The 65,498-nt window shown below is 39.3% G+C and overlaps 2 protein-coding genes across 3 annotated transcripts; one reads left to right on the top strand and one right to left on the bottom strand.

Moving 5' to 3' along the window:
* Positions 1 to 8,912: 8,912 nt before the first annotated feature.
* On the top strand, positions 8,913 to 32,666 carry ocel1.2.S (occludin/ELL domain containing 1 gene 2 S homeolog). Its single transcript, NM_001091330.1, is given in 9 exon segments — positions 8,913 to 9,029; positions 9,427 to 9,466; positions 10,109 to 10,819; positions 10,920 to 11,081; positions 23,956 to 24,107; positions 26,089 to 26,256; positions 26,413 to 26,584; positions 26,695 to 26,736; positions 30,508 to 32,666. Coding segments are annotated over 7 exon segments (1,494 nt in total). The 5' UTR covers positions 8,913 to 9,029; positions 9,427 to 9,466; positions 10,109 to 10,123; the 3' UTR covers positions 30,610 to 32,666.
* A 3,170-nt stretch (positions 32,667 to 35,836) lies between these two features.
* On the bottom strand, positions 35,837 to 54,683 carry LOC108703711 (nuclear receptor subfamily 2 group F member 6). Of its 2 annotated transcripts, none has more exons than XM_018239889.2 (5): positions 54,189 to 54,683; positions 52,966 to 53,239; positions 43,847 to 43,941; positions 37,933 to 38,460; positions 35,837 to 37,810 (listed from the first exon to the last, which is right to left on the bottom strand). In XM_018239889.2, the coding sequence occupies exons 2-5, from the start codon at positions 53,235 to 53,237 to the stop codon at positions 37,536 to 37,538; spliced, it is 1,170 nt and encodes a 389-aa protein (XP_018095378.1). In that variant the 5' UTR covers positions 53,238 to 53,239; positions 54,189 to 54,683; the 3' UTR covers positions 35,837 to 37,535. The 2 variants fall into 2 exon arrangements, with proteins under 2 accessions (XP_018095378.1, XP_018095377.1); XM_018239888.2 differs by having other exon boundaries at positions 52,966 to 53,287; positions 54,189 to 54,681.
* Between the last annotated feature and the right edge of the window lie 10,815 nt (positions 54,684 to 65,498).

Genomic DNA, 65,498 nt, shown 5'->3' with positions numbered 1-65,498 from the left:
TGCACACACCACATATTTTTGCACATATTTTTCACACATATTCAGATACAGACAGGTCAGTAATGCTTACCATTCTAGAATATATAGAAGAAGTCATAACCCTTGTAAGTTGTAAACATACAGTTTGCAGTCATAGCTACAGGGATCAATTACTGTAAGTACACCTTTATTTACATGGTGGACATATACTGGACTAGTTTTCCTGTGCTGGAATAGTATTAATATAGAAATATTATTTGCTTTTTTTCTAAATTATATGTTTGCGTTGGCTTAAACTTCTTAAACTTGGCTCTTAGAAGGGCTGTAGAACTCAACAAAATGGAGTACTATTTAGATATTCCTTTTCAGTATGGGTTTGTATTTAAAGGAGAAGGAAAGCCTGGGGTTATTCCAGCGAGCACCACAGAGCGATCATCTTCCATTCTTCTTTCTGAACAGTAGCATAAAATAGCTGGCTTTTTTGGTAAAGTTTGGATTTTCACTCTACTGCGCATGCGCAGGCGCGAGAGGAAAGAAGAAGCCGATCACTCTGTGGTGCTCGCTGGAATAACCCCGGGGCAGTGCAGTTTTCTGCTGATAGGAACATTGGCCCGGAGTGTCAGGTAAGTAAATGCAATCACATGCCCCCAAGTATAAAAGTATTTTCCTTCTCCTTTAAGATACAGAATTCCAAACATTTAGAAAATTATAGTTATCTATAATTTGAATATACATTATCCATCCCATGTTATGTCTTGATTTAAGGCAGAAATCAGCAGACACGTGCTGAAAACAGCTGCTTCAGTGAGGAAATGATCCAGTGCTGGTATTTTGAGAAATATTTAAAAGTTCAAAATACCCAGGGGCACACCAGCCATAAGGTAAGTTGACAAAACTTGGCTCAAGCAGTAGCGCCATACAGGTTTCAGGAGCGGCCTGGTAACTTTAAGAGCTGAAATTCCAAATATTAAATTGGAATTTTGACCCTTCTAGTGCAGAAAGAGCATTGAAACACACATGTTGTACACAAGATGAAAGCATTAATTCTTATAAAATTAGGGTAAACTTTGACTAACTCAGGCCAGATTTAGTATACCTGCAATTGGCACTTCACTTATCCTTCCATGTGTCCTGGGAGGTATTTTACTGAAAATTTGCAAGGCATTTATCCAACCTATAACACACAGAACTGACACTGTTTATCCTTCCAGATTTTCCAGGATATATTATTAATTATATGGGTGCTCTAACTTGTCACGTGCTTTAAGGTATTATTAGTGAAGAGCAAATCTGAGAAAAAAATCACAAATGGCGAAAGATTTGCAAAACACATTGAAGTCAATAGGTAACAATTTTTTATATTTATGCGCAACAATTTTTTCTCACTCCAAATGTATAAAAGTAAATGGACATTTTTCTTGCAGCGACTTTTTTGTCTTGGCCACTTTTTTGTTGCAGTGAGATATTTATGCTACAGTTTTTGCAGATGGCCATATGCGGAATTTCACTGCAAGTCCATGCTAGGCTTATTTTTTTATTATTTGTCTTCTTCTGATTCTTTCCAGCTTTCAAATAGGGGGTTATCTAAAAAATAAATGCTCTGTAATGCTACATAAGTATTGTTATTGCTACTCTTTATTGCTCAACTTTATATTCAGGCCCTCTCCTATTCATATTCCATTCTCTTATTTATATTCATTCATGGTTGCTAGGGTGATTTGGCTCAAATTTATATTCAGGCCCTCTCCTATTCATATTCCATTCTCTTATTTATATTCATTCATGGTTGCTAGGGTGATTTGGCTCAACTTTATATTCAGGCCCTCTCCTATTCATATTCCATTCTCTTATTTATATTCATTCATGGTTGTTAGGGTGATTTGGACCCTAGCAACTAGATTGCTGAAATTGCTAACTGCCGAATAAAAAGCTAAATGACTCAAAAACCATAAAAAATAAAAAATGAAAACCAATGACAAATTGGCTCAGAATATCTCTCACTACATTATACTAAAAGTTAATTTAAAGTCGACAGAAAAATTGAAAGTTTGGTTCTTGTGACATAGATAATTAATAGATAATCTCCCCTGCATAATGAACTAATGCATTATTAGTAGGGATGCACCAGATCCTTCTTTTTTGGGTATGACGAAATCCAAAATCCCAGGGTCAGGATTCAGCTGAATACCAAACCAAATCCAAACCCTCACGCCAGGCAGAAATTGCTGACAAGCGAACATACATCTATTGGCATATGGCAGATTTATTCCATTATATAGGGTTTGGATTCAGTTCTACCAGGTTCTTGGCTTCAGCCATATGTGAACCTCCCCTAAAAATGGTTCAAATTTGACCCATTCAAAATCTTTTCAAAAACCTTTCAAAATCTTTTTTTAGGAAACTTTACAAAAAATTGCTTTTTGTTACCAGCGGAATTATGCATTTACCCTATGGGTGCACCCTCTGAAGAAGGGGGCACTGACCATTTTTCCATTACTTAAATGCAGAGCCCAGGAGAGGGAATTAAGAATCAACATGCATCTATGATTTGGAAATGAAATATCTCACTAGATTAAATGGTAATCCAATGTGCGTGCAGGGCCCACTGTTCACCGTGTGCAGCTGCACAAAAAATAATGGATTCAGTGCTTGCTAAATGCTGCATAACTGATTTGATTAGGTAACTTGTTATTGCCATCTTGTGAGGAATGTTGGAACTACACATAAAAAATTTTTCACTTAAAACGTAAAACACTGTTGCGTTCACACTACTTTTGGCACAGTTGCTTTAAATCTTTGCATTCATTAAAGATTCTTAAATCCATAGCTGCTCCTTACACTTCTGTATGGTTGTTCTTGGCAGTAATGCCTCCCGTTGCAAATTATCTAAAGAATCACACATATGCCATTTTTAAGATGAGCACTGGAAATGATACAATTTGGATTTTCAGAACATTTTCAGCACAATGTGCTTATAGAGCATCAGCCACAACAGCAGGCACATTGCTTCAAGAATGCAATTCTGCTGGACTTATGGAGGGGGGGGTACAATCCCTTCCCAATATATTTTATTTAAAACAGTTGGTCAATAAAGCAGTCTAGCTAATCAAATTTACATCAGAAGCTCAAAGTATTCAAATCGAATTTAATAAAATATGGACCCCATAGTGAGAAATGATACTGTAACCTTGAATAAACTCACAATATCTGTAATATCTCTGATACTGTATCCCCATGCAACCATGTCTTACTGTCCACTTTACGGCGGGCCTGAACAAGAGTTCTGATTGGCCCAAGAGGCAGCAGTTACAAAGGTCCAGTCATGGCACTGTTATATCTGCCTCTTACTGAGGTGGAAATGTGCAGACATCATTGCAAGGTACTGAATAGGATAAAAATGCAATTTTCATTGTTGTTGCAGAACAAACAAGTGCAGTTGGAACAACACATTTTGCATGCAGAGAGCTCACAAAGACCAAAGCCTACCAGGTTATTTACTGATATCTCTACGATCTGACCCAGATAGCTCTCCATAAACCACAACTATATTACAGGACCTACAGTATGTTGTGCTACATCTTTAGCCAGGGGCGATCCTGGGCATTTTGGCGCCTGAGGCGGCCTTCCTTTTGCCACACCCCTCCCCACGGCACTCACATTTTCAGGGCCTGAGGGGGTTGGGGCAGTCTACGTCACTTCCTGCCTAACTAGTGCTGCACTAGAAGAGTCGAACTTCCAGGTTGAAAACAGAAATTCGGGTCTTAGTTTCCAGGAGCAGAATTTTTGCCGCCTCTGGCAACCAGGGGGGTGCTGCTGCCTGAGGCGAGTGTCTCAACTCACTTCATTGGTGGAGTGCCCCTGTCTTTAGCACAACAAATGCTCAAAACATTACATGTTTGCATGTGATTAAACTAAATGTTGAGTAGCTAAATAGCTGACCTTAGTTAAAATAATTTTTCACAAAATGGCAACTTCTAGGGTGGCCCAACTGCAACTTTTGATTTACATATTATTACGTGGGGTTAAATTAGCAGTTCCCGCAGATACTGAGACAAATCTTACTCCCAAAATCATACATTATGGGGCCTATTTATCATGCTGTATAAAACACTGGAAGAAAACATCACTGGTGATGTTGCCTATAACAATCCATCAGATCTTTGCTTTTGCTACCTTAGGGTAGGACTACACTGGCGTTTTCGGCGCAATCCGACATGCTGCGACAAAACGAGGCAAATAATCGCATGCAACGGAAATAAGGTAAGAGATAGAAATGTCGGATGAAGTCGCATCATTGATCCGACGTGACGCGACTGTCGGATGCAGACGCTGCACACTGCATCTGCATCCGACAGTGGTGACGCACCTGATCAATGCTGCGAATTCAGTCGACATTTCTATCTCTTACCTTATTTTCGTTGCATGTGATTTGTCGCAGCGTGTCGGATCACGCCGAAAACGTCTGTGTAGTCCTACCCTAATGGTAGCACTCACATATGTTTTTCATTAAGATAATGTGAATAATATAACTGTGCATAACATTCGTATAACACCTACTACTGCCTACTTTATAGGATAAATACAGAAAAACAGCTATTTAACAGAATTTGAGAGCTATTTTTTTCAAAGCATTTCATAAGTATTTTATAACTTGACTGCCCTGAAATTACAGGAACCCTACTTGTGTTGTGATGGAGAAATGCTCAAAAAACAGAAGCAAAATATTATTTTTGGCATATATATGGTCATATAAAATTTTGCACACTTTGCCTCTTTGTTTTTATGCTACATTATATAAGTTACAAGGGTTCCCTAAAAGCTTTTCTTCTATGAAACCTTTTTTATAACATCAAAATACAAGGTAATTTGCAAAACTAGTGTAACAGAGCAAATATCTCCTGTGCTGTACCCATTGTTAACCCTTGATGTACCACCGACCTTTTGTGTAGGGGAAACCTTCAGTGAAACGCACGATGCAGATAGTTGCAGTTTATACACATGCTCTTTATTGTCACGGCCCTCAGTAGAACAGCAGCACATTCACAGGGCTCAATAGCCTTTTGCAGAACTTTGCCAGTAACAGCACATTGCCAGAGGGGACATTCTCGCAGGCACCCCCTCTTGGGCCCTGGCCAGCTCTATCCTTATCTAGCCTTTCCTCTTAAACCCTGGCTGGTGGGATTCTCGCTAGGAACACTATGCCCACTCACTCCTAGTTGGGGCCAAAGCTGCCCATGCTAATTACCTCTCTAACTAAAGGTGGCCATACACGTAGAGATTTGCTCGTTTGGTGATTTTGCCGAACGAGTGGATCTCTCCCCGAAATGCCCACATTGAGGAGGGAGATATTGGGCTGATCCGATCGTGGGTCCTAGGGCTCAACAAGCGGATCATAATGTAGCCAATATGGGTGGTCGGATCCGAAGGGATTTTTAACCCTACCCAATCGACATCTGCCCGACTTTCAGCCAGATATTGATCGGGGAAGCCCGTCGGAGGGCCCCGCGCACGGACCGATAAGCTGCCAAGTCCGTCAGCAGCTTTTTTCGGCCTGTGTATGGCCAGCTTTACACTTCCTAGAGAGTATTATTACACCACTAGGACACTACCTAGGCTCAGTACTGCTTCTAGGAGATGACTCTACTGCTGCAGTACCCTCTGCTCATCTTGCTTCCCATGACGCATCTGTAAAACTCACTTCCTAAAACCTTCCCTTATAACCTACTACCACTAGGGCCTCTCTCTTACAACTTTTATCCTCTAGCTCCCCCCTATATATTAACCATTTCTTAAACATATTAAACCATAACCATTTTACCCTATTACAAGAACTGTGTACAAAATGCAAAATACATTAGCTTGTGATTCATTTATCACAAGTATGCTGTGTCTATTGATGCAACCTGCTATGGGTACCCTGGCATTACCAGCACATTCAATGGGGTGGTAGTCCAAAAAAAAAGCTTCCAAGTGTCAATGGCACAAGAGAGACACAAGGGCTCATTTACAAATTGGATGTCAAGGTGCATAGTGCAAAAATGGATGCAATGAGCCATTTTTTGTATTTTGTACCCTGTCTTCCCACCTAAATAAACTGCTGATGGTCTCTGTGCCCCATTTCAGACTAAAAAAAACCTGTGTCTTGCACCATGAATATAGTGCTGCCTGCATTCTGAATCCCCCCCCATATTTCCAACCCCTATCTGTACCCTAACTTGCATATCATTAAGATAGAGAGCATTAGAGGACACAGGCAGTAAGGAGAAGTCAGAATTAGTGGTAGGCAGAAGGGGTACTTGCCTAGAGTGCTACAGAACTACCTGGCTACCCAAGTTTGATTTCTATAATTCCTGCTCCTACTGACTGAGCTCCCACTTGTAGAACCCTGCCTGCTCCCACTTTACAAGCTTCAGGAAGAGGCAACCAAATTAGTCAAATAGAACAAATGGGGTTATCCGGCAATCAACGGAGTCCACAAGCCCTTTCTTTTACAAGGCTGGCCTGCACATGCTGTACTTTGCATGCGCGCAGGGCCAGATGTGATGAAACTGCGCCCCGAGGCCGCATGGTCCCTGCGCTGCCACTTCCTCTTGCGCCGCCCCTGCCGCCACAGGGCCCTAGTGACAGCGATTAAGTCCCCAGTGCTCCTATGGATGTGGCTGGGCGGTGTGCCATCCCTAAAATATCTCCCCCCTAGGCCAGTCCTGCATGCGTGGCAGTTATTTTTAGCCAGAGCAACATGCAGAATGATACAAATAAGGTAAAGATGGACTTGCCTAAGAAAGCTTTTAATATAACAGCCTGTGTCACAACTAGAAGTTACTAGGCCCCACAGCAAAATCCTTTTAGGGGCCTGTGGAAATTCATTCAAATGGCAGAAGAGCTAATACCCTTTTCATAAAAGTAGACAGCAACAGCTGATGTAGAGTTGCCACCTGTCTGGTTTTGACCTGAACAGGGCTGTCTTGCTGTTCGAGTCAAAACTGCTTTTCCTGATTAGCATATGAGAAGATCTGGACATTTTGAAAACTATGTCCTTTCCTACACAGCCTGCTTGTTTTGATCACTCATTAATTGCTTAATCAGGCTCTGGATTCCCCAATCAGCTGCATATAAATTCAGGCCCAATATAGTGGATGGCACTAATGTGAGCAAAAAAGAAAGTGGCTTTGATTTGTGTTTTTTACACAAAATTCTCTGATCACACCACAATTTGTTGGCCTCAAAATATGTGTTAATACATATAACACATATGTTATCACATATCTGTTATATGTGATAAATATGATAATATAATATGTATGGGTTTGTCTTCTTAATAGTTCTCAGCAGCCTCTAGAATGTGGGCAGTCTTTTGCTTAATGCTAAAACTGTAAAGCATGTAGGATGTAGAAAACAATGCAGCATTTTTCTGGGACACAAACAGTAAAATGAAAAAAAAAACATTATCCAGATGGATGGAAGCGCAGAACAGAATCCTGCAGCACTCATGAATGGCAATACTTAGAATATCTACTCTATTTATTTATATCTTATGATTATTGTTATTGTTATGTATTTATAAAGTGCTCACATATTGTACAACATTGGGCAATATACTTGTGGGACCTTTCTGACTTGTTTGAGTGATTTGTTAAACCTGAGAAAAGACAAGAATTTATGTGATCCATTATCCTAAAACCTGTTATGCAGAAAGCTCGCGAATTACGGAAAGACAGTCTCTAATCGACTTAATTTCAATAAAATAACTGATTTTCTTTTTCTTTGTAATAATAAAACAGTGACTTGTACTTGATCCAAACTATTTAATGTTTACATGATTTTATAGTAGATTTAAGGCATGAAGATCCAAATTACATAAAGATCCATTATCCAGAAAACCCTAGGTCCCGGGCATTCTGGATAACAGATCCCATACCTGTAAATATATTTGAGTTAAGTTTATAAGGAGCTACCAAAAATGCAGTGTTTCACTAAAGTAGAAAGTGAGGAACTGAGTATTCATTATTTGAAATAAAGAAACTGCTGTTTTAAGATAAATATCAATGCAAGTAAATAAGAGATATATTTGCCCTCAAAAGCCCAGTATGCCTCTTTGTTCTATTTGTTCAATGAATAGGGCTTGTGCCGAACATACTTCTTGCCTATTATTTTAATCTCAAAAACATTTTTTTCTCATGCTAACAATCCAACATGAACATATACTGCCCCTTTAAAATATACTGCCCCATTGTTTAAGCTGTTTAAACGTTACGGTAGCTTTTTATTTCATGTGTTAGTTTTCTGCCTTTTTTAGGACTGCAAAGTAAAAATGCTATCTAGTGGTCAGGGTTGCTTCTTAAGAACTACCTTTTTTTTTTTAACTTTTTTTTCACAATAAGTGTAAAAAAAGTTGAAAACTAGAAAAATTAAAAAAAAATACCAAATGCAAATTGTCTTACAATAAATTAATCTATATAATAGTTTATCTTTAGTTTAAGGTACATTTACTCTTTGATATACAGAGTCCTCCCTTGTGCCCACTTCTAAATATACAGCAGGGGGCTTTATTTTTTCCTTTTGCAAGTTTTAAATGTGCCAACTGCCCACATAGGCAACCCTTACATGGTCGTTGATCTTTTTAAACCAAACAGGAGAGAGGTGGAGTCTGGTGCCCTCCACAGGTAATTACAGTTAAAAGATAACATAACCTGCTATTGCCTGCTTTGGCTATAAACTAAATTTGCGCTATACTAGTTCTTGAAACAGAGAAACTTTCTGCTGGCGGGGAAGAAGTTAAAAGTGTGTTTATCAGGGAGCCCTGTGCAAACACACTGGGAATTCTGCAGTCCTGAACTTCTCAGTTGTAGCTGTGCCCTAAGGGGAGGATTTTAAAGTGTGACTGTGGGCAGAGCTGGATTCTAATAATTAATCCTATGAACGCCATTCCTGGACAACAAAGAAAGGTAGAAAAGTCAGAGGGAGAGAGGAAAGAGTAAAAACAGGCAGGGAGGGAAAGCAGACAGAAAGGAAGAACAGAGTGAAAGAAAAAAAGGACAAGAATGTCACAGGTAAGAGGTGATGGAGTTTTATGTAAGAATTAACAGAATTAAAAAGCACGAGTAGTGTGAAAGCATGTAGACACGAGAGAGAAGGTGAGAGAAGCAGGTGCAGCTTGAGCAGGCAAGAAGTGTTTTTAGGAAAAACAGGAAAGGGAACAGGAGTAGTAGGAAAAAAGAACAGACAGCGACAGAAAAAGTATGAAGGACACATGCAAAGGATGGTGCAGAGCAGAATATAATTTATAATTTTGTTAAAACAACAAAACACACAGTGGGACAGAGACGTAAAGAAGAGTTAGCATAAAGAGGCGGAGCAGGGGCGAGTCAGTGTGAAGAAAGGGAGGAGGACATTGCCAGATAACAGTTCATAATACTAACACCTATAACAATTGTTTTTCATCATTAGAACACAGACTGAATATTGAGAAGAGAGTACGGTTTGACAGGTAGGTCAAATTTAGCTTAATTTCACTTACCCATAATTCAAGAGGAAGAAAAGACCACAAAAAATAGAATACTGGAAATTGTCATTCAAATAACTCACTAAAACTGTAAAAAGCACTATATGGATTAGAAAGTATGATGTGTAGATACTGAAAAACAGAAGGACCCATGAATTATTTAGTTCTGAGACACAGGTGAGGATCAGGTTCTTCTGTTGGGGCGGGCTTAAAAAGTAACATGATATAATTGAGTGGAAGGACATACTGTTTGCTGTTGGAAAATGACATTTTTATGTAGGAAGAAAGTGGATATATTTGTACATGGTTATTGTTGCTGCTCTGTGCATCTCTTATAGAAGAGAAGGAAAGGAATGGGGAAAAGAAGCAGTGCAAGTGTTAGGGGAATGATAAGGAGTAAGCTGCGGGAAAGATATAAAGATGCCAAAGCCAAAGAAAGAGAGCAAATACTAGTTAGGGTGTGTACTAAGACAGTATGGAAAGGTACAGAAAGCTAAAGACTGAATGGAGAAGGAGAAAGAAATAAAGGTGTGGGAGAGTGAGAAGGATTCTGGTGTGAGCAAGGAAAGGAGACAGAAAGGAAAAACCTATAGAAGCAAATTTGCTAATTTTGTATCTCTCCTACAGGGTCCAGCTGCAACAATGTACAATCACAGCCGATACGGCAGCCCTCCAGTCTACAGCCCCCCAAATGCTAATCATCACCAAAACAGCTATGCTCCTGGATCTCTTGCTTACCCCATCCAATCTCCTCATCCCCATTCATTCTACCAGGAGGATATACCTCAACAAAATTTCTACAAATGGAAATCACCACCCGGGATAGTACAAATCCTACAGGGAACTATAGTTTTTCTCTGTGTGGCAATCTTTGCCTGTGTGGCTTCCACTTTGGCTTGGGAATATAACTATGGGGGGTTGGGTACTCTGGGAGGGATGGGGGGCTATTATGGAGGTTATGGAGGGTATGGTTATGGAAATGGCTATGGTTATAACTATGGGATGACAAATCCTCAAGCTGCAAGTGGCTTTATGATGGCCATGGCTGTGTTGACTTTCATTGCTAACCTTGGGCTATTTATAGCAAGTGTATCCAAAACAAGTGGATCCAGATCACGAAAGTTCTTTATGATTATACTAGTGCTAAGTGCTGTTCTAGCTATAATGGAGCTCATTGCCACAATAGTCTATGTAGTTGGGGTTAATCCACAGTCCCAGATGGGTGGCAGCTACTATAACAGTCAAATGATAATGATGTGTAACCAGATTTACTCTCCTTCTGGAGTAGACTTTACAAATCAGTATCTTTATCACTACTGCACGGTGGATCCACAGGAGGTGAGACAAATGAAGCAAAACTTTTAACAATTCTGCTTAACATTTATTTTATATTTATGTCTCTGTACCTTGTATTGATGTACCTTTATCTTTTCCTAAGGCCATTGCGATTGTCTGTGGTTTTATCATAGTCATTTTGCTGTGTGTTACATCCTTCTTCGCTTCAAAGACAAGGCGCAAAATCTGGCAGTATGGACAACCAAACATTAACTGGGATAAACCTGTTACTGCTTTTCAGGAAGGGCCCAATGTGGAGGAATGGGTAAGAGATGCAATTAAAGGAATTCAATGCTGTACTATATTTTATCTGATACTTCCATGTTTACAACCAGTTGTCCAATAGGGCACATGTTCACAGTCTGATTATACGAAACTGATGATGTCATACATAGACGTCAGTTAAGCCTTTAAATTGTTGTCATCATAACAGTGTCATAAAAGAAGCCTAATCATGCCCAGCCTCCTGTTGGGCTGGGCTGCTTTAAACCATACAACAATATCTGTTATAACATATTGCCTACAGAGCAGTTTTTTGATGAGCTTCTTATATATATCTTAGAACTATGTGTGCTGTAATTTTAAAGATCATACTCTCGGACCTTGTTTATGCCTGTGGCTTATTTTCCTTGATTTATGTTTGGAGTGTGGTATTATATTGTGGAGTAAGCTAATATATTGTAGTACTGAATCACTAATATGCTAATATAGAGAGTTTTACTTTGAACATGGGACACTACACAATATGTATCCTGTTTATTAGGGATGTAGCGAACGTCGGAAAAAAAGTTCGCGAACATATTCGCGAACTTGCGCAAAAATGCGAGCGGTTCGCGAACGGTTCGCGAACCCCATAGACTTCAATGGGAAGGCGAACTTTAACATCTAGAAAAGACATTTCTGGCCAGAAAAATGATTTTAAAGTTGTTTAAAGGGTGCAACGACCTGGACAGTGGCATGCCAGAGGGGGATCAAGGGCAAAAATGTATCTGAAAAATCTGCCTGTGTGTGCTTGGAAGAGATAGTGTAGGGGGAGAGCTGTTAGTGATTTCAGGGACAGATGATAGTAAGTTTGCTGGCTAGTAATCTGCTTGATACTGCTCTGTATTGGAGGGACAGAAGTCTGCAGGGATTTGAGGGACATTTTAGCTTAGGTAGCTTTGCTGGCTAGTAATCTACTGTTCTCTTTAAACAACTGCCATACGTTGACCTTGTAGGCATTGTTTGCCCAGTTTTTTTGGACGCAGCCACTGAAGCACAGTTGCCAGAAAAAATATGCCATATAAATGCTGAAAATAGTCATTTTTCGCCATACGTTGACCTTGTAGACATTGTTTGCCCAGTTTTTTTGGACGCAGCCACTGAAGCACAGTTGCCAGAAAAAATATGCCATATAAATGCTGAAAATAGTAATTTTTCGCCATACGTTGACCTTGTAGACATTGTTTGCCCAGTTTTTTTGGTTGCAGCCACTGAAGCACAGTTGCCAGAAAAAATATGCCACATAAATGCTGAAAATAGTCATTTTTTGCCATATACGTTGAGTCAACGTATGGCAAAAAATGACTATTTTCAGCATTTATATGGCATATTTTTTCTGGCCTCTGTGCTTCAGTGGCTGTGGCCAAAAAAACTGGGCAAACAATGCCTACAAGGTCAACGTATACACTACTACAGCGGTGGATACGGATTACGTAAAATATATGAATGCTGCTTGAAAAAAGTGACTCCGGTGTTTTTTCTGGAGACGGTAATATTATGGATATTTAGACAGAATGGGAACAAGGTCACACAGCTCGATGGCGGGTTGAAGAAAACAGTGTGCAAATAATGCCTACAAGGCCAACGTATACACTACTACAGCGGTGGATACGGATTACGTAAAATATATTATGGCTGCTTGAAAAAAGTGACTCCGGTGTTTTTTCTGGAGACGGTAATATTATGGATATTTAGACAGAATGTGAACAAGGTCACACAGCTCGATGGCGGGTTGAAGAAAACAGTGTGCAAATAATGCCTACAAGGCCAACGTATACACTACTACAGCGGTGGATACGGATTACGTAAAATATATGAATGCTGCTTGAAAAAAGTGACTCCGGTGTTTTTTCTGGAGACGGTAATATTATGGATATTTAGACAGAATGTGAACAAGGTCACACAGCTCGATGGCGGGTTGAAGAAAACAGTGTGCAAATAATGCCTACAAGGCCAACGTATACACTACTACAGCGGTGGATACGGATTACGTAAAATATATGAATGCTGCTTGAAAAAAGTGACTCCGGTGTTTTTTCTGGAGACGGTAATATTATGGATATTTAGACAGAATGGGAACAAGGTCACACAGCTCGATGGCGGGTTGAAGAAAACAGTGTGCAAATAATGCCTACAAGGCCAACGTATACACTACTACAGCGGTGGATACGGATTACGTAAAATATATTATGGCTGCTTGAAAAAAGTGACTCCGGTGTTTTTTCTGGAGACGGTAATATTATGGATATTTAGACAGAATGTGAACAAGGTCACACAGCTCGATGGCGGGTTGAAGAAAACAGTGTGCAAATAATGCCTACAGGGCAAATAATGCCTAAAAGGTCAACTTATACACTACTACAGCGGTAGTAAAATAAAAAAAAGTAAAATAAAAAAAAATGAATATTAAAAAAAAAAAATTAAAGTTGGTGCTGCTGAACTACTAGGAGCAGCAGATTAGCACACCAGTCCCACTCCCCAACACTGCTAGACTAATAGCACTGGGCTCTTATAGTAGTAGTAGTAGTAGTAGTAGTAAAACAACAAAAAAATAAATAAAAGCAGTCCTTACAAGGACTACTGTTATTGCAGCAGTCAGCAGATGAGATCAGAAGCAGGACAGCTGCCCACTGCAGCTACATACAGAGCACTGCAGTAGAAGGTAGATTACTAGCCAGCAAAGCTACCTAAGCTTAAATGTCCCTCAAACCCCTGCAGACTTCTGTCCCTCCAATAACAGAGCAGTATCAAAACGATTACTAGCCAGCAAACTTTCAACTGTCCCTGAAATCACTAACAGGCAGCAGCTCTCTCCCTACACTATCTCTTCAGCACACACAGGCAGAGTGAAAAAACGCTGCAGGGCTTCGGTTTTTATAGGGAAGGGGAGTGGTCCAGGGGAGAGCTTCCTGATTGGCTGCCATGTACCTGCTGGTCTGGGGTGAGAGGGCAAAAAAAAGCGCCAACAATGGCGAACCCAAAATGGCGAACGTCGCGCGACGTTCGCGAACTTCCGGCGAGCGCGAACACCCGATGTTCGCGCGAACAAGTTCGCCGGCGAACAGTTCGCGACATCTCTACTGTTTATAAGGTTTTGTATTCATTCTTTGTAAAATATATGGATATTAGAAGTCACTGAGGAGTTCCATAAGGGCAATTTCCTTTAAGTTTAAGTGAGAACTAATTTCTTGGCTTCAGTTGCCCGGCCCATCAAACTAATAAGTAAAAGTAAAGGGGATTTCTGTAAGTAGAAAGCTAAGAATTCAGAAATATTCAGCTAAGTGAAATAAATGGGGTTGTTTTTTTTTACATCACCTGATCACCAGATCTTATAATATTATTTTTCAGAACTGGCATAAGCAATTCATTTCAATAGGAAAAAATTCAGATGCCAAATTCTGGCATAATAAATGGTGGAAAAGCAGCATATCTTTGTTACACAGCTTTTTTAAGTGCTGATGCTCTTCACGCCAGATTGGTATGCAGAGGTACACAATTGCCTAAAATAAATACACAACTTTATTAATATGCCATTTTTATCTGTGACAATGCCTTTCATCCAGATGGCAATTTATTGTGTATTTATTTACACAGCATGATAATTAGGCCCCTTAGAATATATACATTCAATAGCGTACAATACATATCAGAAGTTAAAAGACAGCAGTAACTCTAACCTAACCCATAAAACTAGACTTTGAAGAAAAAAATGTGTGCGCTTGTGTGAAGGCAGAATGAAAAGGAAAATCTGAAGTTCAGAGAAGAACCTGGCTAGATTGGAGATGAGAGTTATACCCATAAAATTCAACTTGATTCAACAGATCACTGAAGGAGATTTTTTATTTGTTTGTTTGACTTGGCTATATATTGGGCTAATATGAGTATTTTGGCCCTCAGCTGTCAGCTCGGGGTTATATGGGGTGCTGTGCAGAGCTGTCATCTGCTAATCACATCCATGGGCTTTTATTGGGTGAATTAAATGAATAGACTGGTGACTAATATTGCTTTCCTTCTTTATGTTGTGTTGTTGGGCACCTTTGAGCTTCTATAATATAGAATAGATTGAATTTATTTCACTTTAAATAGTGTGCCTACTTTCTCTTTAGTGTTTCAAATGATACAAGTGCACGCTGTTAGCGATGTAGTCATGGCAAGTTTCCAGTCAACATAAAACTATTTAAGAATGTTATTGCGAAACAGTAGGTGAAACTGTTTCGGGAAGGTACTGTAGTTTTTGTGAAACTCAAATATTTCAAAAGCAAAACACGTGGGGATGATCAATAGCTAACACGATATATCGTTTGAAGCACAGTGTGAGGAACCCATTAGCTATACCTTTGCACAAAAATCAAGAACTATAATTTGTTAGAGACAGATGGCAGCCAAATATAACGAGCTCTAATTCTTTACAAAGAAATCTAATCACAGTGTAAATAAAAATACTGCCTCTTTTGCTAATATTTAGCATAGTTGGGCTAGTATTATAAGCCTCTCTCCATTGACTAGCAAGAGCAATATACGGTACAGTATATCAAATGTACTACATTATCATTCAGTTATCTCTAGTTAAAGTGAATCTGACACTAAAAAACTACTTTTTAAAATATGAATGTACATTAAGGGGCACATTTATCAAGGGTAGAATATTGAGGGTTAATAAACCCTCGAATTCGACCCTCGAATTGAAATCCTTCTAATTCGAATATCGAATTCAAAGGATTAAGCGCAAATCCTTTGATCGAAGTAAAAATCGTTCGAACGATTTGAACGATTTAAAGCGATCGATCGAAGGATTTTTCTTCGATCAAAAAAAGGTTAGAAAAGTGCTGGGGAAGGTCCCCATAGGCTAACATTTTACCTCGGTAGGTTTAAAGTGGCAAAGTATGTAGTCAAAGTATTTTTTAAAGAGACAGTACTTGAATGTTTGAATAGTCGAACGATTTTTACTTCGAATCGTTCCAATCATTCGATTTGATCGAATTTGACCCATTCGATGGTCGAAGTACCCAAAAAAATACTTCGAAATCCGAATTTTTTATCATTCTAATTCTTCACTCGAGCTTAGTAAATGTGCCCCCTCAAGTTACCTATAGGTCATGTTGTTTTTTGCTGAGAGGTTTGTTTTTTTAAGTAATTGAAGTTCCTAAACCTGACTGTTTTGCCAACCTGATTGTCCCAGCTCAGCCTGTCAATTATAGTTTCTAATGCTAATGGACTCCTGTTGCACAAATATGGCAGCCCCCTCATACAGGAACATGGGGCATTAGACAGGTAATGTAAAAGCATTGTGCAAATACTTTATGGCAAAGTTATAAGTATCTTTCAAAGGCAATATCATGATAAAAAAAATAGCAATTTCTGGTGTCAGTATCTCTGTAAGGAGTGTCTGCATATTATCCTTTACTTTCTAATCCTTCTCTCACCATGTCTACAAGTTTTATTTTTCCTTTATATTAAAACATTTTAATTAAAACCTGGCGGGCAGAAACCAGACATGTAGGCTAACATAGCAGGTTTAATTTGGCGAAGTATTGAAGTCAAAGTTATTTTAAAGAGACAGTACTTCGATTATTGAATGGTCAAATATTCAAACTATTTTACTTCGAAGTCAAAGTCGTAGTATCCTATTAGATAGTCGAAGTATCCAAAAAATTACTTAGAATTTCGAATTTTTTTACTAAATTCCCTCGAATTCACTTCGACCCTTGATAAATCTGCCCCTAATAGTAATTTTGCCCCTGTTTTTGTAACTGCTTGATAAAGCCTTATAGAGGCGAAACGCGTTGCAATATCAAGGTGGTGTGTCACTCCTAAGGTTGAAACAACATTATTGGTAAATTTACCCCAAAATCGTGAAAATCAGCAAGCTGCTGGGACTCTGTGAATCGTGAAATCCTAAAACTGTAAAAATCAACAAATTGCTGGGATTCAGTGTGAGTAAATTTGTAGATTTGCGTTCCGCAGTGGAACGCACGCGTTGGGACACTTCAAGCGTCATTTTGGATTGACAGAGAGGTATTCGTAACGTGGAGATATCACGAAGCGGCTATCTGATCCAGCGCTAAGTTACCTGTCACAAAATGATCGTGCCCAACTGTGCCCTTGAGGAGAGACCGGAACACAGGGTCTGGTAAGATCAGTCCATTATTGGGGGGCATGTGTGGCTGGAAAGAGAGGGGGACGCCCCATTTAACCCCTTTGTGACTTACTCTACATATCTCTCTACACAATAAGGTTTGGCAACCCGTCTTGGAAAATTACCTCTCACTTGATCACCAAATTGGAGAACAATAACTCACACCAATTTTGCCTTGCATAATTGTTGTTGTAAGACTGGGGGAATCACTTAATACAACCTAGGAGATCTTTAGAAAAATTCCTATTATTGTGATTTTAAATAAGTGACCACTCACCTGAATCACCTTGAGAATCATTTTTTATGTATTTATATTGTTACATGTCTGGTTCCAGGCTGGCCAGGTTTTAATGAAAATTTTTTAATGTAAAGGAAAAATAAAACTTGTAGACTTTCAGAGTAACTTGGTCTTTAACTACACCTTTCATTATTTATTTACGTTTGTTGTTGGGGATTTAAGGTGTGCTTGAGACCTGTTAAAGAGATTTCTCCTTAATGCTACATTACCTCAATATTAATTCTCACCGTGTCTCTCTGTCTCGCACACTTATTTAAACACACAGACTCACTCCATCTCTTTACTTCTCTCTTACTCACTTAAGGTGGCCATAGACGTTAATGTTTTTTAAAAACTCTTTTCGTTATCGCAAGACCATGCTTATCTTGAAACAGTTGATTTGTCCATCAACAAAAATGACTATGTCAAACGATATTGTGTAGTTAAACCTAGGAAAACTGTGGCTAGCTGCCTGTTTGACCCTCCAAACAATTGGACAATGGATGTATCACTGTGAGCTATGAAAAACTTCTAACTGACCCATCAATTTTCTGACCGATGTCGGTCTAAAAATTGTTAGATGTATGATCGTTGGGTGCTCACCAACCTCACGATAATTTGACGGATTTGTTGGATCGCACTAAAATTGGTCCTTAGGGAGAGAAAAATCTTAACATCTATGGCCACCTTTACACACATGTTTTCAATACATATACATCACAACATAATCTACTGTTCTATACATGTATATATGTGACATCTTTAACAGCCCAGTTTAAAGGCCACTGAAAGGGAATAAACAGTTAATTCAGAAGGGTTGTTATTATGAAGGGTGTGTGCAGGGAATAAGTACATTTTCCACGAAGCTAAGGTTAAATAATTTGCACATATTTTGAAGTCTACCACTAGTAAAAATGTCTCATTACAGAGCATGCTTTAGCAGTAGCTTAGATTCAATGCGAATAACATTCAGTTTTGCACCCTAATTTAGGTTTGTTTCTTATAATAGCTACAAAACTGTATAAACTAGCTACGTCCTCCTTTATATAAGATAAATGAGAATGTGCATGTCGTGGTTGGTTTTTTTCGTGGTGAACGCATAGGTGTAAAAAGGTGTACGCAGGTGCTCTGATCTCTGTATTGCTGCCAAAGCAACTCTTTGTGAATATTTGCTTTCTGATACAGTTGGTTTCTGTCTAGTGACTTATTAACATACTTCCCAATGGTATCGGTGAACACACACCTCGCTCTCATATCAGTGTGGGAGGGTGGAACCTTCTTAGTGCCACAGGCATACAAAGATTAGGCAAGTATAGGCTGACTCTTTCCATGGTCTTTTTAGGAGCCCTCATTAAAGGGGTGGTTCCCCTTTGAGTTAAGTTTTAGTATGTAAGAGAATGGCCAGTTTTAAGTAACTTTTCAAATTGGTCTTCGTTATTTTTTTTTTTTTTTGTTTACTGCTTTTGAATTATGTACCTTATTCCTCTGACTCTTTCCAGCTTTCAAATGGGGGGTCACTGACCCCACCTAAAAAACAAATGCCCTGTAAAGCTACTGATTTATTGTTATTTATACTTCTTATAACTCATCTTTCTATTTAGGCCTCTCCTATTCATATTCCAGTCTCTTATTCAAATCAATACATGGTTGTTAATTTGGACCTTAGCAACCAGATTGTTGAAATTACAAACTGGTGAGCTCAATAACTCAAAAACCGCAAATAATAAAAAATGAAAAACAAATGCAAATTGTCTCAAAACATCACTCTCTACATCATACTAAAAGTTAACTTAAAGGTGAACAACCCCTTTAATAGAGTTCCAATGTTCATATGCCTCCATCTATCTTCCCATATTGTGCTTCTTATTCAAAATCTTTGTTGGGCCTTAAAGCCATATAAGGAAACAGCAGTAAAATACAGTAAATACAGTGATTTCAAATCTTTCTATTTCTATTTGATTTTACACTTATCCATGTAAAAAAAAAAAGTGATGGCACAAACCAAAATGCCGCTTAAAACTGTTTTATTATCAAAAATGACATCTTATTATGTTGTACAAAAAAAGCCTGATGCATTTCATGCCCCTCCTAAACACTTAAAGGGGTTGTTCACCTTTGTAACAAAATGACAAATCTAACAGTTCACATGAATGGAACAAACTTTTCCATAGAAATAGTTAACAGAAAAATTACAATTCAAGAGATATTCACCTCAGAAGTGTCCCTGTACTAATCCTTCAGTTCCACACAGACCCTGTGCTGGGAGGGGGTCACTGACCCCCAAAAACACTACAGTGTTCACTTCCTCTTCCTTATATGACATCACACATTGTACTGGCAGCTAACTTAACTCCTATTGGCTATGTCTGCTGTCAATCTGCCATTGCTTCCTGTGCTGGGCTGTGCTGGGGAATTTGAGCAGCATTCAGGTACTGAAGAGAAAGTTTGTGAGAGGGAGGGGGAGTATGGGCTGTGTACTGCAGAGACTTCAACTGTGCAGATGATCGAGGTGCTTGGGACCTGGAGTTTTACGGATAATGGATCTTTCCATAATTTGGATCTTCATACCTTAAGTCTACTAGAAAATCATGTTAACATTAAATAAACCCATAGGCTGGTTTTGCTACCAATAAGGATTAATTATATCTTAGTTGGGCTCAAGTACAAGCGACTATTTTATTATTACAGAGAAAAAATAAATCATTTTTAAAATGGATACTATGGGAGATGACACTTGTACTTTCCATAAATATATTATTTGGGGGGGGGCATGTATTATTTTGTGTATTTACCTCATAAAAAATCATTATTCAGCAGCTGACTATTTGTATGAGCTTGAGGCTTTCCAAATGAGTTGAATTTTTGTGCATAAAGTAAAATATTTTTCTGGTATAGATCCCTATATCATGAAAAATATAACTTTTTAATTTTTTGGTATTTAGAACTCTAAATCTTGTTCCAGAAGTAGAACACTTAAACACTTAAAAAAGGTATCGTTTTCCTAGGTAAATTACACCCCCCCCCGGGAGAGCGCACAAAATCACTTAGGGTTTCCACCTCACCCTTTTAAAACCAAACACATATGAAATCCACAGCCTGCATGGCTAATTAGCAATTAATTTAGATGCTTGATACATGGCTGCACCGAAATCAGTTCAGTCTGCAGCATCTAAATGAGTTGATAATTAGCCATGCAGGCTGTGGATTTCATATGTGTTTGGTTTTAAAAGGGTGAGGTGGCAGCCCTACTGTCCCTGCTAGATGTGTAAGTTACATGCGTTTCTAAGCAAGTCAGTGCTGGTTTTTATTGTAATTTTGTAAATAACTGACATTATGCTTAATGCCAAAGGTATTAAAAGATAAAAATATAGAAAAGCCAGTATTTATTCCCAGAAAAGGTTGCACCCCTTTGGCACTCCATTCAGTTTTAGTCTAGGCAGAAGGAGAGTGCCAGAATTGGGAGAACAAGTATTTGTCTGCATGGCTGTGTGATTGTTTGTTTGTTACAAGGCAGGTTTGTTTATATGCCACGTCTGTTAACCTCTGCCATTACAATTGAGTAATCAACCAATGACCATTCAAATTATGTGACCGGTTACAGTTCACAAGCACCCAATAAATTACTAGGAGGAGGGCAGTATCAACATCCAATAGGAAAAAAGTAAGGGCAAAGCCTGGGCATGATGATGTCATCATATAGGAAGTTCTTGGTGTGTCAGGTTCAAAATAGGCCACTCCCATCACTTCAGAAAACTGGTCAGAGAGACAGGAGAAGGACTGAGTTAATAGGTATAAAAATTAGCTTTTACAATGGCATTTTTACTTTTTGTTATGGAAAATGGTTTTTCTAACACATTGAGAGCATTGTTAGTGGTTTCATAAGATTTGTACATTGAAGGTGAACAACCCCTTTAATCATAGGCTACAAACATAGTTCACACAGACACACTATTTTAAAGGCAAATAGCCAATCAGCAAAGGTTTAGCCCAATCCAGTTACATCTGACCATGTGATTAGCTTATAATGAGGTAGAAAGGTTTTTGTATACAGAAACTTGATACAAAATACACACACAAAGAAGATTAGGTATAGGTAAACACGTGTAGAATATATAGAATTATATTCTACGTGTGTTTACCTATACCTTATCTTCTTTGCATGTGCATTTATATACATTTATACAAGTATAGAGATGAAATAAAAGAAACTAGAGTCTAGTAGAAGAGAGGTGAAGTTGCCTCCAGGTTTGGTCGGCCCAACAGCTGAGGGTTGCTAAATGGGTCATTTGGTTCTGCTAGGGAAACAGGCAAACAGACCCTGCTTTTAGGGATGAATATTTTATGAGTATTCTTCCTTAAAGTACAGTCTGCTCATCATTTTGTTTAACAGCCTAATATGTAAAATATATAGCATGTAACACAATATTATAGGATCAGGAAGTCTAAGACACGCAAAATGTATGAAATGATATATCCACACCAGTTTTTGTTTACAGTAAATACATTTTAGGTTAAAAATAATTTTCCAGTTTTTTTTTTGGTTATAAAGGTAAGGCTATGATATAAATAATTTATTATAAATCTGTATTCGCACACAACAGTGGCATAGTGCATCAGTTGTTGGCAGCTGTGTAGGAAGAATCTCTCTCTCCAAAATACTAAAACTTTTGGTGCATTTGGTCTTTGAGTTTTCTACCCTACACTCCTTGTAGGTTTTTCACAGAAATGCATGATTATAGAGATTTTTGTAAATCTGTTCATTCTCAAACCTCAACTCTGCTCTGTTGCAAAAGGTGCCTTTACATGGTTAGGCAATAGTTGTCATGGGCCCAGAATGATTGCCTTCATGAACAACATGTTGTTGGAGCTTACTCCAATAAGGATGAGGCTGCATGAATGATCCCCTTGACTGAGGCTTGTGTAAGGTTGTGGATTCAGTCTGTGGCCTTGTCAGTTTTTCAAGGCCCCCATGTGATTAGCTAGTTGAAGTTTACAAGATCAGATTAATATAATTTGGGTGGAACAGTCAGGCAAAAGACTGATCTTTACAGTTGTTTTGATCCAACTTTAATCACTACCTGGTTGTCTGTGAGCCTAAATTTCTAGTAATTTGGACACTTTGAAAATAAATTCAGTAAGAGTTGCTCAACCTGTGGCTGAACACTGTACCAATGATTCTTGGAGTTTTGAATTAAGGAAGCTAAAGTAATAACAATTGCCGAATGATTAGGAGTTGGCCATACTTAAATTATATAGTTTTTCTTTTAGAATGAGGTCTATCAGGGGCACCTTTGGGATCTTCCTCTAATCCTAGGCATCCTTTCTGCCCACTAGCATCCCTAGGGTTGACGTTGTTTCCGCTGGCTTATTGGTTGTCTTTGGAAACTGATTCTACACACTTCAGTGTTTGTTATTTTTTTGATTTATTATTGTTTTATTAAGTGTACTTAGTTTTACATACAGTGCAATACCAATGAGGTTGGTATTGTCCTGTATGTAAAACAAAGAGTTGCCCTCTGCTGCGTTGTGCCTGATGAATGTAATAATACATCCAGTGCCAGATACAGAGCATGACACAAGGGACACCCTCCTTCCTTGTGCTTCATAAATCCTATTAATGGTATAACTCCCTAGCTTTTTGAACTTTAAAGCTGAATGCACACAGACAAAAAGATTATTATAATAAGTGCTCTCATCCCAGTTTAAGAGCAATCCCTTGAAAAGCACCAATTGACAAAATGCATTAGCAGCAATAGTCACAACATTTTTTTCAGGTTGTCATATTTTCTGCGCCTCGCCTGTAAATGTCCTGAGTGTATTAATCATGCAGTGTTATACTGTCAAAGTAGTACAATAAATCTCATCAAGGTATAAAAATATATGTCATAATGAGAAGGACCTGTCTGTATTGCTACTTCATCTAAGACTTTGCCAAATAGAAGTTCTTCATTCTTCCATAAGAAACAATGGTATCCCGGGAGTAATCATATGGTATCCCGGGAGTAATCATTTTAGGCTGGCACAGTCCTTTTAATGTACACCAAAGCAAGCCAAAACAGTTGAACTGAAACATTTCAAGTAAAGTTGTATTTTTAGTAATGGGTGGAATATTAAAATATGATTGTCATGTTGTCATGCCATGTCATGCCATGATGTCATGTTTGTAACCATGTTTCATACGTTGTTGCTGCGTAAGCATCCTTCTCATAGAGGGATGCCAAGTTTCCAGAGGCATCCATTCTACTGAGTTAGTCACTGAATGTTTAATGCAAATACAGTAATGAATAGTACTGTGTTTCGTTCATAATGCTATCGAAGAGGAAATATTAGTATTGCTCAAGCAGTGAATTAGCTACAACAATGGGCATGCTATCCGTGCAACAAATATTTAGAAAATCATTTGTTACTTTAAAGGTGAACCTGACATCATTGTACATGTAGCTCTAATCTGACTCTCATCCACAGGTTAAGAATGTTCCAGATGGGCCCCCAGATGACACGGCAACTCTAATTTATTCAGAGAAACCCCAAAGTCCAGTGAAGGCTTTGAGCAACAATAGTATCTACAAACCACCGGTAGATACTTTTGAAGCAAGAGAATCGCCACCAATGAGCAGGTACATGAGCAGTTCAAAACTGTTAAATTCAGGGAGTCAGGGAATGATGTCCTAAGAATTACAACTACTGAAGTGATCTCTTAACCACTACAACTCAGGGAGTATTTATCTGTTATGAAGTGCTCTGCCAAGGTGTAATTAAAGAGAGCTGTCATCAGACTGCATTGCAATAGACAGGATAACCATGTGTGATTTCTAGCTTTTCTTGTATCAGAAAATATTAATTTTAGTTTCGTTTTTCAGATTCATTGTAAGTAAGCCTCAGTTGCACAAAGATTATAAAAGAAAATATATTTATAATTAAAATGTATTCTATTCCTTTTGCCCTAAACGGGTTATAATTGCCCTAATGTCAGGCTCTGCTGGGATTCAAGCCAGGGACCTTTGGGTTTTTGGCTCAATGCTTTAAACACTCTGGCTTAACAGTATGGCATTGTCCCTAGCTAAGGGTTCCAGCCAGGGCATGCATCAGGGGGGGGGCAGGGGGGGAATTGTAGGGGGCCCTGAGGGTAAGGGGGGCCCTGTCACGCCGCACTTTCTTGATTAGCTGGGCCCCCCTGCTTTTTGAGAGCTGCTGACTTTGGGAAGGCAGGGCGGGAGCACAAGGGGAGGTATCTTCTGTCCATTACTTCCCCTTATTGGTCACTGAGTTTAAGTCCCGGTTGAGCTGCTCAGGGATTGGATAGCTGAGGTTTGAACTTCTCCTCCAGCTCATGTAATCACCATGCAGCTTTACCAGGACTTGAAATTCTGTGACCAATAACGGAAGAAAATGCTGTCACTGGAAGAAGATGCAGCCACCTGTGCTCCCCTCCTCCTTTCTGTAGTTGGCAGCTCGCTGACAGCAGGTGGGCCACACTAATGAAGTAAGTGTAACATGGCAGGGCCCCCCCTAAAGGTAACCCTTTGTGGTCCCAGTTGTGTGGTGGGGCCCTGGGCACCAAATTTTTTTTAAACTTCTGGGGGGGGCAAGTTTTTTTTACATGGACGTTTAAGGGGGCCCTGACCACCAATTTTCTTATAACGTGGGGGGGGCCCTGGCCACCAATTTTTTCCCCATGTGCGGTCCTAGCCACCAATATTTTTTAATGGGGGGCCCTGGCCACAAATGTTTTTTTAATGGGGGGCCCTGACCACCAATATTAACATATGGCAACCATAGCAACCAATTTTTTTTTTGTGTGTGTGTGGTGGACCTGTGGGGTAGGAGGTGGACCTGTAGGTGGGCGCAGCCCAGGGAGCCCAGGAAATTTTTTTGTATGGGGCCCTGCGATTTCTGATGGCGGCCCTGGTTCGAGCCTTAGCCTCCTTGCTTTGCCTTGTCCTGTCTTACCTTACCTTGAACCTTTCCTCCTTATCTTTACTTATTCTGTTCCTCTCCGGCTATCCAGTTCCCTCTAGGGCTATCCGGTCCCCTCTCCAGATATCCAGTCCCCTCTCAGGCTTTCCTGTCCTCTTCTGCTTTCCAGATGCTTCTGCTACAGTCTTTCTGCTCCCCTATCCCCAGTTTAATCTGATTCTACGCCCGCACCATCCTGTTCTGATTCTACTCCTGCACCGTCCTGTCTCTCTCCATCTGTTCCTGTTCTACACCTGCTCCATCCCGCTCCTACCCAGTCTGCTCCTGACAAATACATTTGTTGAGCTTCACTTGTTTTCTAATTTTCTCCTGTCCTGACTCATTGCCCTCTTCATCCTAGTCCAGTCCTGATCTTTGCCCTCTCAGTCCTGTTCCGCTCTGCACCTGTTTCAGTCTGACTCATCGCCCTTGTCACCCTGTTCCTTCCCTTTTCCTGTCCGTGTCCTGTGGGTTCAGCCAGCTCTTGCCTAAAGGACTCCTGCTGCCTCCACAGTGCCCCCTACCTAATCCTTGACACCTAAGTCATATAAAGAGACTCTAAATAATTCAGACATATTCCTGATTTATACCTCCCAGCATGATTCTGTCAATAATAGCATTAATGGTATATGTTGCTTGCAGCTCTCTTGTGTCAGACAGTGAGCTCCAGGAGCAGAGCAGAAGCAGACCTCCAGTCCACAGGGGCAGAAGAAGGAGGCGTAACCCAGAGCTGGATGAATCTCAGTATGAGACGGATTATACTACAGCTGTGGAATCTGGTGATGACAGAGATCTTGGAGAGTGGGACAGGTAAGGTTGCAGTTTGTGGAGCAGATGATAACAGGAGCTGAGCTTAGCGGTTGCATGGAAGATATTTTCTATAGGCTTGATGGACATAATGGAGAAAAGAACAACTATTAATATTCAGCAACAATCTAAAATGACTGTTTCTCTTACTGCTTTTAGTCTATACCCTCCAATTGAGTCAGACAGTCAACGCCAGGAGTATAAAAAAGAGTTTGCCTCTGATTTGCGTCATTACAAAGTGATGTGCGCGGAGATGGATGATATCAACAATCAATTGCAGCAACTCAGCAAACAGTTGGACGGACTTACAGAGGGTACCACACAGTACCAGGTACCTCCCCGCTGTGCACTTATACTCTTTTCCATATGCTATCTCACTTGCTGTTTGAAAATGTGATGGATTTCTGGCAGTAATATTACATTTTTCATTTTTTATTACAGGGGGTTGATGACGAGTACAACAGACTGAAGGATCTTAAAAGAGTGAGTTATTTGTGATTCACTATGGAATATGTCAGCACTATATAAATAAAAAAGAATAATAATAGTGGTTCAGGTTCTCCAACGGAATATATTAAGTAATTTAAATTAAGTTCTTCTTTTGTATAAAGTTATTGGTGCTCCCCTTGTAGATTGCACCATTTCTGACATGAGGTAAGGTGGGAACCTTGCCCCTGGCAGCTCTTTATTAGGGGCGGCAAAAACCTGGCTAGGTTTTTTTAACTGAACCCCTCACACAAGAAAAAGTGCTAAATAGGCCTCAAGTGGCAGCAGGCCCAGAAGTGTCCATGGTTATCTGCACTGTGGGTGCTAAATTGCAGTTACTAGTAGCAATTAGTCAAGTCTTAGTTTTGATCTTCTAAACCTGTCTCTAAATGCAGAACAAAAAGGAATGAATTCAATTGTGTACGGGGCACATTGAAAAGTAAAGAATTCCCCCATGTGTAATAGTTAACACGGGCTGGGCAAAAGCATAAGTACAGATGACCTGAAATAACTAAGTGCTGAGCAGTTGCTGTGGGTTATTGAGCTGATGTTATCAGTTTAAATCATGAACACTAGTAGGTAAATCTTTCAGGTCTCAACGTGAAAAACCAGTTTAGAGAAGGGGTCCTGGTGCACCACCCTGAACCTTCAGCTGAGGGAGCGGATAACCGTATAGAGAAATTGAGCAGACACGTCTAAGGACCAATCTTCCAGGCAGACTTTTTCAATTAAAAAGTATTTTATTTATTCTAGTGCACTAGGATACCACCGAACGCATTTCGTATCGTCTTATGATTAAGTATCCTATTGATACGAAACGCATTAAGTGGTATCCTAGTGCACTGGAATAAATAAAATACTTTTTAATTGAAAAAGTCTGCCTGGAAGATTGGTCCTTAGAAGTGCCTGCTCAATTTTTCTATGCTGATGCTATCGGTACCATATGAAGTAAATCAGGCATCAACTTTTTTCCCTCATCTGAGGATCCTATTCAGTTTGGTTGACTTGAATGAGATAAATCAACATTTCATCATATTAGAGCAGATCCATTACCCCAGATATTTTTTATGGTCTTAGGATCCTATAGATAGAGTTTGGTGCACTTGTCTTAAAGGCGATAAATCAACATTTCATCAGGAGATTAGAGCAGATTCATTCCCCCAGTTTAACAATAAAGATTGTATAAAAGGACAGTGATAACTCAAAGGTAGCCACTGGTTAGTGATGTAAATAAATCATCTGTCTGTATAAACTGATATCACACCTGATTTTCTTTTCTGGAATATTTTTTAACCTCTGGACCAGTCTGTCAATTATTTAGTGTCACTACTATTGCAGTTCTTATTGACATACGTTTAGAGTTTAGACAATCCTAAAGTCAGGGTAAATCATGTAAAGGACTCAGACTGTTGTACTTCTATCCCATCATTCTCAGCCAATCAGTAATCAGGTGCAAAGACAGGCGAGTGGTTTAATACCTGCAGAAACACAAAAGCCATGAGACTTTTTTAATAAAGCAAAATAACCTGTTATAATGTAAGAGGTTATTTTATGTGGAATTTAGGCAGACAAATAGTATATTAGGTTTTGGAAATTAGGCAGGTTATTCTTAATCCAGGTGTAAGTACCTGTTTTAATACTTTAGAATTTCATAATTCAGAATCTAACAATGTCACAAAGGCCAGAAATAGGGGTTATTGTTTTCTAATGTAGTCTAGGAAATAATGGAGTTGGTGACCAGGCTTACTGAGTTTCTACTGAGATGGGGGTGGGGTTGAAAGAAATCCATGTTTTAAATGTACATTTTAGGGGACAAATGTACATTTCTGGTCTACTATTTGGAAATAAGTTATATAAGGGGATTCTGTTTGAGGAGGGAAGAAGAAACAAACCTCTTTTTTATGTACATTTTAACTTTAGAAAGATTTAACAAAGCTATTTTAAAAAAGTATTTGCATGCAGTGTTCCAAAAGGTGAACTAGTACTTTAATATAGAGGACAGAGACTCAAAAGAAACAGTGTCTCAAGTGGCCAAACTGGAAGTGGTAGATTGTATGCTTCACTATGACATCAAGCGGTTGACACTCTAGGGGTGTTCCAGTGATGTGAGAAGTGGGGCTATGACATAACTATCATTGATTGGCCGATCACTGCATCAGTCTCAGGTGATCCTGCCCGGAATTTGGAAAACCGGACACGCAACTATACAAGTGCCTCATAGCAAAAAGGCAGCTTGAATTACTTTGTATGCTAAACTGGAAGTCAGCTTCACACTGATGGGGGGGGTGGATTATGTTGGTTTTACTGTTCCTTTAAGGGTGTAGTGATACCGAATAGAGCTTCTTCATGGATGTGTGTTTCAGTAATGTTTCTAGACCACTAAGAAATTATTTTTAAGGGCCCCAAAACATTTTGAAAAATATATATACTGTATAATTGTGTGGCTGGAAATGTGAGTAATTAGGTGTGACATGGAATATGTGTTTGAAAGTGGAGACAGGGAATGAGGATGAAAGTGCAAGTAAGTGTGATCATGTGTCTTTCAGAAAGTGTCTCAAGACGTGAAAAACATTATGAATAATGTGTGTATAAGTAATTGTGTGAGTCTGTGATTTTAAAGCAGTGAGTGACTGTGTGTAAAAGGGTATCTGAGCATGTGGGAGATTTAGTGATTACAATTGGGTGGGTGAGGATGTGAGTTGTGTTGGAGTGATTTTGCAAGCTTGGGTGTAATCAGGGTGTGACTACAGGTGGCCATATATGAGCCAATAAAAGCTGCCAAAGGACCAAGTTGGCAGCTTATCAGACAGTGTATGGGGATCCCCGACAGGCCTACCCAAAAGATACTGTATCGGGCGTAAAATTGTCCAGATATTGATCGGGCAGATGTGAAAATCCCAAAGGGGAGAGGACCTTATTGGCACATTAATCAATCCCCAACAGCCTTTATGCCTGTCACAGTGGGCCAAACAAGGGGGTCAAAGTATGGCCACCTTTAGAGTGTTTTTGTGAACTTGGTGAAAGGAATAACTGATAGCTAGTGAGATAATGTGAGTTTTAGGGTGATATTTTTTAAGGCAGTTGTATGAATATGAGGGCGAGTTAGTGCTTTTCCTGGAGTAAGGGAGTAATGTGAATAGCTCCCCATATCTCTACAAGAGATGCATTAAGGGCTCTTACGGACGAGCGGTTGTAGCTGCGCTCCCCTGTGTTACGATTTTCTGCGTTCAGCCGCAGGGGAGCGCAGGAATAGACGCATTACATTTTTTCCAATGGGGCTGTACTCACACAGACACGTGTAGGCGCCGAACACAGGAAAAATGCAGCATGTTGTGTCTCAACCTGTGTTTGTCGCCTACACGCGCCTGTGTGAGTACAGCCCCATTGGAAAAATGTAATGCGTCTATTCCTGCACTCCCCTGCGGCTGAATGCAGAAAAACGGAACGCAGGGGAGCGCAGCTTCAACCGCTCATCAGTAAGAGCCCTAATACATTCTTGCTTTTTGATTGACTAAAAAGCAGGGTTACCATACAGTCTACTTTTATCATCATCATGATTACCACACAGCACTTCAGTATAGTATTATAGCAGATGGGGACACACAATAAATTATCCAACAAAGGTAACAGAATGCAACAGGATTGTAGCTTTGCTTGCAAAAGCTTACAGACAAGGAGACGTCTTTTTTAGGGTTACATTATTGTAATGTAGAGCACTGTCACTTGTTAACCAATTGATATATTCTAAATCTTCATTTATTTTTCTAGACCCCTGATTATCAAACCAAGAAAATGGAGACAAAACAACTTCGGAACAAGCTGTTTCACATAAAAAGGATGGTGAATGACTATGACAAGTCAAGGAGTTAGGAAAAGCAGAAAAACAGGCACCCACAAGAGGGCAGCATGGCCTATATATATGCATATGAACTTTACTACGTGGAATGCATATTTTAGTCAACTCATCTTGATGTGTGGGCTTCATTCATGCACAAAATTATATTTTTTACATACTAGTTATGGAGGGCTTTGGTGAGTGAGAATTAAAGTGTTTATTATATGCAATGCTGCATATACAGTATCTCACCAATGCCTGGTAAGTTAATAAGTGCACCATTCCTGGAGATTAGGAAAGGTTTATCAAGACAGGAATGAATTGAAATATGCTCAGTCCTAGTAAAGTAGCAACTATCATCACCTATAGCATTTCCTAATCACATAACCCTTTGAAGATATTGTAAGGGACATTTTTATGTTGTTAAACTACTTTCTGTCTCATTAGTAGTAGCAAATAAGTTTCCCAGACCTCAAAATGCTATCTGCTATCTTTCCTGCCAGGCACCAAAATTAGGAGAAGTTTCTTGAACAGCACCAAAAACACACATGAAACTAAAGTTTAATCAAATGTTGGTTTTGCTGCTGAATTTATGGATGTGATCAGGCCTGATTTACTTTAATTAGATGCTAAGGAAATTCTTCATAGTAAAGCTGACCAGGTCTTTTAACCAATGGCCTATAAAAATAAAACAGTCCTGCTGAACTAAAGATATTGCCCAATTTTTGCTCAACTGACTATTTGAAGCAACGGGTCAGATTTATCAAGGGTCGAATTTCGAGTTCACGGGAGTTTGTAAAATTCAAATTTTTCAATTTGAAAATTCAAATTTTCACTTCGACCCCTGATAAATCTGCCCTTAGTTGTTCTATCAAGCAGTACAAAACTGCATCCAAATGCATGTTGCTACCAAGTATTCCATCTCTGACCATTGTTACATTAAGCTGGACGTTGAAGGGATTAATACATTTTAAAGCACGTGGATGTTTGATCGGTTGCAGAATGTAGAAACGCAAGGGGAACAAGCCATTGAAAAAAGAACACCTATTACCCATGTGTTATTTTTATGTTGGTCCTTTATAAATGAATGTAATAATAAGTGACTTTATAACAGTTATTCTGCGGGTAGAAAGGAAGGTGAGAAGTAGAAGAGGACTTGTGACTGGCATTTTGTGACGGGGATAGACTTTTGAAAAAAATTGAATAAAGCTATAGGAAGCAAAACGTGAAATACAGTTGATAATCATTAATTATATGATCTGATATGAAAATTCATGGTTTACATACTGTATACAAGATGTAAGTCAGTAACAGATGGAGGGTAGATCTAAACAAATACTTTTATATCTAGCATGCACAATTCTGTGTTAACTGCCAACATGAACTTAAATTTTCCATTAAAAGGTAAAAAGATTGCCACAGCAGTAAATCTCTGGCCTGCAGCCATTCCCAGACTCTCCTATTGGGGAATAAAAGTTTGTTGGGATCAGACTGAGCTGTACGGGTTCCCTTTTGCTATAATAAAGAACACTGATTTTAAAATAAAGACGGTGCTAATAACCACTCTGCATCAGCAATAACAAAACTAATGACCCGAGTGCAAGGCTGTCAAACTGAAGGCTTGTGACCTGGATATAGCTCTCCATAGGATTTTTATCTCCCCAGTCTGCCCCACTTCTGCCAGTTAGTTTGCCCCTGCTGAAAATGATCGTGGATGGGGTGAAGTTAGGGTTGCCACCTGGCTGGTAAAAATGATGCTTGATGCCAATGTTATTAATAGGAAGGCAACCCTAGTTCAAGTGTAGGCAGGCAACTGGGAGAAGGAGGGGAGCCATTTTCTTCACAGAGGGCCCAGTTCTTCCAAGTTACCCCACTGGTTGCAACAGACAGCAGCTCTTGGGTCTAGCAGTAGTCTCCAATAAAGGGGGGAAAGCAATGAGGCAAAAGCAGAACCTGATGTAATTAAAAAGAGCCCTGTTATATGATACCATTTATCGATTTGCACTTACATATGAAAGAAAGTTGTTATAAACTTATTTGGTCTTTTGTTGTCATGAACATTCTAGGAATAAAAGTTGAAGTTATAAAGGTATATTTTCCATGCAGTACTTTATAAAACAATCTTGTATTTCTGCAGCCTCCCACCGCACAGGGTAATCATTTACTGTCCTTATATTTGCCCATGGGCACCACACTGAATGAAAAAAGAGAAGGAAAGTCATCTTGCACTTGGGGGTGCCAAATGTTAGGCACCCCCAAGTGATTGTATTTACTTACCTGAAACCCCAGGCTGGTGCTCCTATCAGCAGAAAACTGCACCGGCCCAGGGTTCTTCTAGCGAGCACCACGGATTGATCTTCTTCCGTCTTTTCCTTTCTTCAAATTTTCCGGAGCAAACGCATGCACAGTTGAGCGAAATAGCTGACTTTTTAAAGTTCGTCTTTTCGTTCTACTGTGTGTGCGAATTGCTTTGTGGTGCTTACTGTATAACCTCAGGTCGGTGCAGTTTTCTGCCGATAGGTGCACCGGCCCGGGGTTTCAGGTAAGTAACTACAATCACTTGGGGGTGCCTAACATTTGGCACCCACAAGTGCACAAAGACTTTCCTTATCCTTTAAGTTAATATATAGGTCACATGCTATTTAAAGCAGCGTGCTGATTTGGCATTTTGCAGAACTGGTTTTAAAGCATTAAGAACTTGTGTTTGTTATGTACTTATATGTTTTTTGCAAGTGACTATAAGAAAGTACATTTTGCCTTTAATTTTTCCCCTAATGGGAGATATAAGTTGCAATGAAGCTGGAAAGTTATACATACTGTATTCACAAAATATATTTTCCTGAAATACATTAGAGATTAATATCTTTATACAGTGTTTCTGGCAAGTCAGAAACCTTCTAATTTTCAAAATTCTGGGCTAACTGTGAAATTATATATATATATATATATATATATATATATATATATATATATATACATATATATATCACACTGCGTTTAAACCAATACAGGGACCCAAAGAAAACCATGTATTGGTCCCATCCTAGCACATGTTAAACATCTGTTGGAAAAATATTTGTTTTGCAGCTTTTTTTTTTCTGGTCATTTAATGTCTTATAGCAGGGGCCCCAACCGTTTCTTTACCAGTGAGCCACATTCAACTGTACATAAAGGTTGGGGAGCAAGATAAGCATGCAAAACAGTTCCTGGGGATGCCAAATATATAATTGTCTACTGGTAGTCCCTATGTGGACTGACAACCCAGAGGAGGCTCTGTTTGGCAGTACACGTACGTTTTATGTAACCAAAGCTTGTCTTCAAGCAAGGAATTCAAAATAAACACCTGCTTTAGGGTTATTGGGAGCAACATCCAAGGGGTCAGAGATCAACATGTTGCTCACGAGTTGTTCTATAGTGTGCCTGAGTCTTCTACTTTGTCGTGTCATGGCCCTGGTTGGGAGTTGCTGTTCCTCTGGGTGAAAAAGCAAAATAAAACTACAACACTGCAACTACTACAACTGCACTACTGAAGGGCCACCATTAAATGAGTGGGGAAAAAATTGTCCTCCATTTGTTTCAGAATTTTCAGTTAACAACTCCCAATCTGTTAAGGCACTGAATTGTAGTTTTGTAACATAGGGCCTGTATGTGTCTGAAACCACAAATGTTCGCGTTCAACCTCCTTTTCCTTTAGCACCGAAATCTACCGTGTGCGACTGCACATGGGCGGATGTAATGTATCCAATACAGGCAAGAAGTTTAGGAGGGGATTTTCAACCTGCGTTTCTCTGCAAGCAGAGATCCGCTGCTTTGGCTTAAGCAGCTTTCATGCTAGGAGCTCACCCCAACAGGGCTTCCCAGGTTTAAAAGAAAAGGAAAGGCTTATTTACTTGGGGGTGCTGAAAGTTAGGCACCCCAAGTTATTATATATACTTACATGAAACTCTGGGCCAGTGCTCCTATCAGGAGAAAACGGCACAGTCCCAGGACTCTTCCAGTGAGCACCATGGAGCAATCAGTTTCCTTGTCCTTCTTTCTTCAAATTTTCCGGGGCAAACACATGTGCAGTCTAACGAAATAGCCGACTTCTTCGTTAAAGTGCGGCTTTTCTCACTAATATGCATGTGCATCCGCTCGTAGAAGAAGACTCGCTAGAAGAACCCAGGACCGGTGCAGTTTTCTGCTGATAGGATACTAGCCTTGGTGTCAGGTATATATGATCAGTTGGGGGTGCCTAACTTTTGGCACCCATAAAATAAATACTGACTTTCCTTCTTCTTTAATTTACAGCTACAGTTTAGTACATGTAAATATTTGGCAAAAATTACAGGAAAAAAAGATAAATATTTTTTTTCATTGTATTTTAGTTTTATTTCTACATCCTTCTTTGGCAATTTTACCTTCCACCCGTTTTTTTTTTTTGGCATTAGCAGACTATATAGACATACAATTTTGCAACAGTAGAAACAAAACACGAAACAAAACAGCCTTTTAAATATTTATATGTGTGTGTGTGTGTGTGTGTGTGTGTGTGTGTGTGTGTGTGTGTGTGTGTGTGTGTGTGTGTGTGTGTGTGTGTGTGTGTGTGTGTGTGTGTGTGTGTTGTGTGTGTGTGTGTGTGTGTGTGTGTGTGTGTGTGTGTGTGTGTGTGTGTGTGTGTGTGTGTGTGTGTGTGTGTGTGTGTGTGTGTGTGTGTGTGTGTGTGTGTGAGAAGGGGAGAGAAATTTTTCTCCTCCATATTTAAGAGAGAGATTTCTGTGCAGAATAACTGGCTATTCATTAGTTTAAAAAGCACATTTACTTAGGCTCCATCATATAACAGCTTGTTATATTGCTAGTAGTGTGTTTTGGTGTGTGCAAATATAGATTCCTGTTTTTGTAGGTGTCTGTCTGGAAGTCTCATATCGATCTTGAAATGTTCAGCAAAAAAAAAAAGGGTTTTGGCAAGCAAGTCAATAAGATTTATGGGCAGCACAGAGACAGGAAAATGTGATGTGAACACAATGGAGACAGCCATGTGGTGACAGATACAGACTTTGAACTTTACAAAAAATGTTGTGTACTTAACCGTTTTATGAAGAACTAAACTAATGAATATTCACCTATTCCTACAAGTAAATCGCGATACATATGGATATATCCATAAAAGTGATTATTTCAAATGGAATCCATTTTAGTTTTTTTGGGGGGTCCTGCAATGACCTTCTTGCACTTTAAAACTATATGGATTTTTTAAGACCTCAAAGCTTGTTTCTTTGAATTCACACACATTTGAAACTGAAGATATAAAGTCTCTTAAAAAAAAAGTTAACATAGATAAAAGAGAGCAACAGATTAGTGTATACACATAAAGTGATGCATTTTAAGTACCATTATCGACACAGCCCTTATAATCTTTTAGGGGTCAGGGCATATGCTCAGATTTGGGGAGAATAGTCACCCGGCGACAAATCTCCTCTTCTTCGGTGCGACTAATCTCCCCAAACTGCCTCCCGTCGGCTAGAATGTAAATAGCCCGCGGGATGACACTCGGAGTGCTTCGTTTCCCAAAGCCGCCCTAGTTTCCTCTAGCAAGCAGGAGGCAGTTAGGGAAGATTAGTCGCACCGAAGAAGAGGAGACTTGTCGTCCGGGCAACTAATCTCCCTGAATCTGAGTGTGTGCCCTGACCCTAAAGGGTATGTTTTATTTTATCTTACTCTCCTTTTCTGATTGAAATCAGACAATAACAATATGACAGCACAAACGCACAAATTATTTTAAGAACTATGGGCCATAGACAATAATCAATGACCTGCAGAATGGTCATGTGAACTATAGCAGAAGATTTTCTTGAGGTGTTGATGCAAGGCCAAACAGAACTCTATCTTGGCTGTTAAAAAAACGCTGACCCTGCACTCACCCGTGTAATGCACCATCTACTGCACAACAAGAACTGTTTCAATTCCAACTTACATGGTTGATTTGCTCCCAAAGATTTTGTACTACACGGTTATAAAAAAAGACTTCATATGAAGGAATTTAGCCATCATTGTTTTTTGGGTTTTTTCTTAGAAAAAAGAGAAGACAAAATTGATTTTTGACCACACTGAGAAAATGCAGGGTAATTAAGGACAGTGACTTACCTTGCACTAATAGGTATCAAAAATGATGTTAAGGAAACAATTTGGTTAGAGCTAGTAAAAGAAAAATATTTCAGAACAAACAATTTCAGAGTAAAGATAAAAAGATAAACTCTATAAGTATTATTTCAGTGTTTCAAACCTTTAAAAGACCTGTACATCAGGGCAAATTAAAAAAAATGGATTGGGAAAGATATGCATTTAAAAAAAAAAATGGCAGTTGATTTCTTAATAATATTACAAGACAATCATGCCCCTGATACACAGCTTCATTTAGTCCTTCCAACACCAGAAGATTTTAAATGGACTTCTCTGACACTGGATTTAACAAGAGTTAAGTGACCATAAAATATGTTCGAAATCAACATCCTCTCCATATTGTGGAAGAAAATCCTGGAAGCTGTATTCAAAGAACAAATCATCTGTCTTCTGGGAAATTAGTGTTCATTCAAGAGGTAGACATGGTGTGGACTAAGATGTATTCTCAGAGGCAGAAAAATCCTTATAGATGAGCACTTGTGGTGATCTAAAATCTTGGTGCTTAAAGTATATTTTAGAGCACCTTTAGAACATCCTACAGTAATCTATCTATACAGGTAAGTAGGAAATGTAGGAGGCATTCTGCCAGTAAGTTTCTTAGCCTTGAAATAACCCAAACACATTATCAACAGAGAGAAAATTCATGGGTCTGTAGACATGTTGTCTCCTCATGAAATTTGGAAGTGCCCTTGTGACTTGCAAAAGAGGTCGAGCCTGAACTCCAGAAACAGGCAAAGGCCTGCCACCAAGTGTCCATGGTGGGGACCAAGTCAATATTATTGCATTCAAGCATCTGGTGATGCTATTGACCAGATGAGTATGGCCAATTAAAACTGCTCCCAGAGAGAAGCATGTCCCTAATAAGTGTTTCTATTGGGGTCTTGCCAACGAGCCTCATGAAGAAGAGCTGAGATATAAGTGATGCAGGAACAGCTCGGAGTGCAGGCAGCCTTAAGAGGAGACGCCCAAAGCGCTGTGGCTGAGAGGGATACTGGGCTCGAACATACTCTGTGAGGGCTACCTGGGCTTTCTCTTGAAGGCTTTCCACATGAGCTGGATCTGTGAGGCCACAGGCATCTAAGATTATGAAAAAAATATTTTAGATCTAGAAGTGAGCTGTGAATACATATATAGATTTAAAAATGGAAAAAATTAAAAGCAACAAACATTCACCCAGATATTATGGAATAAACCCCCACCTGAAGTGAAGAGTGCAATGGCTTTTAAGCAAGCATATTCAGCCGAGTCCACCTGCAGGCGGTTAAGCTTCTCAACCTGGTCCTGGAAGAGACGAATCTGATCCATAAATGAGACGACTCGGTCAGCAGACATTGGAGAAGCATGGAATCCAGCAGCAGCCAAAAGTGGAGCCATGTGAAGTGGAAGAGCAGACTGTGCAGCATTTAGTACAAACAGTTCACTCCAGCTCAGTCGAAGCAAGGAGACCTGATCAGCCATTGCAAGTTCTGGGAAATAGGGGATGCTCCTTGACCACTCAACAGTGCTGAAGAGAAGCCGTGCTGCCAGCTCACAGATATTATCAATGCCCATCACACTACCCTGTTGAGTGTACTGGGAACCATAGCGGGAAGCGGGATATGGTTCAGCTCGCAGAAGTTGAGAGATTAGTTCAGAGACTGGCTGTCCGTTGAAGTACTCGCCTGTTCCTGGAGCAGAAGTGGGACTGGCACTGGAATGTGAAGGTGGGATGCGACCTCGCTGGACAGCTGCAGAAAAAAAAAGAATCTTTTAGTTTTAGAATTTACAACAGTAGCACTGCTTTCTTTTAGCGAGCCCATAGAGACCACATAAAACACTATGCAGCACAACTTACACAAGATAAAAATGGATTCAATGTCATAAAGGTATCCAGAGAGCATGGGGAATTATAAAGCCTTTTTCAAATGATAACTATTATTTATTTAACTTTTTTGCAATTTACCAGGTTACTAGGTATACAGGATGTGGTGTATAAGACAGATTGTTATACATGTTGAAGCAAAGATACTGTACATGTATGAATATACAAATCTATCATCACAATCAGTCTGCCTGGGTTGACAGGGGAAAGTGGAAGTTGTGTATTAAGATGTTTTTGGTGTCTACACTGGCAACTACTTGGATCATATAAACGGACAAGAAGGCATATTAATCCCCAGGGTGTCAATGCTATTACCTTATGCAAAAGATGGAACAAAGTGCAGCGTATGCACAGAGGAAATGAGCAGACTGACATGAAGTGGATTGGCTAGAGGAACACAGAACTTACAACTTTACATCTTGAGGCTGAGGGTACATGAAGAGGACACAAATGGGGATCAGGGACCAATGGTGATTCATATTATTTGCTAAGGGAAAGCATTTTCAGGAGACTAGTCTCTTCATCTGCCATGACACTTATGGAGACCCCCATCCCTTACTACAGTGTGCGGCTTCTTAAAGGAATTCTTGTGCCCAGGATTAAGCCAAACTTAGATTGTGTTCACCCATTTCTCAAAATCAAAGTAATAGCCTTCAGACAGCAGATTCTACAGTGGGGGGGGGGCTCAACCCACCTGCATCTCTTGAAGAACCCATCCCTTACTATAATGTGCGGGTTCCTAAAGGAATTCTTATGCCCAGGATTAAGACAAACTTAGATTGTGTTCACTCATTTCTCAAAAGCAAAGTAATAGCCTTCAGACAGCAGATTCTACAGTGAAAGGGGCTCAACCCTCCTGCATCTCTTGAAGACCCCATCCCTTACTACAATGTGCAGGTTCTTAAAGGAATTCTTGTGCCCAGGATTAAGCCAAAATTAGATGGTGTTCACTCACTCCTCAAAAGCAAAGTAATAGCCTTTAAGCTCGCCATAGATGCAAAGATCCATTCGTACGAATCATCGTACGATCGGACTTTCCCATCTCCCGACCCGCCACTAACCATTCAGATCAAAGTCTTACCAGTCAGATTAGTTAAAGAACAGATCAGCAATGTTCTGCCCCTGACAGCAATCGTACGATATCTATGTCCAACCAAAGTTAGTGACAGTCTCCCACTGAAAATCATATGATCGGCAATACACGCAGAGATATTATCGGCAGCCGACAGAAATTTTCTAACCTGTCCGATCGACCAAACGACTGATCTCCGCCGGACGAAAAATGTCGGGACTCTCCACACACGTTCCGAAAATCGTACGAATCCTCGATTCATACGATCAGATCTTTGCGTCTATGGCCAGCTTTAGACTGCAGATTTTACAAGGAAGGGGGCTCAACCCTCCTGCATCTCTTGACCATGTGCCAGTTTGTTACTGTGTACACTTATTTTTGTCTCTGTTTATATTTATTTTATTGTCCCCCTGTTTGTGTTATTATTGTATTTTGAAAATGTAAAGGGCAGCTTACACAATAGTGCCATATAAATATACATATTCATATGTATTTCTTAATGTCCTAGTTAAAGTATTTGTTGGCCCACCTCTTCTATACTGTTTTTGCATGATTTTTCATCCATTAACATTTAAATTGACTTTTTTTGTTTAAGGAGTTAAAGATGCACAATTGATTGCCAGTTCCAGAGTGGTTACTTTTCAACTTTGTTTCCTAGGAAACATGCCTGATTGTAGTGAACACTCTAGTCTAGCAGCCTTAATTTGCCCCATTTTAAATGAATTCCTGGGATACATCACAAGCAAATAAAATTCTGGAGTAAATTTGGATTGACTACCACCCCAAACAGATTTATATAAAACGTGCAGACTTTCCATCTTTTCCTCAGCTTTGCTGTTTTTTTAAACAAGTTGCTTTGACCACACTTTCTCTCTGGACTACCAATTGAATTATTGTGGCTACCCAGACATTCACTATGATGTGACAATGGTATAACCTCCTTTCTCCTGCAGTAAGTGTTATCTTTCACTTACATGCACTGTTCATTTCTATGCTGCCTCCTCCATAATTTTTCTCTAACCATTCTGCAATAAATAACTTCTGACCTTCTGCTCATACAAACACCCACTACTCCTGTTTATATTATGTATAAAGAGTTTTCTCTCTATAGTAAAGCATTGATGGCCCCTCTCCACCCTACAGATTTTTTCCTCCTCTCTGAACCTATTCAGGCAATTTTAGTCTCTCTCTGACCCTTAACACACACAGCACTGGTCCTTCCTCTTTAGGCTCCACCACTTCATGCCAGACAACAGCATTGGTAGTGCCGGTCTCCCTCCCCCCTGTTCCCTCTAACCCACACAAACAGATCTCTTCTATTTGTATCTAGATAAGCAGTGCTTATTTCTCCTCTCGGACTCCTTCTGTATTTGTGCAAGCACTAACACACACCAAGCTGGCCAGCCCCACATACTCAACACAAACACTGCATGAGCTTTTCAAGATCCCATTTATGAATTCACTGCCCCATGCTGGTATCTATTGTTTCTGTACAAAACTAGTAGTGGCCAAGACCCCACAACAGGCTGAAGTGTTGATGCTTCCATTCTCTAATTCAGCAACTCCACTGTGCAATGTAAAGGCATAGGAATCAGGGTAACAGTTTTACGATTTGCTAGCCAGTGCAATTCTATATTTTCCCATTTTCCTTTAAGAGCTTCTTTGCTGTAGCTGGCTGGAGAAGCTGTGCCATGTATGTCAATAACGGCTGGATTGTCACACGGTGGCACCCTCATTTTTAAAGGGGAACTATAATGAAAATATTAGCTTCCTCATACTGAAAAAATAAACTTTCTAAATACAAGCAATTAAAAATTCTGTATGGTTTCTTAAATAATCACCTTTATATTCACAATCGCTCTCTCAGCATCAGTTTCTCTTCATTCTATCTTCATTCAGGAGTTGGGTGTCAGATGAATGATCCAATATATTTTAAAAGGGGGCTCCCTTTCCTAGCAGATGCATTAGAGCTCATTCAAATCACTGATTCCAGTACAAACAAAATCTAACAAAATAACTGCCTTTTGCACAAATCCTGCATGTAGAGAGACATGATGTTTGGTGATTTTAATACAGTGAGCTCTAATACATCATTTAAGACAGGGGGCCCCAACCTTTTGTTCCCATGAGCCGCATTATAATCTAAAAAGTGTTGGGGAGCAACACAATCGTGAAAGAAGTTCCTGGGGGTGCCAAATGAGGGCTTTGATTGGCTATCTGGCAGCACCTATGTGAGCTAGAACATTACAGGAGGCTCTGTTTGGCAGTACTCCTGTTTTTTTAAACCACCAAAATTTGCTTTCAAGTCTGGAATTCAAAAATAAGCACCTGCTTTGAGGCAGGGGGAGCAAAAGCCAAGGGGTTGGGGAGCAACATGTTGCCCACGAGCCACTGCTTGGGGATCGCTGTTCTAGGCAAAAGGAGCCCCCCAATAAAAGATATATTGATCTAACTGTCAATGATTATCTGACATCCAACTGCTGCATGAAGAATGAAAATCAGATGCTGAGAGAGGAATAGTGATGATAAACTTGATTATTTCAGAAACGATACTTTAGTATTTAGAAAGTTTTTTATTTCAGTATGATGGTTATATTAAATTTTTATTTTCACGATAGTTCCCCTTTAAGCTAAATTATTAAGTGCCAGTCTAAAAGTGAAGATGATTTGCAGAAATGCAATGAGTGACTGAATTACAGCTTTTGTTGTTCAAGGCATCAATATAGAAACTGTGCACCTTCCCTCTGTATCCCACTATTTCTTTGCTCATCCAAACATGAATTTATCCCCATTTCCCTAAGCAGTGGTTTAACATTCCTCCCTCCACTCATTATCTCAGTCCACCTCAATGCCCTAAAGCTGGCCATAGATGCAAAAATTCAGTTGTATTAAACAAAGATTCGTACGATTTTCGAATCGTTTGTGGAACGTCCTGATTTTTCGTGTCATGGTGATCAGTCATTTAGTGGATCAGTCAGGTTAAAAGATTTGTCAGCTACCAACCTGCATGTATTGCTTATAGGACGATATCAATGGGTGACTTTTACTGCTATTTGTCGGACATAACTTTTGTACAATTGCCGTCTGTCAATTAATGGCCAGAACATAATCTGATTTATTATATTTCCTACTTATGTGACCTGGTTAGTAGTAAATTGGCAGACTGAAACAACTGATCGTTCGTTGTATAAAGATAAAATCTGCATGTCTATAGCCAGATTTAGGTCAGTGTTGGTTCTCCCCGCCCCCTGCTCTCAAACTTGGTTCAATCCATGGCTGGTTGGAATGTGCTGAACTAAGGATATGGCAACAGAAAGGATGGGGGGGAACTTTTATTTACTTTTTGATGCCTGAGTGCTTAAGATTCATGCAAGCATGAAAAAATTGCACAGTCAAAGCTTATCAAATAAGTGTAGAGGAACACAGAAGAGGAGGAAAAGCAAATGGGAAAGGCACCAGGGTATTTGTGTTGGGGGGTTACAAACCGGACAGAAAAATGAACAGGCAAAAAGAAAATTAGAAAAACAGGTATTCCCCAGAAAGTAACTGGGGAGGCAGAATACCGTGGAGGAAAATTTTGTTGAGATTGAGGCAAAGGAAACATGGTAAAAAACGAAATGAAAAAAATTAAACCTGGAAGTGTAAATTTGTCACAAAAGATTGTAATAAAAGAACCACCATACAACTCACCTCTAATCTTCACCCCCCTCCCAATTCCACACTCAACAAACTCGCCCTCCCTACAGAAATAAAAAATGTGGTTACATGCACAACATTCATTCAACATGTGATTCATAGCGGTGACCTTTATCTGGAAGGAGGTCACAAGATCACATGACAAGTTGTTCCCAGTTCTCACCTGCCCATTCTTCTCATACACAACCTGTCCCTGGCGGCTAATCCTGCTAATCTCCATTTTAACCCTTCATGCCTTGCCAGATAGAAAATAAGCATAGGCAGAGACACCTAATGTCCCAAAAAATAGTTCACGCATATGTCAGTACTATGTAAGATTATGCAGTTTTAACCGTAACTCCAAAATGTCTAGTTTGGCCTATCTTATGTGTGGCTGTCGAGCCAGGTAAACATGGCCTAAGCATAAAAGGGTGGCGTCAGAACAGGAGGCTATATGGTGCATATAAATGCCTTTTGATGGCAATGTAGTCTAATTATAACATACCTTCTTTCCTCATGCCCACTCTGAAGCACTTCTTCAGTCGGCAGTACTGACACTGGTTTCGGTGATGCTGATCAATCTGACAATCCCGGTTTGACCTATACAGACATAAACCACTTTAAAAGACCCCAAGAACACCAAGCTTTGTAAATGCAAATATTATGGCACAAGTTTTGGAATACATACTTAAAATAATCTTTAAAGTGTACATTTGCATAAAAAAACAGAAAAACACAAGTCATTATTGCAAGAACATATCAATATGTACAGAGTATTTTATTTATAAGGAGCCACCTTTTTCAAAAACTAGTAGTGGCGAGAAAACAGGACTCCATGTCTCAAAATGAAAATATCTTTCGATCATGGGGAGTCACGATCAGTAGATCTCTGTTTGTTGTTAAAGTTGACCAATCCAAAAGAACCAAGAAGCATTTGCTTAGCTGGCCCAAAAGCAACCCTGGTAAATCCACCAAGCTGTTCTTATCAAATGTGAAAAAACAAATTTAGCCCAAGACTTGAGGCTGTATAGGAAGAACTAACCAACTCATGATTATAGTCAGTGACAACTGTTTCAATATGTTCCTTTGGGAATGGCATGCACTAGACTGCTGACAGCTAACAGAAGTCACTTTTACTGGCTTAACACCTGATAGACATTTGGGCTTCCATAAGGAATAGAAATTCATGTAGAGATGATAGCTAGAGAATAGCAGGTGTGCCCAATATATTTATTGACATATAAACTTATAACATGGTTCACTAAACAGTCATATTATAAGAGAAGAGTTAAAAATTCCTTATTCCCTCTACTGACTGGCTTGTATGCTACAGGAATATTGATGTTTGTATGTATGATGTAAAAATCTGCTAAGACTCAGACCCCAGCTGCCTTGCAGTATCCTGGACCAGCCAGGGGTTGCCACAACACCATCAATATGTTTCCAGAACACCGCATTTATAGGCTCCATATGAAAAAAAAAAAACAATTGTGCTAATTTTTTATTGGGAGATCATGATATCAGTGCTTTGCTTAAAGACAAACTATACCCCTCAAACAATGTAGGTCTCTGTAAATATATATATATATATATATATATATATATATATATATATATATATATATATATATATATATATATATCCGGCTTCATGTGAAAAAAACTATTTTCATAATAATATACTTTTTAGTAGAATGTGCCATTGATTAATCATAAATAAAAAACTGCCATTTTAAAAAAATAAGGGTAGCCCCCTGGGATTGTATGATTTACAGTGCACATAAACAAGCCATACATATTAGGTCACATGAGCCAAAATGCTCAGGTATTCATTTTGGGGATATAGTTTTCCTATATATAAAAAAAAAAGTCACACATCAGATAAAAAAAAAAAGTTAATCTCTTCATCCATATGGGGTTAAGTTAAATAAAACAGTGTGTTGATGAAACTTGGGAAAGGGTGCAAAGGTCAAAAAATAATGAACTCCTGGCCAAGAATTCAAACAAGCTGTACAAATAAGTGGTAGGTTCAAAGAGCAGAGAACAAGCTGAGCGTATTCAAAAATGCAAAAAGGCACATCTTAACTGAAAAATTAAGAAACAAGGAACAAACAGGCAGTATGTAATGGGCAGATGAGACACCTCAATTTGTTCCTGTAGAATAAGACCAAATATATGCATGTGGTGATGACAGACCCCAGAAAAATTACTTATATCAGTTAATAAATGAAATGAATAGACCAAAAGACTAGGAAGCCAAATGATGCTTTTGGGCCTCTGCACCCTGTCACCTTTGGCTTAACAGCACCCATGAAAACAACAGACAAGACCAGTGGTACTTCCAGTGGAGATGACTGCTCTCTAAAGCTGGCCATAGATGTGCAGATTTTAGCCTCATATCCGACAAACGATCGTACATCGCAACCTTCCATCTTGAAAATAACCGTTCAGATTAAATTAAGTAGTAAAAGAACAAATCAGACAATGTTCTGTCCATGACGGCAATCTTGAAAGTTATGGTGGACAAATAATCGTGACAGTCATCCATTCATATTGTCAGAAATATTATAATTAGCCGACAGAAATCGACTGATCGCCATGGTACAGAAAATGTTAGGACGATCCACACAAAGCCCAAAAGTCGTCGGAAGCAAATTGTATCTTTTTATCTTTGCGTCTATGGCCAGCTTTAGGCAATGGTTGTCATGGTGGTTCAGCCTCTGATCAGGGCGACAGAGTTGCAAAATAGTGTGTTCTACTGGCCCAAAACATGCATGTCAGTCAGATTCAGGCCAACAAATTGCTTCAACAGAAATGGAGAATGTCGGTGGGTGGCATGCCTGACTCTCCCCCACCTACAGCTGCCTCTCTTGCCACACCTCCTTGTTCCAACCTGGCATTTTTGTGACCATGTGACACTGGATTTTAGTTTAGCATTTTCAACATTTTAATATTATTTGTAAATGTAATTGCAATTAAAAGGATTTGTTTATCTGTTCTCTTTTTGGGACTCTTCAAACCATATAGCTCTCCCCCAGGAGATTTACAAATTACCTTAAAAAACAGCTGAAAATGTTTTATGGATGTAGATTGGAAAGCTGTTTGGAATTAAATTTCTTTTAATATGCACAAAACAGATGAGAAGTTCTCATAATAATAATTAGAGACAACGTTATCCAAAAAATAAAATCTCAAGGACATGAGCCATGAGTACTGATAAAGTCAAACTGTGACCCTTACAAGAATTTGTACAAAGGCCACAGCCACACATGGATGACTAAGCCATAGTTCAACAAGTATTTTCCTAGGAACGCCAACGTTAGCATTCCTTCCAGAGTCTCAGCTGACATTCTTGCTCATTTTGCTGCAGTCACAGGAACACTCTGCAATATCTGGACCATGCCTAAAGATTGAATAATTACACCAAAAAAATAAATTGTAGCCATAACACTGGACAGTCCTAGTGATAAGCAATTGGCTAGTCATGGCTTTTGAAGGGCCATAGGGATGTCCCAGAGGGTCCCAGGCACCTCTATGTGCATATTGTCCTACACGTATGTCAAGCAATATGCATATATCACTGAGAAGATTCCTACAATTGTGTGCATAAGAAAACATCTACAGTATATTGAGGTATGCTTATGTGCCATGCTTCAATTAAAAGTTATCAAGCGCATATAGTATTTCACAATAAAATGGCACCAAACGTGTCCTTGGGAACAAATATGTTCTATGCATAATGACCATCTTGGTGGTCACTTACGAGTCCTTTTAACTGTGAGCTCTTGTGAGCAGGGCTCTCTGATTCTATTTTTATTCTGCAACCCTTGTTTGTAAAATAAAATCCTGTTTATTCTAAACAACAGTAAAGTGCTAAGTAACTTGTCGATGAAAAATGATGTGTATGTATGAACCTGAAAGCTCAAGAAGTTATGTCAGAATGTAAAATTTACAGCAACTAGCTAGGGACTAAATGATCTGGGAATCAACCCACTGAGCTAAAATAAATAAGACCCTCCAAAATCTAATTTTCAAGCAGACTTGAAATCCCTTGAAATTCCCTGACCTAGAAACTACAGTAGCTTACTGTGGACATTAAATAACACTTATTTGCATATCTGCATTCAACATGTATGTGGAAGCTGTCATATTGTTGGCAAGGTATTTTTATTTAGCAATTTAGCATCAAATAATGTACAGGCAGTAGTATGGCACCCCAGTTACATAAATGCAGATAGGAAAGCAAGGTGATTTTTGTTCTTGGAAAAGTATAGCAAGGGCAAGATAGTTCCAAACTGCATGCATAGTCATTAAACCACGCCCACTTACTTGTGTCTGGCTCAAATTGTCGCTTGCCAGTTTGACCCTAAAGCATCATAAAGGTTACTTTTGTTTAGAGCATTCCATTAGAAGTTAAAGTAGAGATTCAGTAAGGGACTGTTGGCATAATGCAGAGTAAAAGCTTGACAAACCCCAGGATTAAGGTTGCTATTATTTCCAAAATATGGATACATGTAATTATTAGAATGATCACCCTGGCAATTAGCACTTCCTATATCTTAAAGACAGAACATGCATGGATGGCAAATTTGCCCATATAAGAGTCTCACACATCCTCAATAGGAATGTGCCCAGTAGCTTTGATTCACGCCCACTGGTTTTATATGTTTTTCACAACTTCTCTTTATGGTTAAGTGTCCCTTTTTTACATCCCATCTTTACATCTATTTATTATCACTAGGTGTCTCAGCTGCGAAGTTAACAAACAGTGCAAAGTGTATTAATTGAATACAAATTGCCATGTTTTTTTCCCCCCAGAATTCCAACTAAATCAGTCACCTGCTAAGTAGAATGTGGCAAATCTGTGTATACAAATACAGGCAAATTAGAATACTTTCATGAATTGTATGCAGGCTGCAATGACCAGTGTATATGTGTCAATACATGTAAAGGCATTGGAGTTGCATCTATAGGTGCAACCTGGTCATTATAGATTTTCTAGCATCTTTTTGTCATTGCATGCTGTTTACCATTCTCAAAATGGCTCACCATGGTTCAAAAGGTTACAACTAGAGTAGGTTTGCAAATTAGCACAGTGAATATAAACTGCAGGAATAAATAATATATATTAAATATTTATAAAATAATATATTATAATAATAAGTCTCTATGCTTTACACTGCCCACCATCGAATACAGAGGGACTTCAAGTCCCAGAATACATAACTTCAACATGGAATTAGTTGTAAAAGGGGTAAATGGTTCAGCCAGGAGAACATTGAAACAGTCAGAGGTAGACTTTTATCATTTCCTCTCAATATATGTAATCAGATGTCTGTGTAAAAATATATATACATTTATATGTGGCAGTTTAGATAGTGTTTATGCGCCTTTTTTTTTTTTTTTAACAGAAGACCAACTGAATGGGCTCATGTCAATAAAGGGAGATATTTTCCTTTTTAAAAATAATCTTGTATTTGTTTCAAAGAATAATATGTGATAAGTAGTAATGTAGATTAGCTTGTAGGATAATAGATTTAACTTACATTTTAAAATAATAAACTCGCTCTTTTGCTTACAAACAGTCATCCAATTAGATCCCTCCTTACATTCATGAAACTAGAGTTCTGCCATGCATTATGGCTAACTAGTATAGCTCAATTATTATTGTCCTTAAAAAACATACAAACCCCAGTGGTCAGAGATTGTATCTGAAACCCATTATTTAGATCACTGCAGGATTTAGCTGTAATTAGCAAAGAGAAGATTATTATGCCTTATATAGCACCATCTTTTCCACCAGTGTTTAAGGGTTGGGGCAGACAGGCAGATTCGGGGAGATTTAGTCGCCTGGCGACTAATCGCCTCTTCTGCGGGGCGACAATCTCCCCAAACTGCCTTCCGCCTGCTTGAATGAAGAATCGCCTGCGCTAATCGAAGCACCACGAGTGCATTAGCACAGGCGATTCTTCATTCAAGCAGGCGGAAGGCAGTTCAGGGAGATTGTCGCCCCGCCAGATGACTAAATCTCCCCGATTCTGCCCCAACCCTTACAGAGATTGCTTATCTTTTAAATGATAAAAATAAGTTTAACAAAGCACAGTTCGTCTTTACCAAACTTATTTTAAAATAGTACACCAAAAATATCACTTTTGTCAATTGCTTTCTTTTATTTTTACCATTTTTGTACTAAACCACAACCTGAATGGTTTTCTCCTCTCTGATATCCCCCAATAGTTAATAAGCAAGGTTAAACCAGGTGTGTCAAATGACATGGAGTGCCAAGTGGAGTAGTTAAATATCAGTGAGGGCTATTTAAAGGGATGGGGCACATATACAGTGGGTTTGTAATATGTTATATACAAGTGGTAAACTCCTTTTCGTGTTGCACCAATCATAGTAGCATAGTAAGTTAGGATGAAAAAAGACACACGTCCATCAAGTTCAAACTTTTAACTTTTTTTAACCTGCCTAACTGCCAGTTGATCCAGAGGAAGGCAAAAGGCCCCATCTAATGTCTCTCCAATTTGCCTCAGAGGGGGAAAAATTCCTTCCTTACTCCAAAATGGCAATCGGACTAGTCCCTGGATCAAATTGTACTATGTGCTATCTTTCATAACCGTGTATACCCTCACTTGCTAAAAAGCCATCCAACCCCTTCTTAAAGCTATCTAATGTATCATCCAGTACAACTGATTCAGGGAGAGAATTCCACATCTTCACAGCTCCCACTGTAAAAACCCCATCCGAATATTTAGGCGGAACCTCTTTTCCTCTAATCGGAATGGGTGACCTTGTGTCAGCTGGAAAGACCTACTGGTAAATAAAAAAATATTGATAAATCTTGGGTTCATTGTGCACTAAATTTATGGATGCAGTTTATAATGAGCCCCAAATACATGCTGCTGTACAGGTTTATACATAACTTGATACTGACATTTCTCAGCAGTGGTAGCTTCAGTCCTTACTGAACATGCTCAACTAATGTAACAAATTGTAACAAGCTGTGCACCAAACTACCATAAAATGTTACGGTTTAGTTTCCTATACGGTTTAGTAAAAATGTTTACCGAATAAAAAGGTATTTAGTGTTAAATACTCCACTACCAACTGCCTGAATGTGTGCGCGATGATCTCTTTATATTTATTTCAGAGCATAATAGTTGCAGTTCCAGTACCACTGAAAATCCAGGTTGCAAACAAGATACTCATAAACCAAACAAGGTAGACCAGACAAGGTAAAACCATTACATTTAATGTAAATTTGTAGAGAAGACCTCCCTATTTGGCCAAATCAACCACTTGGTACATACCTAAGCACTGTCCGTAATGTTACCTTGATAGGTTCCTAGACCAGTACCTTTTTATTATGCAATACTAAATGGGATTTTTTCAGCACCTAACAAAATCACATCAACACCCCAAATCAATCCCTGCCATTCCCCACTGCTATCACCAGCATCACCTTGATTACTGTCGACTATCAAGCCATTAACATCTATTTTTTAAGTCAAGAAGTTTACTTTAATGTAAGAAAACACTTAAAAAACATTTCTGCAAAGCTGTGTAAAGAGATGCAACTACAGCAGGCCACACACAAAAAGATCCACTAACAAATATCAATGCTCCAATGCAGTTATCAAATGACAGAATTTGGAAAACCTTATAAATAGATATATGGCAGACCCACGGTTTTATACATTGGCCAACTCGCTCAGGAGTGGAAATTAAATTCACCCCTTAAATGGTCAGCTTCCATAAAACAACTTATAGTTTAATGTTACACACATACCCCACTTTAAACTGGACAAAATTTCTCAAGTCCCCTATCAGGCTGAAATATTCTTAAAGAGATTGATTTAGCATGTTCAATTGTTTTGAGACCATTATATCTTATATAAATAAAACAAATGACAGAGAGCAGGAGTTAGTCACTCTCTCATTACATGGTTTATTTTGTTCTACAACACTGGCCTTGACTATACAAATAAGACACTGGTGTGCAACCTTTTCCATCAATGGTCCATTTATCTAGATCTACACGTCACTTGACCAGCCCTATTGAAAGTTGGTGTCATGCTATTGAATTCTCATGCAGGCTAGGGGCCATAAAATGACCTTGAAGGACTTCCAGCTGACATAAGATATCAACTCACTTTTTTTTCCATTTTCTAACTTTACTTGCGTGCAATGGGTGCCACACGCAATTTTAAAGCAGTATACATTCATATACTGTATATATAAATCTATTGCCTCATTGAAACACACGGACCAAACCTAAATACATTGTGTTACCTTTCAATGCATGTTTAGGGCTGAATATTTAAAAACTTACTGTACTCTGTATATTTCAAGAACTTTCACACAAAAAAAGGCTTAACAGACTTTAATATATGACATCATTATTCTAACATGATTTATCACAATCACCTCTGCAGGATGTATGTTAATCTGGCCCTTACACAGATGACAACTAACTTTTTCCTGACCTTCAAGACCTGTTATGGAAATAAAAAGTGATGGCTCAGTTGTTAAGTCACTGGACTATGACTCAGGGAGGCCTTGGTTTGATGTCTCTTGCCAAGTCCTTGAACAAATCCCTTGATTGAACCAAAACTACTGTACAATCTCTTGTTTCAAATATCATGTGTTCATCACTACAAATAACTTGTGTGTTTTTTTTTAAATTCTGTATAAGGCTACAATACATTCATGTAACTTTATTTCTCCTGTTTATAATACAAAGCAAAATCCAAGTGAAATATCAAAACCACATAGTCATATAGCACAATCTCTCTACGGCAAGTTGCACAAGTCAAGTCCAGCAGACAGCAACTACAGCAGGATAACAGACCTTAAAAAGTCCTTAGCACAACAGCTTACAATCCAGGACAGGACTAAATGTGGCCATATAATTCCAAGGCCCTTAGCCATAACAAACGTATTTGCATGATATCATTAATTTAGAATAGTTTGGCTTGCAAACATATGGCTTAGTGGATATCTGCAATTCATGTACGAAGTTGTATTTTTCCAGTGGCAGCTTTAAATTATTCTGAACTCTAGCATATTTTTGAGTGATGACACAACCCTCTCAAGTTCAGCCATTGAGACCACTTCAGCTCCTATGTCTCTCAACCATACTATTACATTAGTACAGTTCATATTTGTGAATATGGAAATATTTTAAATATTTTATATTTATTTTGGGGAGCCCTGTTCTACACTGTAACAATGACCTTTTCAAAATGCTATGTTATACAAACAATGATATTAATAAATAATTAATATTACTGAACATTATTTTCACACCCTGTAGAAAAAAAGCAAGTGAGATGTATGGGAAATTCTCTATATTAAGCCAATGACCTAATAGCAAAAACAGGCCTGACTAGACTAGAACTAATGTAGAATTATTACTCCACACCATCCATTATACATTCTAACGGAGATAGCATGGTGTTCCTGCCACAGCAGGAACACAGTATCTATATAACTGTTACTCTTAATAGTATAATTTAAAAATAAATGGTTGAACATATTCAGCAGCACTGCTATGAGAAATTGACAATTAGTAATACAGCAGCAAGAACATTCTATACGACAATTCATAAGGATACTAACCTACACGTGTAACTGAGGTTCCTGCGGATACTCCTTTTAAAGAAACTTTTGCATCCCTCACAGGTGAAAACCCCGTAATGCTTCCCGCTGGATTTATCTCCACAAACCACGCAGTCCACTTGGATCCCTGGGCGTTCTTCATCACCCTGCTCGGGGTCACTCATTCCTCCCTGAGGTGAGGCCTCTTCTTCTTCAGAATTCCTGGGGTATCCCTTCCCCACACCATTAGTGTCTCCGTTGGGGTCTCCCCAGCCCCCAGACACCATGGCCATACCAGCACCAAATAAACAAAATAAAAAATAATAAAAAAAATGTCTGGAAACTGAGAAGGAGGAAAACAGGATTAGATATTTTAAACTCCACCAAAATATTCAATTCAACACTATCATTAGAGGAATATCTATGATACTAATGTATGGTTTAGAGCAGAATGTGAGTGCACATAGAAAGAGAAGTCTCCTTAGAGTCTCACAGCACATGTATGAGAGATATGGAGTGTTGACAGGTTGGAGAAAGAGGTTTACGGCTTGTGTTATAAAGCTGTTGTGCTGAAAGAAAGTGACACTGGAGCAGCTTGTGAAAGAGGTCATGGATGTTGTAGGTCCCATGCCCTTCCCTGTTTGGACTGCCTGGGTTACAGAAACAAGAAAGACCGGTTGAGTGAGGTCTAACAGGATGGAATGGAATAGAGCAGCCCTGAGGGATGTTTTGAGAAACGACAGAGCTGGCTTAGTATAAAAAGCCAGGGTGTCTCCAGGGTGAATAAAAGTTGCTTTTTCCTTTTTTTTTTAAATGTGAATTTAAGGAGAGTTCCAGGTCTTTGGCATATAAGGTCACAATAAATGGCAGGTTATGTGCTGTGAGGGTCAGCTGCAGCAGGGAAGCAGTGTATGTACAAGGCCTAGGTGGGAAGGAGACGAAGGAAGGGAAATAAGAGGGAAAGGAGTTGAAGGGTAAGGCAGATGAGTGGAGGGGCGAGTTGCCAGGCATGTGACTGCTGCAGACAGTATGAGGGGTTTGTGAGAGGGACAGTATACTGGTTATTCAGTGATTGCTGTGGAGAAGTGGTACAGACGATGTGTAGTTTGAGGCGGCTCTTGCAAAGCCCGTGCGATTGATCGCTCTAGTTCAGAGGTGTGCGTGCTACTTGCCGAGCATAGGATCGTGCATAGAATGAGTTAGGGGAAATGTGGACAGTGAGCCCTGCTGTACAGGAGAGATACCTATGGCCACCGGCAGCAGGATCGGCTGCTCCTCAGCCCGCCCCAAAGGCTGCAGTTACCCGGTGAAACCCATCTTCGATCGCCCCACGTCCAGCGCCCGGTCCGGAGTGAGGCCGATGAGAGCATAGAGGGCGGAGACTTGCAGGCCCCTCCTCAGCTTGTGACACCGGGGAGGAGGATCCTAACCCAGGGAGGAGAGACGAGTCACAGGCCGTGAGCTGAGAAAGCCATGTGGGACGACTGTGGCCCAGCTAGGGCACATTTGTATTATTATTATTATTAGTATAGTAACTTTGTGGGGCCTGCTGTACATATACGTGCTGTTAATAGGCGACTTGGGAAAGCAAATACGCAGTGCTCCAACTGTTGCTGAACGGCGACTGTAATCATGGCCAGCAAATTGTGCTACTTCTTTGTCGGCTGCTTCCTCTTCCGCGAAGCCTCGTACAAGCGGCTGCTGCCAAGTCATTTGTCCCTGCGAACTAGCGGTAGGCAGAAGATGCACGTATCTAATAAACAGCCTGAGATACCCCTCGTCCCGCTCTTTGATTTCAAAGGCTGCAGGCGCATGCGCGGGCCGGGGCACACATTTCAGTCAATTTTTCATTTTTTCACTATTTTTGTGTGTAATGGGCTTATGGCTCTCAAAACATTTAGGACAGAAAAAACACACCAACACCGGTTGGCCACAATGAAAATGCAAGCTATCTGGTGATAACATCCCACGTGTATAAGTCACTGTCGACTAGAGTTGCCACCCCCACCCCTACTGTCTACATGAAACCTGGTAATGTCAACTTGGAATGGCCGAGCACAGAGTCAGACTAGGACACCAGGGGCCCACCAAAATACCTTAGATCAGGGGCCCACTCTCGGTACTATTATTCCTCTCCTCAGGCAACCTCTATTCTGCTAGTCTCTTATCTTTACATGCTATAATCTATTATTCAATCTATTTAGTCTTTGTTCTCCTAGAAATAGGGAATGGCCATGAAATATGCCAAATGTTTTGAAGCAGGAGGGCCCACTGACACCTGGGCCCACCGGGAGTTTTCCTGGTATCCCTGTGGGCCAGTCCGACACTGGCCGAGCATTATTAGGCAAGATAGCTAACAATCTACTAGTAACACCAGTGGGTTTTTTTTGGCACCATTGTTATGTCAATATGAAGCAAAATACTTGCTTGCTAGTAATCAATTGGATTTATCCAATGTCATTCCTTCCATCCTTCTCCCAACCTGCCACTAACTATTCAGATCAAAGTCTTACCTTTCAGATCAAATAAAATAGTTAAAGAACAGATCAGCCAATGTTCTGCCCCTGACAGCAAACGTACAATATCCATGTCTGACCAAAGCTAGTGACAGTCTCCCACTGAAAATCATACGATCGGCAATACATGCAGAGATATTATCGGCAGCCGACAGAAATTTTCTAACCTGTCTGACCGACCAAACGACCGATCTCCGCCGGCGACAAAAATGTCGGGACTCTCCACACACGGTCCGGAAATCTTACGAATCCTCGATTTGTATGATCGTATCTTTGCGTCTTTGGCCAGCTTTACCCTAGCAACCATGCATTGATTTGAATAAGAGACAGGAATATGAATAGGAGAGAAGCTGAATAGAAAGATGAGTAATATAAAGTAGCAAATCAATTTGTAGCCTGACATCTTTTTTTTTAGATTGGGTCAGTGGCCCCCATTTGAAAGCTTGAAAGAGTCAGAAGGCAGCAAATAATTCAAAAACTGCAAAAAATAAAGGCTTGAAAAAGATGCATAGAATTAGCCATTTGTACTAATAAAACATACTGCCCCCCACATGGTTACTTTTGCAGCACCAGAGGGGGTCCGCTTGAGGCTCAGGGTAGTGGCACACGGGAAGATTTGTCACCCGGGTTTTTAAAAAGCAAGTTTTGACAACAAGTCGACCGTCTTTCTGCAAGGCAAGATTTCTGGCTATTTCACCTTCCAAGCGATTCATAACCCATTATAGAACATGCTATATTCTCCACCCACACAGGAAACGGAAATGTTCTACCTTTAACATAATTGCGTGTTGCATAGTTTCTCCGCATGTTTATATCACAGCTAGTGCAGAGAGCACAGTTGCTTTCTCTGCCCTAAAAGAAACAAATTATTCATTCAGGCATAATTTAACCACCATTGAATTGTAACAGTAATGTCTGCCCTTTTTAAAAATGATCATCACCAAGTCAAAAAAGAGACTGCACTCCAGACCCAAATATAGGGTTCCTGTTTCAGTTGGATGATTTTCACATGTCGTTTGTAGCTACTCAATGTAATAAAGTCACTTTCAAGCATAATTTTAAACAAACAATACACAGTGAAGGCCCAGTATGGCAGTAACCCTAGGGTAAATGATATGGCTAAATATGCAGATTGATTTCTGTCAATCAAGATCTATGACCGAATGGACAAGAGAGAGAACAAGGGGAATAGTTATTATCCTTCATGCAGAGTGTATAAATGATCAGCGGATGTACATGCCAACATGGTGCATCATCAAATTAAATTTTCAAACCTGCCCAATCAACATACCATTCATAATGCATAGTTCATCAGTATTGGCCATGTTTGCCCCTTGGACAAGTTAGAGCATATAATTGTAGACTACACAAAGAGTGTCATATAGAAACTATTATAAAGCCTAGAACATACATAAAAATGTTCAGTTACTAGTGCTGCTCCAGCAGACTTCTGCACTGAAATCTCTCAATAGAGCAAAAAGATTTTTTTATATTTCATTTTGAAATCTGACATGGGGCTAGACATATTGTCAGTTTCCCAGCTGCCCCCAGTGATGTGACTTGTGCTCTGATAAACTTCAGTCACTCTTTACTGCTGTACTGCAAGTTGGAGTGATATCACCCCTCCCCCCCCACCATCCTAACAACAGAACAATGGGAAGTTAACCAGATAGCAGCTGCCTAACACAAGATAACAGCTCCCTGGTAGATCTAAGAACATCTTAATCTTAATAGTAAAATCCAGGTCCCAGTGTGACACATTCAGTTACATTTAGTAGGAGAAACAACAGCCTGCCAGAAAGCAGTTCCATTCTAAAGTGCTGGCTCTTTCTGAAAGCACATGACCAGGCAAAATTACCTGAGATGTCTGCCTACACTCCAATATTACAACTAAAAACAATACGCTGGTTCAGGAATGCAATTTTATATTGAATTATTTGCAATGTAAACAGTGTAATTTAGAAATAAAAACTACATCATAAAAATCATGACAGAATCCCTTAAACCTGCAGTCCTGGATTGTTATTAAAATGTCAAGACTTTCTCTTTGATCTCCTGCACTGAACATCCGAAAAAAGATGCAATGTTTCTAAAACTGAGGCTTTTGTCAGATAGCCCAGAATGGCAGGTGCACGTAGATACATTTGTAACAATTTAAGATAAACATGTGCAGCTTAAAGGGCAATTCACTTCATTAGCAATACTGTTATAACACGTAAAACCTGAATCCTAAAACCCCCAGAAATGTGATCAAACTTTCTGTAACCTGCCAAATTTGGTAAAAAGGATGTGGTATTTAGGGATGTGGCCATAAATGGGCATGGTCCAAAAAAATGTTGCCGCGCTACGTGCAGCAAATGTTTTTCACCCACTTTCTTTTTACCAAATGTTGGGAGGTATGCTAGAAGAACAGTATGAAGTCTCATTAAATGGAAGTTAACTTCATAGGAATAATTTCAAAGGAGAATGCTGGCATCATCAAGGATTACACTTGGCTACAAACTTTACAGTCGTTTTACCATTTCCCGTGGTGAGTGTGTTCCTGCACATGTCCAGAGGTTATCCATTCTTATCAGTGGCAGGCGGGGGGTGCAGTAAGAAAAAATGGTTTAAAGGTCTAAATAGCAAAACATTGTAAAAAAAAGGTTACACTAAAGATGTGTAAAAGGTCACTGCATACAATATTTACTTAAATGGATGTAATAATTCTAAATAAGGCTAGCATTTTCCAGATGATCAAACATAACCCACATAAACAGAACTTCACAAAGATTATGGCATGTTTTGGGCAATATTGATTCCATAGGTCTATACTCATGCTCAATTTCAGTTGTTTCCAAACTGTGCGCTGGTTGGGGAACTATAAGCATAAGTTGGGATGAATTCTTTACTTTACTGTTCTGGGTAGAGAAAATTCATGCCAGAAAAGTAAATACCTAGAGTTCAAACATTCCATAGGGCATAAGTGATGGAGCACGAAACCTTAGAGCCGAAACATTAAGTACTTGTACTGCACCCATTAGCAATGCAAGCTGCACTCTGTTTCTTGCAACTTTAGTGCATCATGCACCTTACTGGCATGATAGAAATGACAATTCAGGAGACAAACATCACGTTTTTTAGCCACCCATTCTGTATTGCGCAAATAGTGTGTGATAAAGATTTATACCTAACAGCCATAGACACAACTACCAGGGGGGAGAGTCATTGTGGACACACAACATATGACTATGCACTGTACCCTCAAAGTGAATATTTTGATGTTGCAAGGATGTGCAACAATGTGCTGCACAAGAACATGTGACCTTAATATAAAGAGGAGATGCAGGAATATGATTCAAATAAGTTCTTATGCTCTAATACTGTTGGTAACAGATCATTAAGGGTGTAAACTCCAAATGCCAAAAACCTGAAAAATTTGTGGTTTTTGTAGTATAAAATCCGAATTTTTAGTGAAAAAAAACCACACAAATGTTTCTGGATTTATTGTACACCGAGGGTGGAAAATCTGACAATTTGTACGATTTGTATTTATAACCATTTTTTCGTGTTTTTTCCCGCAAACAAAATTTTCGGAACAGTGTATTAATAAATAAGGCGAAAAAACCCATGCAGAGTTTTTTATTCAGAAAATATTGAGATCATTTTGGACTTTGATAAATGGGCCTCTTTATGTTATTTACAGTAGTTGCAACCTGGATTTTGTGGATATCCCATTCAGTCCTAGGATGAAGTTCTATCCTTGGCTGTCCTATCTAATGCAAACATTTCACATCTCAGTAACATGATCTCCCCCAACACTCCTCTTTTTTCAGAAGGGAATGCCTGTTTGTTTTGATATTTCACAGCCTACCCCCCAGATACTGGTTGAACTTTGACCCTTATTTTAAATACAAGCTTGCTCCCTTTTGCTATCCCTTTAGTTGTCATAAGAGTGTACTGACATACTCAATCACTGTGTTTTCTTTTTGTTTGGGGGTGGAGGGAAATGCAAAAGTTGTTACTTTCACTATATAAATATATATGTATGTGTGTGTGTTGCAAATTAATTTCCTGTACATTTTATACTTAGTTAGTTATAATTGGAGCTTAGTGGTGTAATTTGCAGCAAATGACTCACTGAAACGTGTGTATTATAAAAAGTAATGTACCTTTTGTACATATTCAAAGAATATGAGGGTATTAGAAGTCACTCCAGAGTTCTATGACCTGTACTTGTTTTATCTAATCTATTCTTACATTTTAAGGTTTCGTTTTTCTGTGTTTGCTCTGTCCAACCAACAGCCCAGCTATAGTTTTTGAACTGTAGCTTTCAGCATCCTCACTACAGCCAAAAGCTGGTAGCTGTAGTATAATAACAGATGTATCTGTGAAAACAGTCCAACATTCCAATAACAGTTGGATTTATGGAAACAGTCCAACAATGGTTGGATCTGTTGAAAAGATGTGGCTTAGAGATCTATTTTTTGCAGGTTGAATGCTCAACCCAGCAGCCTTATTTTATTTTTTAAATGCTGCACCCATATATTTAGCTTGAAGAGTAACAACCTGCAATTAAAGAAGTACATGGAGTGTTAATAATTTATTTTAACTTATTAATACAAGGGGGGGTCACAGGTCATTTCAGTAGCCAAGGAAGGGGTATAGGGTTATCACAACAGAACCAACCTCAGGCAGGAATTAAAGGTAAATGCATTCCTAGCACTAGAGCGGCTTCCCTAATTTCCTCTATTTTAACACAGTGCTGCCAGGACTATAGACTTTTTCAAATATTTATATGCATTAGCAGCCGTCCACTGCCCTTCCCCCCCCCCATCGTGAATGTGCGCAGCCCTGACCATGAATGTGTGCACCACCCAAGACCGTAACATTTGCACACGCATGCAATGTAGGCAGGGAAGAGTGACAAAAGGGAAGAGCGACACAGGGAGAGTACCGAACACGGCTAGGGGTAGGTAGAAGACAGGTACCTGCCCAGCATCCCCCCTTTCGCTGCACCCTAGTCAGGTGCCTCTTCTGCCTACCCCTAGTTCTGGCCCTGTGCATTAGTATTATTATTACTTTCATATATTTATAAAGGTCCAATACATTCTGCAAATCTGTACAACAGAAGGATTTACACATCAAACATACAAATTTCATACAGATAAGGCTTTTTCCTTATATATAGAATTATATTATTGGATATTCATATTACATTCTTCAGTTGACTATATAACCTAAGGTGTATCACCACACAAATGTTCCCTCTAAAGCCATGGCTTAGCTTTACACAATCCTGCACTGGTGGTGCAGGTCCCAGAAAACTGGCACTCGTCCACTGTAGTACTTAGTCAAGCAAATCTCTCTCTACTCTCAGTACATTCTCAGACTCCAACAGAAAAGATACAAAATCCAGGTTAGTATCATACCCTGCTACAGGCAATACCTTTAATTACTGGTTTATAAGTAGGCACTTCTGCTATATGGTGAAGGCTATGGATTGAATATCAGGATTTGATCAGAGAATGAGTCAAAAGCACATCTGAACTTACGAATTTTTTCTGGAAGTTATAAAAATTAAAGGGTGTTTTAAGTGATTGAAATTACTACACTATATTTGCGCTTGATTTCTCTGTTGCCATAGGCGCTGATCTATTTTTGCATAGTGGGATTTCATACAGCAACTTTACCTGCATATATAGCTGGGAGACTGAGAGGATCGACAAGAACAAACAGTCCCAGAAGGACTAACTCTCCTAATCACTTGTTGGTTTAATGTACAGTCAGTCAATTGCATTTTAATTACAAAATATTACATAGGCTGTCTGTGCAGTCAAAATGCATCTAATAACAAAATATTACATAGGCTTAAAGCTCGGCAACACCAAGTCAACAAATGTGCATAGATCTATCTTAAGTTTCTATATTCTTTTATCTGGGGTCTTGGGGACATTTTTAGGGCTCTTACACATGGCTCTTACACACGAAAAAATGCATATTGCATTAAACCGCATTTTATTTAAATGCAACTAAGCTTGTTTTTTTCCCGTTCCATGTGCAACCCTCTATTCCAGTGATCCCCAACCAGTAGCATGTGAGCAACATGTTGCTCTCCAACCCCTTGGATGTTGCTCTCAGTGGCCTCAAAGCAGGTGTTTATTTTTGAATTCCAGGCTTGGAAGCAAGTTTTAATTGCATAAAAACTAAGTATAGTCCCAAGAAGAGCCTCCTGTAGGCTGCCAGTCCATATAGAGGCATTTTATTTAAATGCAACTAAGCTTGTTTTTTTCCCGTTCCATGTGCAACCCTCTATTCCAGTGATCCCCAACCAGTAGCATGTGAGCAACATGTTGCTCTCCAACCCCTTGGATGTTGCTCTCAGTGGCCTCAAAGCAGGTGTTTATTTTTGAATTCCAGGCTTGGAAGCAAGTTTTAATTGCATAAAAACTAAGTATAGTCCCAAGAAGAGCCTCCTGTAGGCTGCCAGTCCATATAGAGGCTACCAAATAGCCAATCATAGCCCTTATTTATCACCCCAAGGGACATTTTCATGCTTGTGTTGCTCCCCAACTCTTTTTACATTGAATGTGGCTCACTGGTAAAAAAGGTTGCGGATCCCTGCTATTCTATTGAGAGCTAAATGTGCGTCAAGCACAAGAAAATGCAGCATGCTGTGTCTACAAAAATGCACTGAAACTCAAATGGAGTACATCCAGGCAGAACATAATGGAATCAATTAGTGAATGCGTTTGTATTTAAACATGATAAACGCAGGAAAAAACATCAGTGTGTATGAGCCCTTAGTATTTTTTTAAAAGCAGGGAAATTTAATTTCAAAAATAAAACCTGCTGTTTAATCATGCTTTTTTCTAGGAGAAAAACAAGTTCTCTTGTAACTGGAATATGTAATAGCACACTAGGGCACATAAATGAGTATAGAACTGGCACCTGTTCGGGCACTAAGGACAGTTCTTTCTCTAAGGGGCACTTTTCTAAATCATCCAGCAGTAATTGATGGTTTCATTCACAATGCTACAAAAATACCTAGGAACAAGGTCCTAAAATGCAGAGCAATAACAACCAATCATATGGAACATCTCCTTTTGTTAGAATCTAAAAACTTTATTACTACGTGCACATGTGATGTTCTTAGTATCAGAATACAGAGTTTATTGGTGGTGCGGTGAGGGTTATTATTATTATTATTATTAACCAGTATTTATAAAGCGTATTTATAAAGCTCCAACATATTCCACCAATAATTGGTGTATACACTGAACCTACAGATAAATGCATTTTTTTATGCATCTTTAAGGTTGTTTAAAGATGCATAAAGAAGAGACAGTGTAGCAAGGTCCCACCTATACAATATTATTCCAGTGCAACTAAATATATATCCCTCTGGCTAGTCCTACAAGCATTCTCTTCTCTCTGCTATCCCTACTTTTTCATCACAGGCAGCCTTTAAATAGGGACATACTACATAATTCTCACTTAAACCATGGGTAGGGACAGGCAGAATTGGGCAGGGGAGGACATATTGGGCTGTAACTTTGCATAGTGCACAATGCCCCCAATATCACACAGTCCTCTGAGAGAGAACTGTAGCAATCAAAAGATCTGGTAAGCTTTGACCCATGACTGCTGTTGATGGAGTACCCAATGGAAAATTTCACAAAAGGTCCCATTTACCCTAAGGGCTGAGGCACATGGAGCATTGGCTCCACTGCTCTCAGCCTGTGTTTTTGCGGGCAGAGAGTAACAGAGCCAATACTCTGTGTGCCCTCAGACAGGGCAGAAATACACAGGTCGAGAATCAACCCCTACGCTGGCATGAGTCTGTCCTGCATGCATCCAGAACAATTATGTCAGCCCGGGTACAGGCATAAGAATTGTATGTTGGTGTGAGAATGCAAAGTCTTACAAAAATCCACCGAAATCCACAACCATATGGCCTTAGCCTTAAGGCCAACCCCGCTTCACTGGAACATTTTCACAGATAGCTAGCAGAATGGACCAACAAGACAAACAATCGTGAAACTTTTTGTGGAATCTGTTGGTTGGCCTACTGACTTACAGAAGCTTTATATGTCACATTTAATTAGATCATTTTGTGAAGTTACATGGGGGGGACCAATACTGTCCTGGTGACCTGCAGAATCATCAGCTGGGTAACTGTTACATTTGGTCACTATATGAATAGCCAAATCTTTAGAATAATTTTGTTTTAGAGTAGATCCTGCCTAGTTTTATATATTTGTTTGTATATATAGCCAGCTTCAAACAACCTCTGTTCCAACTAAGAGAATGCACATTATACTACTTCAGAAACATAAAGGGTGTGAGCCAAGGCCATACATTTTTTCTGCAGAGGAAGTACTTGTACCAAACTAACAGCATAATTAAAGTGTAGCTGGATCTTTCACTTATGCCTCTTCAAATGAGGTAATTAATTAGAAAGTAGACTTTCAGACTTCTCACACCCTGCTTCTAATAGAACAGTTCCAAATTGCTTACCTTTGATCACACTCCATTTGGAAGTTTTTGTTTACATATTATTACTGCGTATCTCCTTTTCTTTGTTGCTGTGTCTACACAAAATATCAGTGCCTTGTTCCAATGTGCAGTTTTACTTTGCTTTTCAAGGACAGTGAATGAAAATAGAGCAATGTATTTGGTGAGTCACGAAAGGCATTATATAATTTAACTTAACTATGTCACATACAGCAGCAGATTTCAGCTCAATAATACTAACGATGTTCATTTTCAGGCCAAAATCACGGTCAGGCTTTTGTTATTCAGGCCACTGTTAACAGGCACGGGGCAGTTTGATACTGATGTTTTCTTCGGCAGCAGAGATAATTTCTTGTGTGACATAACCCTAATGCCACATGCTTATCTTTAAACAAAGTGTAGCCACTTCTAAACTTCTTTAAAAGAACAGTTTTAAAATCAGTGGGTAAACGAAGTCAGTGGTCCCCAGTGGTCATTAATTAATGAGCAGTTTCAAAATATATTGGTAAAGCAGGACAACCTGGATATTTTGTGGGCCCTAAAATTAATTTGGTGTGGGATCCAGTAACATATAGTTACACCGCTGGTGGTCCCCATTAAATGTAAGGCTAATGTCGCACTGAACTCTCCACCCACATTTTCATGCTGCTGGAGACTGCCTCTGCTGCCTCTGCTGCCTCTAGGGTTGCCACCTTACTTGAAAAAAATACGGGCCTTCCTATATATTTCTCTCTTTCCCTATTAATAACATTGGGATCAACCATCATTTTTACCAGCCAGGCTGGTAAAATACTGGCCAGGTGGCAACCCTAGCTGCCTCCAAAAGTTCCCATTGAGTTAAATTTCCACCTGGAAATATGCTGATGATCAGTTTTAAGTGGAAATGTGCTTAAACCACCATTTCTGCGCAATTCCCTTCAAAGTCACTGGCATTTCTCCTACAGTGGTTTTCAGTTTTTGTGTTTACCTCAACTGGTAACAATACATTATTAACAGAACAAAACAACTACGAGGAACAAACCTTTCTCCAATAGGTTCATAATGTCAAAAGATGGAAATAAATAACAATTGTATTTCCTAAAAGATGTACTTAGAATTTCAAAAGTTTTAGCGGTTTTAAAGTCTCTGTACATACAGCATTTATTAAATGAAAACCATATTCATTATATAATATGGGAAGATCCAATGCATGAGCATTTTTGTGCTGTATCATTTTCTATTCATGCTTTATTTATTATATGAAGATAGCCTGCATCGGTAGAGGCTTTATTGTGAACATTTGACCTCTCCTGGAATGCTGAAGCCATAACAGCTGCTTGGGTTAGCTTGGAGCAGTTTTCCCTGGCGTTGCTGGGGAATATAACGTAGCATTGTAATCAATTTGTTTTGATGTGGCAGATTAATCAATTATATGATCATTTATTTGAATCCCACTTTTTCATTTTCCAGTAGTCAACATTAGAATTTCTGGGTGGGGTGAGGGTTTACCAGGCACATTTTCAGCAAAGGTCATGGACAGGGCCGCCATCAAATCACAGGGCC

The sequence above is a fragment of the Xenopus laevis genome, chromosome 1S (genome assembly GCF_017654675.1).
Source record: "Xenopus laevis strain J_2021 chromosome 1S, Xenopus_laevis_v10.1, whole genome shotgun sequence".
Classification (NCBI taxonomy): Eukaryota; Metazoa; Chordata; class Amphibia; order Anura; family Pipidae; genus Xenopus; species Xenopus laevis.
Note: the sequence above shows the minus strand (reverse complement) of the source record. Positions and strands in the feature narration are given on the sequence as shown.

Excerpts from the sequence above, each read along its gene's own strand:
- LOC108703711 (XM_018239889.2), bottom strand. The coding sequence starts at position 53,237 with ATGGCCATGGTGTCTGGGGGCTGGGGAGACCCCAACGGAGACACTAAT. Across the intron at positions 43,942-52,965 it reads AACCTCAGTTACACGTGTAG|GTCAAACCGGGATTGTCAGA; the intron begins GTTAGTATCCTT and ends ATGTCTGTATAG. Across the intron at positions 38,461-43,846 it reads AGTGGGCATGAGGAAAGAAG|CTGTCCAGCGAGGTCGCATC; the intron begins GTATGTTATAAT and ends TTTTTTCTGCAG.